This window comes from Pinus tabuliformis, chromosome 4_2 (assembly GCF_031772625.1).
Source record: "Pinus tabuliformis cultivar Carrire ecotype Pingquan chromosome 4_2, CPIR1, whole genome shotgun sequence".
NCBI lineage: Eukaryota > Viridiplantae > Streptophyta > Pinopsida > Pinales > Pinaceae > Pinus > Pinus tabuliformis.
In genome coordinates this window covers 839,888,498-839,960,586 of record NC_142304.1, presented here as the reverse complement: position 1 = coordinate 839,960,586, position 72,089 = coordinate 839,888,498, and the positions used below count along the sequence as shown (strand labels likewise).

At 36.0% G+C, this 72,089-nt stretch overlaps 1 protein-coding gene across 1 annotated transcript; it reads left to right on the top strand.

Annotated features, from left to right (window-relative positions):
• Window positions 1–14,683: 14,683 nt before the first annotated feature.
• On the top strand, window positions 14,684–27,313 carry LOC149172292 (leucine-rich repeat receptor-like serine/threonine-protein kinase BAM1). Its single transcript, XM_089426264.1, has 5 exons — window positions 14,684–14,807; window positions 18,586–18,726; window positions 25,915–26,215; window positions 26,324–26,688; window positions 26,988–27,313. Exons 1-5 carry the CDS (start codon window positions 14,684–14,686, stop codon window positions 27,311–27,313), a joined length of 1,257 nt encoding a protein of 418 aa, XP_089282390.1.
• The last annotated feature ends 44,776 nt before the right edge of the window (window positions 27,314–72,089 follow it).

Genomic DNA, 72,089 nt, shown 5'->3' with positions numbered 1-72,089 from the left:
GCAATCGTATTCTACATAAATCAGATAGCAATCATTACTCTAAGAATAAATCGGACAACACACGGAAATAGAACAACTAATTAGCAGTGAAATATAGAACAACACTTAGAGCCAAATGTAAATGCACAATAAACTAAGATAAATAACACACACGACACGCCTTAGTATTGAGAAAAACAGTAATCTGATTTTGATACCATAAATATCAATCTTAGTTATAAAGAATAATGATTGTAATTCATAATGGAACAACAATATCAATTGAATCAGCAATCGCAATTAAATGTAATCTATAGATGAATACACTAATACCAATTTATGAATGTTACAACACAGGTACTTTGTAATTGAACAACAATAGTATTTTGTAAAGACCAGCAATGTTATATTAATGATTAAAGGAACAACAATGCGTTACAGAGTCCAAATGAACACTACAACATTCCTGTCACTACAACAAAACCCTGTGATTAGCGTCCCTTTTTTCTTCCTTTTTTGCATCTAGAGCTCATTTTTGGTGCTATTTGTGTCCATTTATCAAATATGGTGCAAAACTTGATGCAAAGTTTGCACTGAGTTTTTCACCAAGTCTTACACCAAGTTTAGCACCAGGTATTGTAATAGGTTTTGCACTAGGTTTTACACCAGGTTTTATGCCAAGTTTTGTGCCATCCTTTGCACCATGTTTTGCATCAAGTTTGGCACCTAATTTTGTTTCACCAACTTTTGTATCATTTATTGCATCCACTTTTTGCGCCTACACTTGCATCAACTTTTGCATCATCTCTTGCATCCTCTTCTACGTCATTTTTTAAATCATTTTTTTCATCCATTTTTACATCATTTTTTGCATCCCCTTTGCATCAAGATTTGCATCAGGTTTTGTGTCTCATATTGCATCTACTTTTGCATCGAATTTTGTTGCATCAACTTTTGCATCCTATTTTTCATCCATTGTTGCACCCATGTTTACGTCCACTTTTGCATCCTTTTTTGCATCTTATTTTTCATCTTCATTTGCTTCTTTTTTTGCATCTATCATTACATCCACTTTTGTTTTGACACTATTTGTGCCATGTTTTGTACTTATTGTTGTACCCATGTTTGCTTCCAATTTTGCATCCATTTTCGCAATCAACTTTTGCATCAAAATATTGCATCTATTTTTGCATCCACTTTTGTGTTGGGTTTTGCATCTCATTTTGTATCTTCTTTTGCATCTACTTCCATTTCATCCATATTTTTCATCCAATTTTGTTTCTACTATTGCACCCATGTTTGCATCCCTTATTGCATCTTGTCTTGCATCTAAGTTTGAATCTTTTTTGTGTTTTTTATTACATCCACTTTTTTTGTGCCACAATTTATGCCATATCTTGTGCCTATCATTGAAACCCACATTTTCTTCCAATTTTTCATCCACATTTGCATCCTCTTTTGTGTCCAAGTTTGCATCAAATATTTTTTATGTTTTTTGCATCCCATTTCGCATCTACTTTTACATCCACTTCTGATGCGTCCATTTTTTAATCTTATTTTGTGTCCACTATTGCACCCATGTTTGGTCCATGTTTATATCCATTTATAAATCCAATTTTGCCTCCTTTTTACATCCAAGTTTGTGTCATTTTTTTGTTCATTGTTCTATCCACATTTATTTCACAACAATTCATTCTAAGTTTTATGTCTACTAGTAGACCCATGTTTTCTTCCACATTTTCATCCATGTTTGCATCAACTATTGCATCTATTTTTTCATCCACTTTTGTGTCAATTTTTCTGTCTTGTTTTTCATCTACTTATGTTGTGTCCACTCTTCCAATTTTACATCTATTGTTGCCCCCATTTTTTTTTTACTTTTGCATCCATTTTCCAACACTCATATATTTTTTGTATTGATAATATTTCTTATGACATTAACAATTATGCACAATTGATGACAATGTCAATAATTGTGATGACGATGATAATGAAGATGATGACAATGACATGAATTGTGATTATTATGATAATCAAAATGATGATAAAGATGATGGGGGTTATAATGACAATGATGATAGCGATGCTAATGACCTTGGACAATCTTCCCAATTTTTAAATGTTGTCGTGGTCATAATCATAATCATTATCTTTGGAGTGATCTTCCAAGTCATCATCATTTGATCATCATTATCATTATTTTCATCTTGGTCATCATCAACAACAATAATGGCATGAATGATGATTATGATGTTCATGACGAAGTTGACAACAATGATGATAGAAATTACATTAATTATGATGATGGGGATGATGAAAATTATAATGACGATGATAATGGTAGTGATGATGATGATGATCGATCATCTTTAAAAAAATAAAGTTGTCATTTCTCTTGCATATATCATGTGTCCAAACAACCCTTTTTGAGCACTCATAATATTTTTTGGGTTGATGATATTTCTTACGACACCTATAATTATGAACAATTGACGACAATGTCCATAATCATGATGATGATGATGATGATGATGATGATAATGAAGATGATGAAACTCCCTCTAAACTAGGGAGGTACTCATAATGAGACAAAAAAGTACTCTCAAGTTGAAATATTCATATAATAAGGGATTTGGATTGATAAGCATCAACGATGATTTACATCATCATAGCCAACATTGTCAAAATAGAAAGGCCTTGACTAACAAGTTCTATCTCTCCATTAGATCATAACACATTGTTGGGAGGCATAAATTTGGACACCACTGCCTCTTTAGGCACTTACCCCACTAGGATATTCATCAGGAATGTCCTCGCATGATCATTTCCTAATCCACTGTCATAATATTTGACACCAGGAAATGTTGATCCTCATGACTAATTTTATCTTGGATTAATGTGCTTGACTTATGGCAGTTAGTCCTAGTCAAAGAATTTTTTTTTAAAGAATATTGGTCCCAGATGTTTATCTAATCCACCATTCTTCCTACTAGTGTCTTTAGTAGGCTTACAACTGTTATTCTCAGCCATAGTACATGACAAATGGATAATATGGTGTCAACGCTCACACCCTCTCAACCACAGAGGAGACATCCACAAGCATAAGCATTTCTCAAGAATACCCATTATTTTCATAGAGAATAACATCATTAATTTTTTTTCATTGCATGACGCCTTTATGATTAAGCATTCATAGATTTGTGCTAAAATATTTCCCCTTTTGTCATTTGTGATGAAAGAAAATAAAAAAGTGAAAGCCAAAATCATTAAAGATACACTATAATGATTTATCTAAGTCTAAAATCTAAGGTTGAAGTGAAAATTTATGTAAATATTATAGCTATGAGTTGTTCAAAACTTATGAAAACCTTATTCCTTAAGTCCTATATATAAGAAAAATCAAAAGAAATAAAAATAAGGCCCAATGAATGGTAACTCATGTATTCACACCCTCTTTGGAAAACATATGAATATATACACTCCTAGTCACACTTGATCACATGTTTGTGATGGTTAAATCATGAAGTCCTCTTTTCCCCTTTCATTTTCACTTCATCATTTAAGCACCTAATTGAGGATCTAGGGAATTTTTCTTGACTAAGGGTTTCATGTCTACTCTTGGTTTACTTATGTCACACTAAGGTTAATTATGTGACGGAGTGAAATACTTAAGTTTGTGGAGTTATTAGAACAATGTATTAAGTTAGTCACCACACACACATGTACATCTCATTGATCCACATGTGTGGGTTGGAGACTCATTGCTTGAGAACTTTAATGGATACTACTTTAGGGCTTTGATGGTATACCTTACAAAATATCTTGGTAATCATTGTGATTCATCCTTTCTTTTCCTCGAGACACTTGATAATATTAAAGTCACTCCCATTAATCCATGGAGATGGGGAGTATATTACTTGTGCTAGAAATAGAATTGAGAAATAGAGGTTTTCCATTTGCGATATTGGAGTCATAGACACTGGATACATGGTAGTAGTCCTCGATGTCAATTAACTAAAATTATATTGTTGTAATGTGAAAAGTGGTAAACATATTGGTAACCTTGATGTCCTGATCATTCCAAATAATAGCCATTCCACCCAAGTAAATATAATCATCAATCACTCCTACTTGGAAATTCCTCCCCCATTTACTAATTATATGAGGTAGAACCTCACTTAATATTTTTATTCCTTATATCAACATTATTGATGAGTGCTTTGTGTACCATTTTTATTTTAGGAGTATTTGTTTTCCTTTACTATTGAGGTCCCTCATGTTCCATGAGACTATTTTCATGGAGAATTTACACAGAAAGGAAGTATAATTAACTAAAATTATATTGTCATAATGCGAAAAGAGGTAAACATATTGGTAACCTTGATGTCCCAATCATTCCAAATAATAGCCATTCCACCCAAGTATATCTAATCATCAATCACTACTACTTGGAAATTCCTCCCCCATTTGCTAATTATATGAGGTAGAACCTCACTTAATATTTATATTTCTTATATCAACATTATTGATGGGTGCTTTGCGTAGCATTTTTCTTTTAGGAGTATTTATTTTCCTTTACTATTGAGGTCCCTCATGTTCCATGATACTATTTTCATGGAGAATTTACACAGGAAGGAAGTATAATGTGACTAAAAAAAACATGTTCCAAGATTTAAGTTCTTGGACAATGCCACTTCATGACTCCTTTATTTCCTTAACATGGGACTGAATGGTGAAATTGATAGCCTGAAGGGAAATTAACCAATTAAAATCTCAAAAAGAGGTTACTTTTGAATTTATCACATACAAGTTAATATACTAAAAAAAATATCCAAAAAAATTTCATCAATCAATGAATCTTTAAAAAAAATATCCAAAACAATTTCATCAAGCAATGAAGCGTTACACTATAAATTACAATATGTAAACCTTTTTGTAATTTTTTGCTAAACCATGTTTAAAACCAACATATTTAATATTAATAATTAACAATAATATGTAAAATAACACATTTTCATAAATTAAATAACATGTTATCAATCTCAAGAAATGTCACTAACATAAAACTAAAAAGCATGCTGTTATAGACATTTTTGTGCCTTACAGCATTGAGCATGAAATGTCCATAATCTAAGGGATCCAAAGTCCCTAAACATGTTGTTCCTACCCCTAGAGGAACAAGGCTAACAAACCACAGCAATTCACAGAAGTTCTCCACCAGAAACTGCTCAAAAACAAGTCAATTCAGGATCATGTCAATGGCTCCACTGGCTGTCTACGCTGAATGTCAATGGCTCCACTGGCTACCTGCGTTGAATTTCAAAGCCAACACTGGCTACCTGCGCTGAGCGAGAGTGGACATGTGGCAAGCTCATTTCTCAAGGTGTCAAAACCCAGGAAGCTTCCAAAATGACACTTGCCTCAGGGAATTCGACTGGTGATGAGTAAGAGGTTCCAAATCTCCAAGTGGAAGCAAGAACCTCCAAGTGGAATCAAGAACTGACAGAGGGAGAGGACACTAGTCAGATCTCAAGCTGACTCATCCTCTCTCCAAACATCTATATATGGATCTCTCCTCCATGAGATCTAGAGGCTAGAATTTTGTTATTGCAAAGAATTGCTGTTGGCTTGAGACTGGAATCACTGGGTGCTTAATGCTTTGAAGGGAGGTGAAGATAGGAATTCCATTTTGCTGGGAAGGAGATGCTGGATTGGAACCCTCTGGGTTGTATCTCTTCCTGAACCTTGTTATTCATCAATAAAGCTATCTTGGTTTCTCCTATATACTGATGTATCTTTGATGTATGATTGCATTAGTATATTTAGTTTACTTCTAATCCTGAACTAGTTATGTTTATGAATCTATGTCTTTGTGTAGTGTTCTTCTCTTGTGATCTTGCAGAGACCTGTTGAAGCTGGGCGAGCGAGAAGGCAAGTAGCTGTGAACACCCAAAGAGAAGAGAAGCCAGATCGAGGGACAAACGGAAGACACCGGTTAGTCCATCCATCTCTCTTCATTCTTAATTCAGAAAGGAAGAATACTAGAATAGTTGTCTCTGTTTGTTGCTAAGGCACTTTCACACCTTAGGTGGATAGGATCGTCCTGCATAGGCATTTTTCCCCACAACACATGCGACTAATGGGAGTAACCACTCAAGGCCACCATAAGACAATTAATCTATTAAGACAAGGATTAATGGGGAAAGAAATCTACAAAGGACAAAGGCAAACCTATTTTAACTTTACTGTTTTATTAGGTGCAAGTTGAACATCTCAAGATATAATGAAGAGCAGAATTAATTTTATTGCATTAAGAAAACCCAAGCACATTCTATAACTTAGCAAGGAAGAGATGTATAATACCCATCTCAGCGACACAATACACGACATTAAGTTAATTTTTTATATATAATTTAAACTTATATCATAAAATAACAAATTTAGCATGAATGGATGTTTAAAATCCATTTTTATAAAAAGAAAATATATTTTTCATTATAAAAAAGAAAAACCAGAAACTAAATATATTTTTTTAGAAAATAAAAAAATACTAAACTGAATATATATTAAAAAAAAACTAAACTTAAGCAAATATATATTTTTTTAGTTTAAAATATTTTTTTGAATTTTTTTAAACACTTCCCTCCATTCTAAGAATCAAAAATAATAATAGAAATAAGGACGGACCAAAAATATTCCTTTTCTTGGTAAGTGTTTCCCACCATTCATTCCACTCACTCGAGTTATTTCATAAAACAGAGATAAGTGTTATTTCACACTCTTTTGGCAAAGCCTATTGAGCTTCTCTTATGATATATCTATTCCTTGATGGAGTCCTTGATATATTGATCAAGTTTTGATTCCTTGGAGATTAATTAGAGCAAAGAAAACATGAGTACTTTTAATTCCAAGTTCAATGCCTCTAATGGTGGACACGAGGCAAGGAAGGGGTTGCTATCATGGTCATAACTCCAAGTTCATTGTCTATGATGGTGGATGAGGCAAGGGAGGGGATTACGATCATGGTCGTGGTCGTGGAGTTTTCTCTTCTACATTATATTTAGGGAGTTCACAGAAATTTGAATGGAATCATTGTCGTCACTAGGTATAATGGATTAAGTGTGATAATGGATAAAATGAAGTAATTATTTGTGAGCATTTTTTCTTGAACAAACATTAGGATCCATTTTATTGTAGAGACAAACACATGCATTAAAAACAACTCAATATTTCATGTGACATTCATATTGTATGCGACTTATTTTTCATTAAAAGCAATTTACTTTTTCGTGTGACATTGTTTTTTTGTTAAAATTTCTTCTATTTCTAATGTGAATTACAATTGTAATTTGAAATAAAGCTTCTAGTAAATATTAATTTACCAATTGTGCATGGAAATAATTAGAAACATTCACAATATAATATGAAGAACAAATGGGTACCTACTTCATATGAATTAAAAAATGCTTCTATTACTTAATGTGAATTACAAGTGTAATCTTAGTTGGATCTCCAATATATCTTAAGCCATATTTTCATTTTATTTTTATTACTATTAAATGTTATTATGTCCTACCTCATTTTATTGTTAGCATTGTCATAAAAATATGCAGTTTGCTATAGAATCAGTACGAACATGTAATATTGATTTTTTTCCAGAACGCTACAAGTAATGACAACGAAGATGATGATATAAACTATGTTTAGATTACATCATATATCAGAGATGATGATGATGAGGATGGAAATGGCATTGGTGATGATTATGTGGGTGATATGATCAGGATGGTCAGGATGATGATCATGGAAATGATCATGAGGATGAGCTTGACTATGATTTTCGTGGTGCTAGCTAGCCATTCGTTATTTTTTATATTTAGTTGGATGTCTTAATATGGTAATCATACATTTGAATTTTAGTTGATTTGAATAATGATGATGATACTATTGGTACTATCTTGTTACCTTATGAATATGTTGAAAATTGTTTACAATTTTTTTATGAAGAATTATTGTGTATGATGAAATTCCTATTTTGTTTATGGATGTTGTGAATTTACCTTAGCATAATGATATCTATGAAACATTTTTATTTGGTAATCATACATTGAATTTTAGTTGATTTGATTAAATATGATGATGATATTATCATTTTTATCTTGTTATTTTATGTATATATGGAAAATTATCAACAAAAGTTTTATGGAGAATTATTATGTATAATGACATTACTATCTTTTGATGGATGTTGTGAATTTACCTTAGAATAATGGTGTTCATGAAATATTTTGATATGATAATCACACATTTGAATCTTAGTTGATTTGATTAAAGATCATGAGGAAATTATCAGTATTATCTTGTTACTTTATATATGTGTTGAAACATGTCAATGTTTTTTGATGGAGAATGATTATGTATGATGATATTACTATTTTTGGATGTAATGTTGTGAATTTACCTTGGAATAATGATATCTACGATCAATGTTGATTTAGTAGTAATATATGTATATTGAAAATTGTCAATGATTTTTCGATGGAGAATTGTTATATATGAGGATACTGCTATATTTTTTATGAATGTTGTCAATTACCCTTAAATTTGTTTACAAATACTAAGTTATGAATTTGAATTGTGATATCTTCTTAAATGTGTTATACATGAAAATACCTCCTCATCATCTTGGAGGAGAATACTATGTTGTTGGTTGAAATACCCCTTTCTCCTAAACTATATAAGACTATAATACAAGTTATGTACCATGAGGACCACATTATCCTAGTCTATAACAAGTTGTCCCCTTCATCTAACTTTTGTTACCAAAATTCTCACATTAGAGGAATTTTCAACTCAAAAATAACCACCTAAAAAAAAATTAAGAAACTAATAAAATAATGTCATGTAGACAATTTTTTAATATATCATTTTTATTATTCATTTACCAGAATTACCCAAACAAATGTCACATTTATCAAAATAATAGTATATGTATTTTATATTTAAATTAATATATTAGCACAAGATTTAATAAAATTTAAATTAAAAAAGCAAATTCAAAATTTAAAGGAAATTTAAATTACCCAAATAAACGCCACTTTTATAAAAAATAACCGTCTACATGTATTTTATATTGAAATTAATTGATTAACTTAAATTTAAAAGGAAAATTTAAAATATAAATTAAAGTTAAATTTAAATTTAAGTTACTCAAAAAATTGTTAGCCTCTCTCACAAAACAATAATAAATCCAAAATAAATAAATAAATTAAATATTCTAAGTTAAGAATTTGTGCCTAACTCTTGGGTTGTTCCTCTAAGATAGGAGTTAGTTTAGGTAACTCCTATATTGGTGTATGTCTGGTGAGAAATTATCTCAACCAAAGGAGACATTATCTCAACCAAAAGTGTCTAAGATAGCACGCACTATCTTGAGAACACTATCTCTCATCTATTTATTTGTAACACTATATTCAATTATTTTATGAATGAAAATGAGAATGAGAATACTTGAGGAAGCATGAGGCTTCAGCGTTTTTCCGCCAATATTTTGTGTCTGGTTTTTTATGTGTTGTTTATATATTTGTCTGAGTTAAGTTCATTTTTCAATAAAAATGCACTTTATCAAAATAACCATATATTTATATTTTATATTTAAATTAATTTATCAATACAAGATTCAATAAAATTTAAATTAAGAAAGTAAATTTAAAATTTAAATTAAATTTAGGATTGAGGATTTTATATTTAAATTTGTTTATTTAACACACCATGATTTACCCTTCATTAAAAATATTCTCGATATTCTAACTTTTATATGTTAAGATAATAATTTTATTTTTAATATTTAATATAGTTTGGCTCACTTGGGCATCATTCACAATTAAATTAGGTAAGTTATATTATTAAAAAAAAAATCCAGTGCCTAGTCACACATGTATGTCTTTTAAATTTTAAAGGATTTTGATTGGCTTACACATTATGACATGGAAATTCAATGTTAACATTTTAAAATGATATTTCAAGGAAAAAAGCTCGACTTAACTAGAATTTGACACTCTTGTTCACTTTCGGAAACTCATATGGTGGAATGTGATCTCTTTATCTTCATCTTTAGATTTTTCCTAAAAAATAAAAGCATACAAAAGTAAGAAAGAGCCATAAAGCATAGGGAAGCTTTTTCCTAAGCACAAAAGCATCTAAAAAGTGGAAAATGCCATTTTTATATGAGGAAACATTATTCACCCAAAAGATTTTGCCATAATTGAACTAATGAGGAATTTGGGAAATCTTTATAGCCTTCACTTTCCTATATATTGGAGGCTTGGCCATTGAGGAAAGGAGGGGAATTCGTGTATTGTCATGCTGCTGAGATCTATCTTGAGAGGGAGAGTTTTGGAGATAGGAGTTGGGGGAGGTATTGTTGCAACTACATCTGATGGTTGTAACTTTCCTCCAACTCCTTTATTAATATAGATCAGTTGTTTTTCCTTTCATATGCTACTATTCATTCTTTACTTATCATGTTTAACTAATGAATGTATGGGATTTTGGTTTATATTTATTTATTCAATAATATTTATATGTTTATGATAGTTTCAATTATCAAGATATTATGTTGTGAAGTTTTCTTTGTTCTCTCTCTTATGTGTAGGACCAAGATTTGGAGCTAGCTAAGAGCGCTTCCCAGCTACACTAAAAACTCCAACAAGACCTGCATGTGAGGACTCACAAGAATTCATTCTCCTTTTCTTAATCTATACTCTACATCTTGATCTACTAAGAATCCTGAGCCTTAGAACAACCTTTCTCTTAATCAATCTATCCTAGGTTTAAGGGATAAACTGAGAGCATTTTATGTTCATCTAACTATGCATTAAATCCTACAGCAAAATGATGTTTAGAAACTGTAATATATTTCACCATGTAATAAAATTAGTAAAATGGAAATAAAAGTAAAACTCTAAACAAGAAGCCAAAAGTGGATGTAACCATCGATGCAAAATTGGGAGTAGAATTAAATGTTAAACTAGCCATCAAAACAAGATGCAAATAATGAAACAAAAAGGGTTTTAAAATAGAATTAAAAAATGGTGCAAAACTAGACACAAAGAAGGGAACAAAATAGGGCATACAAAAAGATACCAAATTAGGCGCAAACAAGGATGCAAAAATGGGCACCAAAATGTGGATGCAAAGAATGGTGTAAAATTAGGATGCAAAATTGGGTGCAAAAAGGATGTTAGAAAAGATACAAAATGGGACTAAAAAAGGGTGAAACTAAGGATGCAAAAAATGATGCATAACTAGATGAAAATTCAAACTAGAATTTAGGTGAAAAATGAGATACAAATGTGGACGCAAAATGTGGCAGAAAAAAAGATACAAATTTGGATGCCAAAAAGGATGCAAAATTAGACGCCAAAAAAGATGCAAAATTGGACATAAAAAATGGTGAAAAATTGGACACAAAAGTAGAAAATATGGTGTGAAAATGGGCATAAAAATGGCTCAAATTTGGATGCAACATTGGATGCAAAATGAGGTGCAACAAATGATTCAAACTTGGTGCAAAAACAAATGCAAAAGTAGACGAAAAAAATGGCTCAAAATTGAATGGAACATTAGACACAAAATGGGATTCAAAGGTGGACACAACACATGGTTCAACATAGGGTGAAAATTTAGATGCTCAAAAGGATGCAAAATTGGATGTAAGAAATGTTGTTAAAAATGATGCTAAATTGGATGCAACAAATGATGCAAAATTATGTGCAAAATAGGATGCAAAAAAGGGAGACAAATGAAATGAAAAAGTGGATGAAAACAATGGTGCAAAAATTCATGAAAATTTTGGCACTAAATCAGATTCAACATATGGTGCAAAATTAGATGCAAAAAATGGTGTAAAAAAGGTAGAAAAATTGGTGCAAAAATAGATGTAAAAATAAGTACAAAATTAGAAGCAAAAAATGGCATAAGACTAGATGCAAAAACTGGCATAGACTTGATGCAAAAAAAGGCACTAAATTAGATGCAAAAGATGGTGTAAAACTTGATGCATATTACGACACAAAAATAGAAGCAAAGAATGGCACAAAACAGGAAGTAAAAAATGATGTAAAATTAGATGCAAAAAATGGCACAAAACTAGAAGCAAAACTTGTTGTAAAAATAAATGCAAATCTTGGTTCCAAATATGATGCAAAATTTGGCATAAAAAAATATGCAAAATTTGGCGCAAAAAAAGACGCTTTAAAAATTGTACAATAGAGCCAGATTTAGCGCCAAGCTGCTCATCCCAATCGAGAGAAAAATACACTAAAATCTGGTGCTAAATCTAGCGTAAATTTCTTGTTTTGTTGTAGTGTGTTACAGAGAACGATATTTTTTTTTTCTCGATAACACTGATCTATTTATATTACAAAAAGTCAAAAATATTACAAAAATTACATCTGGGCCAAAGCCCTGTACCTTCAGAGAAGATATCAGTCATTGCTACCTTGCATAGAAGAGCGACACGTAGCATACAGTAATCGACACGGTGGATTCATTACATGACACGGTGAGTACCGAAACTGACACGATGGATGCATTACTGGACAAGGTGAACACAAATCGACACGCTGCGTATGGAAAACGACATGGTGAACATGTTGAACGACGCGTGGGCTGAGACTATGAACCGAAATTACAGACATAAACTCCATAATAGATGTACAAAATCATGAAAATGAAAAGGTCAGAGAAATTCATTCCTTGCTGCCCAGACTTGGCGACTGCTGAGTTAATCGTCATCCGTGGTGTGAGGTTCATCAGATGCTGGACCCTTGAGCTTTTCCGCTGCTTCCTTACCCTGGCACGAGCTCCTTTGAGCAGGTTCCTTACCCTGGCACGAGCTTCTCTGAACAGGTTCGCTGGGGCCAGCTTCATCCGTCTGAACCGGACGCGTGAAGTCTACAGTGGGAGTCTCCATGTCGACCCGCGGGACAGTCACCGTATCCAAGCGCCCACGAGCACTGCTACAATGCTCCACAGTAACCGACACTATCAGAGTGCTATTAGCAAAAGCACAGGGAATTCTATATCGAATGGCCGGATGTTCCGAGTGACCACACTCCGGAATGCCCCAATTGCCTCTAGCATTGCGGCCTGGAGGCCTGTTTTGCTCAGAGGTAAATTCAACTGAGGACGTTGGAGAAATCTCAGGCCTCTGAGAGGCAGAATGCCCTCTAGCCATTCCTCTGCGACTGCTCATCCTGAGCCTCTCCCTTGGCATTTGGCGATGGCTTCCCTCACCTATAATTCCTCCAGAAACCTTGTTCCAAGCAATATCCCACTCAAACGGCCTGGAATGCGGCAGAGAGGTCAGGGAGGCAACCTTAATAGCTCCCATGCTCCTCGGATGTTGCAGTGCATTGAATGGCGCCAGCAACCTCCTGTACATTCCCCCGTCGTTCCCCTGCTCCAGACTAGACAGCCTAACTACATTCCTCTCCACGCAAAACATTGCGAATTTGCTGATTGCATCGCCTTCCGGCGAATTTAAGGAGCCTGCTCCTTGGCTTGGCGTGGCTTGTCCGGGCTGACAGAGGCCCATGTGACAAGCCACATGCCTCATAACTGTTCTAACTCGCGGCATGGACAGTGATGTCACCCGCATCCGGGAGTACAGAGAACGATATTACTCAGTCGAACATGAATCAAATATAACAGTCGTGATGTAAAATAAAAAAACACATCAGATTACCAAACAAAGCTGATAATGAAAACCACGCACGAACTAAAGATAATGGTACAGGAGCAAGTGTTCCACCAGGGCCGGGCCCTTAGCCTCCAGGGACACACCGCTTGAAATTATTCCAGGATCAAAGATGGAACAACAACCAAATCTATATTAAAGCATTAAAACAGAATTACAGCGGATCACTTCTCAACGAGAGTCGATGATCAAAGTTTCGAATGTAGAGGAGAGTTACATAAAAATTAATAATAGATTGTCCCTCGGGCTAGCAGTGCTGCCCCTTTTTATAACATCTAAGGCGGAGGTATCAAGGATGAAAAAATAGTTAAGGCAGTGATCCCTCAGGATCAAAGGATCCTAAGGGATTCGCCAAACTATTAATTCCCAGTTATCTGTTTGTTTTCTTGTGCCGAGTCGATATCTCCTTTTCCTTTCCTTGGCTGATATGTTTTAATTTAGATTGCCTTGTTTGCATATGGTTCCCCGCCAAAGGGACAATAGTTAACTTGGCCCTGTCTTTTTCTTTAGAATGGCAATCTTTTGTTTTTCCCCTTTCCTGCATAAGAAATGACAATTATTAGTATTTTGTGTTGTGTATAAATCCCGTAGATTTTGTCATGATTTCTTATTATCTACTTAGTTAATGATGCAAAGAGGTTATGAGTTTTAATGAAAAGATGACAAAATAATCAATAAAAAAATACCTTCTTCAGTACTCCACATCAGGACCCTCTCCGCCAGTGACAAAGCTACCTTAATCGGTCCCTCTAGAGGAAGGGAAACCACCAGAATATTTTCTAGTTTTTTGAAAAACTTAGAAGCATTCGATTTTTTCTTGATTGGCAGTGAAGCCAGAAGGGTCTTGAATGCAGCATCTTCAACAGAAAGGGAGGACGATCGAGAGATGGGAGGAGCCTGGGACGAGCCCAACTCATCCATGGCGAAGGAGGCACAGCCCTAATGCGGCAAAAGGCAGCCCGTGAGCGCACGCAGTCAAAACACAAGTTAACAGATAATGTTATTTTGCAGATGTTTTTACCACTGTTTGCATACGCAAATTACGTGACGTGGACATTGCAGTCACGTATAATTATTTTAGGCCTATTCAAAACTGGTACTAATTACTTGCTGACATGTAAGAAAAACACTTTACCCTCTCAACATCTGTTTATGTTTCATTGAAGATAATTTTGTTTAATAAATGAATGGTTAGGTAATCACCCTTCATATTTTATGCTATTGCGATGGATTCAGTCCATGCGCCTACATCAATCAAAGCATTGAAATGTACTATAAGTGCGAGTTTTTGAAAGTTCTATGATAGCGATTGCTTCTTTGCTGACTAACTTTCTTGATATAAAGACTATTATCCCATGTTATGAGGTTATGATTATATGCGTTTGGGATTTGTTAGTTTCATTGAAACCAATTGGAGACTTAGAGGTTTTTTGTTGCACTTTTGGAGGGTGTGGTATGTTTGGATTCTTGGAGTAAGAAGATAAATAAAGGGCAAGAATGTACAAGAGGGCATCCAGATCAATAACTACATCAGATTTGCTAGCAGGTATCGAGTTTTGTGTATGTTTCATTCCCTAGTTTTGGCATACATGGCATATGCATGTGGATTTTTGGTTGTGATTTGTCATTGGCATGGAAGATGGACAGAATTGATAGTGGATTGCCTAGCCTTGCCATTTCCTAGATATCCATGGTGATTGTGGGTTTATTTCCTTGTTGTGTTTTTGGTTGGTTCTCATGTTTCCTTAGCTTGGGTTGAGTTATTAGTCTTGTAGCCTTGTTGGACAAACGCTCTGGAGCCGTGGAACAACTTGGTTCTAGTTAATAGTCCTGCAGCCTGGGTTGGAAAAATGCTCTGGAGCCATTGGTAGGTTGAGTTACTAGTCACATAGCCTTGGTTGGACATATTCTCTCTAGCCCGGTAAAAGTTGTGGGTTGATTTACTAGTCCCATAGTTGGGTTGGACAAACACTTTGGATCCCTTGATGGCTAGGATAGAGACCGATCTGGTGATGGTTTTGTGATGTTCGTCGATGAGGTGGAATCATTGTTTGATGGGTTGAGGTGGATGGCCTCTAGAAGCCCTAGATGGTTTTTGATTGATGTGTTCTATGAGATCCCACATTCATGCTTGGAATATGGCATAGGGGTGAATGGCTGAAGAGAGATTTAGCTCGGCCATTCTATAGGTAGGTGGAACATGGAAATCTGATCCCAGGTTTGGATTTTGCATCATCAATGAAAGGTTATTTCTCTTGGTATTTCTAAGAGTATTATGATGGACTAAATGTGGTTTATATCATTGTGATATCATGGATAATTATGTCCCTATTATGTTGGTTATCTATGTGTTTTTGTGACAACATCCATGAGTGGCTTTCATCATGTTTTTACTCATAATTGAATGATCAATGTATCTATGACCTAATGGATGGAATGGTAGTTGTTGTGTTGAGGCGACAATGGTTCTTAGCGATTCTCAGCTAAGTATGAGACCCCTATGCTTAGAACTATTAATTACACCTGTAGATTACACATTTACAATATGTTTGAAAATATGCTTGTCATGGCTAGTAGGGGTCCATTCAAGGTCTTGAATGAGTATTTGATTTAGTACTGTCATTTCCATGTTATTTTATTGATAGATGGTTCAATTATGGGCAATGACCTAGGCTCTAGGCTTGAAAAAGTGGCCCAAATCCCAGAGTCAGTGGCGTAGCACTGACATTCTTCGTCTCCGATCGCTAGCAGGCAAGCCTGTGAGAGAGAATTTAGGTTTGTGGTTGTACTCAAGCCCATAGCATGGGAGCGACTGAGCCTTAAATTGTCCAAAAGCTCAGTGGGACCCCAAGGCAAGTTGTCTAAAGTATTGGATTGGTTCATGAGGGTCTTGTAGCTGATGATTAATGTCTGTATGGTGTGTTTCCATCGGTTCCACTTCCTTAACGTGACTTAGGAGGTCGAATCATATCATAGTGACCTCTCGTCACATGTTTACCCCGACTGGCTGATTGCTTGGGTAGATGTGGGAGGAGGGTGTTACATGGGGGGTTGGGAAACATTTTATTTCATGGGGAATTCATTCAATGGTGGGATTCTTCCCAGAAAAGGAAATTTGAGCAAGCTTGTACAACTCGAGGGAGTTGAGGGAGTTTCATTTGTCTTATGACATACTACATAGCAATATTCCATCTTCCATTGGGGACTTGCCAAAATTGAGAAACCTAGAAGTCCTCAACATCCATAACATTTTTTTGTCAGAGGCATTGCCAATGGATTTGGCCTGTCTCATGAAGCTCAACTATCTTGACCTCAGAAGAAATCAATTCTCAAGTAGCATTCCTGGTGAGTACGAGAAGCTAAAATATGTATAATCTCTTTTTATAGATCAAAATAGTTTAAGTGGAAAAATGCCTAGAGAGATTGGAAAACTGAGGAATTTGAGAACACTTTCTTTGTCGTTCAATTCATTCAATGGTGTGATTCCTACCGAGATCTGAAATTTGAGCAACCTTGTATTCCTAGATGATGCAAGAGCATCCAGCACTCCTAGTCAAAAGGAGGAATCCAAAGCAAAGAAGGAGGAGGACATGAACCATCGAGAAAACAGGGACAAATTATGTTATAAGAGGAGTTAGTTTGATGGAAACGATAAGTCTATAGAAGACTTCATTGAATGTAATCTGCCATGTGTGCATTGTTAGTGGGTTGTTAGAGGAGACCAAGGAGAGGATTGATCAGATCCTTCATAGTGATCCGATCCAATATTCCTATAACCATGAACCTGCGTGTTCTATAAATATATGTAATGAGACAGATAGAGACATAGAGGGAGTGATATAAATAGAAATTGTGTAAACAGAGTGTTGAAATGTAGTCGAGAGGAGAACCCGCTCTAACGCTGAAATGCCTTAGAATTGTAGCTATGCTGTGTATAATAGATATGTGTTTTGTGGGTTTTCTGCGTGTCTGTGTAGTATGTCCCTTTTCAATTCTGTTATGTATATATGTGCCGAGGGCTTAAATCCCAAATTGAGAATGCGTTGATTGACCATCGATCATGGTAGGATCAATGGCGATCCAATGGAATATTGTTATATGTGGAATCGTGGTGTGAACACAAGTGGCAGAGGAACTGGCTTTAAAACACAGATTCCATCAAAACGGTGAGATTAAGCCAAGGAAGAACAACAGAAAGATGAAGTATTAACAACCCAGGGCAATTGGATCTTATAGATCAACAACCAGGATTTTATCGCATTGGCGGAGCCTTAGGGTGCTATCAGACCGCGACCATCGAATAGTGCGACTGCGATAATCCGATAGATCCTGGACTATCGGATCAAGAGTCCCGATCAACGGTCCAGATGCCATCGGCGATCGCATATCGGGGAGGCCAAAGGACTTGGATAGTGGATGAGTGATGGCCGATACACTGATGAGTGATATGGTGATATCACCGATAAGAGTCGATCGGCGATTGGAAGGCTCGGAATGCAGACCCGAAGAATTATGAAATCGGGCTAATAATATTTCAAGTTCAGTATATGTGTTCAGAGCGGGCTTTCCAGGGTTTCTCATGTATTCCTGTATTCTGATAGTTAAATGGTTTGTGGGGTTTTAGGCTTGAACGCTAATATGTAATGCTCCCGATAGTAATAAAAGCCCCGATAAAGTTATATGGTTCCGGTCCAATGTAAGTCCATGGTTTAAAGGCTTAAGGCCTAAAGAAATGCTTCTAATAGGCTTAGTGGGCCATAACCCACAGGCCTCATGATCGATATTTTTTTAAGGAAAAGGGATTTTGATTAACCCCAAAGTCTCTTTCCATCATTTGGTATCAGAGCAGGTTGAAGATTCTGCATGCAAGAGAAGGAAAGGATTCCGCGAGAAGGAAGAAGGTGTGCAAGCAGAGGAGCAGGAAGTATTGTTGATAAAGCTGGAGAGTTATGATCTTACTGTCGCACAGAGAACGATAGCAGAAGGTGAGAAGATTGCAGCAAACCTAGAGCATGGAGTGCTCATATGGTTCCAGAGGAGAGAACCTGAAGGAGGCCAAAATACTGAGTGAGGAGAGCTTGGTGAGGTATCATGTAGCAGAATGGGACTGTTACTGCAGAGGCTTGGTTGCAGCTCACAGAAGATCATGAAGGTAGTTCCACTGAAGAAGTGAGGTGGGTAGAATTTCTAAAGTCAAGGAGAAGCATATGACTAGGAGGTCATAAATTTTTGTGCCTCGGGAGTCTGATGCAGGAGCATCCAGCAGTCCTAGTCAAAAGGAGGAATCTAAAGTGAAGAAGGAGGAGGACGTGGACCATTGAGAAAACAAGGACAAATTATGTTATAAGAGGAGCTAGTTTGATGGAAACAATAAGTCTCTAGAAGACTTCATTAAATGTAATCTGTCATGTGTGCATTGTTAGTGGGTTGTTAGAGGAGACCAAGGAGAGGACTGATCGGATCCTTCATATTGATCTGATCCAATATTCCTGTAACGATGAACCTGCGTGTTCTATAAATATATGTAATGATACAGATAGAGATATAGAGGGAGTGATATAGATAGAAATTGTGTAAATAGAGTGTTGAAATGTAGTCAAGAGGAGAACCCGTGCTAAGGATGAAATGCCTAAAATTGTAACTATGTTTTGTATAATAGATATGTGTTTTGTGGGTTTTTTGCGTGTCTGTGTAGTATGTCCCTTTTCAATTCTGTTATGTATAAATGTGCCGAGGGCTTAGATCCCAAATTGAGAATGCGTTGATCGACCATCGATCATGGTTGGTGATCCAATGGAATATTGTTATATGTGGAAATGTGGTGTGAACGCAGGTGGCAGAGGAACTAGCTTTAAAACACAGATTCCATCAAAACAGCAAGATTAAGCCATGGAAGAACAACGAAAAAATGAAGTATTGACAACCCAGGGCCGTTGGATCTTATAGATCAATGGCCAGGATTTTATCGCATCGACGGAGCCTTAAGGTGCTATCGGACCCCGACCATCGAACAATGTGACTGCGATAATCCGATAGATCCTGGATCATCGAATCAAGAGTCCCGATCAACGGTCCAGATGTGATTGACGATCGCATGTCGGGGAGGCCAAAGGACTTGGGCAGTGGATGAGTGATGGCCGATATGCCGATAAGCGATATGGCGTTATCACCCATATGCGTCGATTGGCAATTGGAAGGCTCGGAATGCGGACCCGACGAACTATGAAATCGGGCTAATAATATGCAAAAAAAAGTGAAAAATGATAAATACATGAAAAAACGTGATTGCAATCATATTTTTTCATGTATTTCTCATTTTTTGTGTAACAAGGTCCATCGAAATTATGAAACATGGGTACTCCTTGGATGAGGAATTAAGTATTTCATCCAATGAGTGCTTGAGCTCGAAATTTGAGTAAAATAATAAGGGGATAAGTTGAAAATATGAGTGAAAAAGTAGTTTTTTTTTAATCTTTTTACTTTTTAACTCCAAAAATGGTGAGTTATCCCCCATGGTTGGAATCATCAACTTGAATCCTCTTGGTTCTTATAAAGTTTATTTTGGTTGTACATTTTTGTTTTGAGACCCATTTTAGACATCAAAATTTCTCTAATGGTAGAAGGTTGCAGTGAAGCTCTAGTAGATATTCACTAATGAGAAAGTAGTTAATATTCTAATGAATCCTCTTCCTAAAAGAAAGTTCATGTATCTAAGAGATAAGTTGGGAATAGTGGAAAATGCCTCTTTAGTTGAGAGGACACAGTGATATACCTAAATCATGTTATTATTCTTGTGTCACTTTACCAATATAGGGGCATTATCCCCATGCCAATGTGACCAATATAGGAAGAATGGTTTGACAGGTTAGAAAAGATCTTAGGTACTCATTCTCTCAGTGTCTTGTATTTTGACTAGTATATGGATATTATCAATGTGTCTTATACCTTGACCAGTATAGGGAGAATGGTCCAATGAGCATCTTCATGTGTCTTGTATTTTGACCAATATAGGGATATCATCTTTGTGTCAAGTACATTAACCAATATAGGAAGATGGACATTTCCCTTTGTCTTGTACTTTGACCAGTAGAGGGTTTTTTTTCCCTATGTATAGTACAACAACTAGTATAGGAAATGGGTTTAGAGGAAACCTGGTTGAATACAAGCCTCCCATCTTCTAGCTCAAATCTCATCTTAGAGAGAGCTTATTAATGGAAAATGTTGGACACTTAATTCACTAAGGGTTGGCATGGAATGTGAAAAGTCACCAGAGTCCAAGAGACCACTTCGTATATGGAAACCAAGGGTTACTAGAATGTATTATAAATGTATATCATTTGTGAATAAATGTAATTCATGTTTGTATTATATGTTGTCTTCTCCATGTGTGTGTTTAACATGGTATCAGAGCATGAAAATTCTATCCCTACTCCAACTTGAGCCACTATTTTTGTGGCCTTGACCAACCACTAGTTTTGTGGTCTTCATTACCCTGTTGTGCGTGCAATTCAGAAATGACAACACATAAATTTAAGTAGACCTTGGTGCTCAGAACTTGTCAGTGCTACCCATATTCACCCAATTAAAATTTGTCATATTATCACTCTCTATGTCCCTGCCATGTATAATTTTTTTTTTTTCCATCTCTCAGTGCTTATTCTAGCACATATGACCTTTTCAGGACTGTCTTCCTACATGTGTTACCAATCTGTCTACATAGAGACCCGTTATCTTTCTTAGCATGGAATTGAAGACTGTATGAATATTGAACTTTGTTGAACTTGTATGAATTTGGTGCATTGTTTGTTATGGTGTGTGTTGTATTTTGTTATTTGTTGCCCGACAGTCTATGTTTTACATTTGGAATGCTAGTGTTTATATGTTGTGGAGAGCATATTTCTAATTTAACGATTCTTTGAAAATTGTGGCCTAAAATCTGAACTGGAATATTAACCATATTGCAACTATATGTACATGAATATCATTTTAATAGTATGAATCATGTTGCGAGTTCCTTGGTGGATAATACCATTGGGTGTTGAATAGGTTTGAAGGTCTATGATTATTCCTGCGTTGAATAGCGAGCCACGGTGGTTTTGTCGCCCTTAGAATTCGGTCCTCAATGATTTCTCTAGGAAATGGAACTTTTGTTATAGTTATCTCTAGCTAGTGTGATGTAGTATCACATTCCATTTTAATTCGAAGTGTTTCCATTTAGAACAATTTTCGATTCTCTACGATGAACGATGGTCCTGAACTTGAACGTTGGTTTGTTGGAATGTTGCATGTGCTTTTAATATGAATAGCTCTAGCCAGTTTGTTGTTGTATTAAAGGTCGTTTGGTTCTCTGTGTGGTGAAATTTTTACATGTCGTGGTTGCTACTTTGTGTTGAATGTCTAAATACAACCTTAGATGTTGCTTGCGATATGTATGTAATGCTATTTCGTTGAATGATCAGTTTCTCTATTGGTCCATTGACTGGTAGGTTCATGTGATCATTGTTTGATGTTGATGCGTTGGCGTTGTCGAAGGTGCCAAGAATCACCAAGCATTCTTTGGAAATGTCGGTGGCCCTCTTCTCCAAGGCCTCGCTCATAATCCACTCAAAGTGTGTGGGATTGCATGAAATTGTCATTGTGCAAGCAATTAGAAGGGATGCTTAGATCTGAAAGGAGTTGATCCAAAATTTCCTGCAAGTGTTTGGAGGATATTTCAATTGAATTCATAGAAAATAGTGGTTACAACCTACAAATTTCATGTTTCTATGGCCTTGCAAAAGTGGTTTGCTCTCAAAATTACATTACGAGATTTCACCTTTGAGAAAAATGCATTCAAACTAGTGCCTTGTCAAAGTATCAATTTCTTCATTTTTTTATAGTTTTAGATTCGCAACCCCCATTCTTTAAGGAAAATAGCTCGAGAAGAAAGTGCCATTATAGATTAAAATGACCATTGTTGGGTTTGGCCCCAGTAAATTAAAGGCGGAATATCAAAGTTGATAAAACTCCCTGCACATTTAGTAAATAAGTAGTTTCTTTAAGAAACAACTTGCATGTCCTTAAATATTATTTTATGACCTCGAAGGATAGGATACCGATTTTTTTGTTATTTTGCGGTCTAATCTAAAGAGTGGTATTTATGTTCAAGGTGACATTGTTTCCTGCTCTTTGAATTCGAGAGGATTCTTCAAATAGTAATGGAATTATCCTTCTTTTGAGAATATTTCCCTTTTATCATTGGGAATATTTAATTTTGAAGAATATTGCATTGCTAGCTATCTTCCTTTACAAGTACATTTTTGGTCACTTGTTGACTTAGGTTGTTTGAATAATGGTGAAAATTCATGGATTATTAGAGTTATCGAGCACTCTAATTCTATCTACTGCTCACAACACTGTCAAAATGAAGAAAACTACTCTTGCTGACATTCATGTTTTTCTATAAAATGCACAAGAAAGAATTGACTTTTTCGAGCTTGAATCTCAATTCCAACAAGAAGAGATACAACCGAATAGGAATCATTCTGAACTTGTTTTTTTTAGAACAACCCTTTATTTGATATTGAGAAATATTCCCATTAGCAACAAGAAATTGTTGATGCAGTACCCATTTTAGGAGTAGACATGCAAAAAGATGCAAAAATTCATCCTGGACTTCCCAAGCCAATCATCATACCTTGCGAAGAGTTTGTCAACAAAAAGCATAGAAAAACTCTTGGATATGATAAGGAGGCGTCTTTTCATATTCTAAACTACACAAAGCACATCAAATTTCAGAGTGTTTTATTTCTTCAGGACAATTCATCTTCATTTGTTCCTTCACCTCCTCCACAACAACGATTGTGAACTTCCAGCATTGTGACTGAGTTGGACATGTAAAAGATCATTGTTTTGATCTTCATTTGTGCAAGCATTGTGGTCAACACACTCATTCTTAAAACAAATGCTTTAGAAACAAGCCTCTTGCAAGAAAAAAAAATCACCTTGGATGGATTGCTTCTTGGCAATGGGATTCAACAACCAAGAAGATATTTTTCTCATACAACATGATCTATTCTCGAATATTAAAAAGTATTGCAGTTCATATCTCTTCATCTTCTCACCTTGTATGTGACATAGGAGGAATTGATGGCCATCTACAATTTTCAAAGAAAATCAAGTGATCTTGAGCCACAACCTGAACTTGTGCCTAAGCCTACAACCAAACACAAGCATACCTAGATTCAAAGTTGTAGCCATACAAAAAGAAGCCCTTATGCATGTATTTGGTTGGTGGCATTTCTTAAACAGTGCTTAAACCATAGTAGGTTTTAGACCTCCTTTTTTCCAGGTTGAAGGATTCCCTCTTCAAATCATTAGGGACACTTCCTCTAGCAGAATATTTCTACTTCTTTCTAGATTTGGAAGAGTTTCGGGAACATCACTAAGCATTCTAGGTTGAGACCCCAATTGTCTCCCTTTAAAAAAAAAATGGGAGCACTTCCTCTAGCAGAAGACTTCAACTTCTTGCTAGATTTGGAAGAGTTTCAGGAACTGCACTAAGCGTTCCAATGTTGGTGGTCATCCTTAAGCCACCACCGGTTAAGACCTCGAGTTTTCCTACCTTAGACCCTCATTTGAGAGAGCACATTCAACCTATTACTGTCATGCATTGTTGTATTTTTTTGTTATAACTATATTCTTGGACTCGTATATACCCCTTCAGATTAAAGGGGCAAAAGTTGGACACCTAATCCACTAAGGGTTGGTGTAGAATGTGAAATGTCACTGGAGTCCAAGAGACCACTTGGTAAAAGGAAACCAAGGGTCATTTGAATGTATTATAATTGTATATCATTTGTGACTAAATGTAATTCACGTTTATCTTATCTGTTATCTTCTCCATGTGTGTTTTTAATAGAAAGCATGCATGGATTTGATTAAGGTCTCCTTAGTAGACTATGTATGGATATGATTGGTACCATGATTGTGAGACACTAGTTGTTAGTTGTCTTTTGGGTAGATCATGCATGAATAGTACCATGACGATTTGGTACGGTGTGGTTGATGTTGGTAATGATGAACTATTGATGATGTTGATCTAATATTGATCTTTCCTTAACAAACCTTTCAACTATTTTGACATCTTGAATGTGATTATGAATACCTCCCTAGCTAAGAGGGAGGGTTGAAATTATAGCTATGGTCGGTCTTAATAAAATTATTGTCTTGTTATTTTTTTGGTAAAAAATGTATTTTTGAAAAGAAGAAAATATTATTTAATTTATAATTACAAGTGGCTCCTCATGTGCTAAGTCATCCAATTTGGCTTTCTTAGAAACACACTCATTTGGATTAGATCAATCCTTTTAGATGGTTAAGTCAATTTTCGTAGAAAGTCACCCATTCGGATCTAATGATGGCTATAAAAAGAGCTCCATTTGTCCTACTTCAAATGCAATTCGATCACATATACATTACTCATCTATTATCCTATGTGAAGTGGTATGAGATCTGGTCATTATACTTTTGATTTGAAGTCTGGTGGTCCAATATCTTCTCATTATACTTGTGATCTGAAGTTTGGTGGTCTGAGATGTACTTCCTATTCTGTGATCTAAAATATGGTACTAGGTTGAGATCTAAAAGGATAATCCAAACAATTTTTTAGTGGTCTGAGAGCCTACTTATCCAAGATCTTTTGTCCTAGTCTCTGACCTAAACTTTGGTGTCTCTTGTTATTGTGATCTATGATCTCTACTTTCTTGTCTTTGCTATCTGCTGGACTTTTGAAGTGTAATTAATTGATGAAGAAGATGAATTAAAGAAGCTCTAATAAATTCACAAATAATTATCATTAGTTCATAATTGTTCTTGTACACATTTTACTTGGCTTTTCAACAAAAATGACATACAAGGGCTATATTTTTGTATGAGCCACCTCTTCTTCCTTTGTCCATTTCTACTTCAGTGCACCCATCAATTCAAGCCTTGATCTTTGGTTCAGACAGCGGTGTTGAAGCACAAACCCTACCTTACCAAACACCTCATTGGTCATAAAAATATTTAACTTATTATCTTAAGTTTAAAAACTTAAATTAAACTTTTCTTATTGAATACTTTGAACAATAACTTTTCCGGCCTTGTGCTAGAGGGTGGTCTATTTTCTCATTTAAATGCAATCTCTTTTGCAGAGAACCCTTTCTTATGCGGAGGACAGTTGGGAAATTGCAATTCTACTGTTAATGGGTTTCCCGTTCGAGCACACATGAAGCTTGGACTTCTCTGGCCTCTCTTAATGCTTGGCATTCTCTTCCTGTGTTCGTTGGTGATGATTATTCCAGTAGTCATAGTTAAGAAGAGAGCCATCAAGAAAGATAGCGAGGGCAGGCCATGGAAGATGACGGCCTTCCAAACACTCAACTTTGGAATCAATGACATGGTGGAATACATTAAAGAAGAGAATGTCATCGACAAAGGAGGAGAGAGTGTTGTGTATAGAGGAATCATGCCCAATGGGGAACTAGTTGTAGTAAAATAACTTAAGCGGATAGGCTCTTCCGATGCTCATGGATTCTCTGCAAAGGTCAAAACTCTGGGCAGAATCCGCCATCGACATGTTGTTAGATTGCTGGCATTTTGCTTCAACCATAACACCAATCTTCTGATGTATGAGTACATGTCGAACGGAAGCTTGGCGAAGTTGCTTCATGGAAACAATGCCACGCCTCTGGATTGGAACACCAGATACAAAATTGCAGTGGAAACTGCGCAGGGGTTGACCTATCTTCATCACCATTGTCGGCTGGCCATCCTTCATCTGGACGTGAAGTCTGACAATATTCTTTTGGACTCCAACTTTGAATCTCGTGTTGCAGATTTCGGCCTAGCCAAACTCTTGCATCAATCTGGTACGTCAGAATATATGTCTTCAGTTGCAGGGACCTTTGGCTACATAGCTGCAGTAAGTGTTTGTCTCATCTTTAAATTTTGAAGTCGTCAATTTCTAATTTTAGTAGAGGGTCGCCCGAAAGTTCAACTGAGCTGCTAGCTTTCCAAAATTCTATGGTCTGTTATTGAAGTCCATGATCTGTTATTGCCAATTATAAACATAGTACGCTGAGGCAGAGCAGCGCTGCATTATAAATAAAAGCAATTATATAAAAGTCAAAAGTGCTTCATAGTATGCGTATTGCTTATTTTACGGTGGTTTTGCCACTGGCCTTTGCCATAGCATACCATTTAAGATTGGATGTTGAATTTATAGAGTATGCATACATGATGAAAGTGGACGAGAAGAGTGATGTATACAGCTTTGGAGTGGTTCTGCTTGAGCTCATCACGGGTAAAAAGGCGACGGGTGAAAGCGAATTTGAAGAGGATATGAACATCACAGGATGGGTGAAAAAGATGACCAATTGGAACAGAGAAGAAGTTATGAAGATTATTGATCCCAGAGTTATCAACGTCCGAGTGGAGGAAGCCCTGCATATATTCTTAGTGGCTCTGCTCTGTATACAAGAGCAAAGTGTCCGAAGACCTACTATGCGCCAGGTAGTAGTAATGCTAACATACTTCAGTCCCAGGCAATAATTTTCATGATTCACATTTGACCGCGGGATATGATTGGAATAAGGAATTCTCATCCTTAACCGGGCAGTTCAGGGTTGATTGGATGTGTATCTTGATGAAGGGTAGCTATCTTGACTGAAGATTCATATCCATCTGCTCTTTTAGCATCTATGTGCAGGAGCTTCCAACCTAGAAGTCCCTTCCTTTATTTTGAAGGAATTAAGTTGTGAAAAAAATGTATACAATCGAGGCATCTGAATCGGTGTTGCCTTGAGTTTCCTCTGTTTTCTATATTTCCTTACAGAGGCCATCTGAATCAATGTTGCTTTCAGATTCCTCTGTTTTTTTGTTTTTCTTTCTGATTTGCCTACAGATTCCTCATTCTCCTCCAATCCAAAGTCCTCATGATGAAATGTCTCTACTTCTTTTCTTTGGGGGTGTTGGCAGAGTGAAATCCCCTTTCATCGATTACTCTCCGATAAAGAAACTTCGAGGATTCCCAGTAGGTTTGGGATCTCCCTCTTTATTCCTTTGAAGGGTAGATTTTCCTAAACTCAGACTCTCAGAATATCAGAGCCTGAAGACAATGGCCGTAGTCCATAGGTAGTCTAGGAGTTGAGGACAAACCTCCTCTGACACGCTGTACCCAGTTACATGGTTTTTATTACTAAATGTTTATTTGAGTTCATTTTGTCCAATCCATTCATATTTGCATAGACAGTTGTAAATCAAGTCCCACAAATTTTAAATCGTTTCAGTTCAAGTTTTGAGCGAGTCATGCATAGCTTTTGGTTGAGGAGCATGGGAAGGTGTTAATTTTTTAACACAATAGTATAGAAGACGGACCAAAAAAAATTAAAATTAATCGTTCTTATATTATATAAATATAAGAACATACATTCCTTTTTATCTGCAAATGAATTTCTGCAAATGAATTTCTGCAAGAATTCTGCTGTTTAAAAAGCAAATCTTCATTTATTTTCTTCACATCATTTCGATGATGAAAACATGATTTTATTACATATTTTTAAGCATAGCAAGGATCAAAGGTGTTAACCAGTAAGAGAGGATTCAACATAACGTTTAAGGCCTTCGTGCAGCAGGGCGACGGTGGACGATCGTGCACGGGCACACGGGCGGGCACGGGCTCACGGCGGGTGAGTGCACACGACGGTGCGACGTTTCTGCGAGTTAGTTGTGACGATACCGAGGAGTCATATGCGACGATAAACGACACAATGCGACAATAATGTAAAATCATAATACGACTAAGTATTATGTGGACGCACATATTATATGTAATATGGAGGCGTGGAATAATAAAATATAATATAATGGAGCACAGTGGACGCACATATTATATGTAATATGGAGGCGTGGAATAATAAAATATAATATAATGGAGCACATACATATGCGTACATGCTATAAGGAGATATGAAGGTTTATACATGTTAAACATAAAATATACAAAACCGACATCATAAAATACTATGTGAAGGAATTCATAACATAAGTTAAAGTCGGCCTTAAAAGAATACGCATGATGTGGAGTGTATATATATGAGGAGGATGCTCCTCATTCGAACCAAGGACATTCGCTCTAAGGACCTTCGCATAAGAGGAAGGAAGTGCGCATAGGGGTAAAGTAAATGCGCATAACTCATGCGCATTGGACTTGGAAGAAGTGCGCAGATCATCTTGGTTGAAGGTTGGCAAAGAGTGCCATTGTGAGTGGATTTCTTGTACACGGTTTTATGCAGGATTTGGTAGGGAGGTTGAGTGGCTCGGGTGAGCACTCCCTCTTATGCAAGGGTGCATGAAATGTTGTAAAAGGCAGGTGGCCTGCCTTTCGTAAAATTTGGTTAAGTGTGAGACTTGGTTCATCCAAGACACACTTGTTGTAAAATCTGATATTCTTGACATAATATTATTGTTGGGCAGACTGTTCAGGGAGTTGCCCCTCCCTTTATACTTGTATTGTTCTCGGTTTATTGTTGATGGTTAATGAATGAGAATGTTCTTTGTTGAAGTATAAAGGATAACATTTTATTCGGTTATAAGAACACAAGTTAAGTAAGTTTATGTTGGAATAGGCGTAGCCCATAAACGTTAGTATTGTTAAAAAGAAAGCGTTCGGTGGTGCTGCACCTCGCTACAAGCGGTTGGAAGATCACCGCAGGTGTAGGGGCGTGACATAACGGGTCTTAGATTAATATTTTGATTTTAACACGTTTGAATTGAGTTGTGAATTAACAATACTTTATTTATATATCAATTATTTTCAATTACTAGGGTGAAAATTAGTATTAAGTAATATTTTGAGTTTTAACACGTTTGACTTGAGATTTTAAGTAACAATGCTTTATTTACATTTGCAAAAAAAATATTGCGGAATTTGAAACATTTTAGATATTGAGTATGTCTAGATTTTATATATTTATATATTTTACAAGAGTATAGAATTGTGAATCATCATTACATGGTTGTAGATCCAGAAAATTTAACAAAATTATTATTTCATAATAGATTATTATATAATTTGTCATTTATTTTGCTAATTTTTGAATGAAATGATTTGAGGAATTGGTTCGGAGGACTCAATTTAATTTTTTCATCTCTCTTTGCATATTTTCCTAACCAACCTGATAATTTATTGGCCAAATCATTAATATAATTAAACTTGGGAAAATAATTTGAAGCATTAGTTATAATTAGTGCCTCAAGATGTGCTACACAATAAATGTGCCTCAAGATGTGCTACACAATAAATGCTTAACAAATGAGACACTTTTCAAATGAAATTAGAGGCCATCAAACATTTTTCAAGTCAAATTAGAGGCCAGACCTTCATGAATACTTCTTATAAATGAAGATCCATCTAACCCAAATCCTACCATTTTATATTTAGATAAATTCATTAGTGATAATAATCCCCAAGAAATTACACAATGATTCTGTAGGCTATCCTTGATTTTCAAAAAACGAAGAAGTTTTGTTGCACGTGGGCATCTTCTTCCATCCATTAGATATGTAATATATATACAATAAGGTGTAGCTCCATTATTTATTTGTGCTTTTATCCACCAAAATAGAATAAAAAAGACTAAAACAAATTTTTGCCTTTAGTTTTTCACAATAAACTAATTTTGTTGCTCAAAAGAACTCTTTTCAAGATGCAATATTAATATAGGAAGAATATTCATTGGTTAAAGGTATAATATGTGTTTTAACCTATTCAAGTCACATAAATCTTTGTACAAATCTAAAGGTAAATATTTTATAGCCACAAAATATTTAGTATCCATTACACTGATTATTTTGTAATTTTTAACATCTAACATAATTTCAAAATGTCTAGTTATGGGCAAATATTATTTCCTTGATTCACTTTCTAATAATTGAACTAAATGTTTATGAGCCTAATAAACCATGACAATTTAATCCACTTAATTGAATTGTACTACTAACTTCCCTAATATATGGTGTATTTTGTTTGAATTTGATATAGAATGAACACTTAATGTTGTTTTCATCATCTAGACCTATTATAAAATATGCACATATATGTATATATTGTTAAAAATGGCTGAAAGTGCTCATACATTGCACACAAAGGTGTATGGGCTCAACACACACACTTTACATTCAAAGATTACTATAATATATAGAATTTCTCATATGTAACTTATTCCTAACTTATAAGGAGAGGTTGTCAAACCAACATCTCAAATATAGGATGTAAGCATTAAATCCAACATCCCCTCTTAATGCTTACATTACATAAATTTATTGAAATCATCCACAAACAACAAAATACACAATCATTTTTTAACTGGTTTACAATTTATCAGTATAGACTCCATCAAGCCTCATAACCCACGTAAAGCTGTAGTCGACAAGTTGGATTCCTAAGTTTGACTCTTGAACTCCCGAATCAAGGACCTCTCGAAGTCAATTACTGAACAATGTCCCAAGGCCTGGCATACCTCACTAGAAGACCACTCCCATCTCTTCAACGAATGAGTTTCCAAGATGGGCAACTATCGTACTATCTGGACCACCATCCATATTGAGTCTTTTCACTGAGGTATTCTTAAGAGGTTCAAATTCTTCATTGAATTCATCATCACAATTCAATAGATATTCATTTATGGCTCCATCCATGTTGAGTCTTTTCACTAAGGTATTCTTAAAAGATTTATATTCTTCATTGAATTCATCATCACAATTCAATAGATATTCATTTATAACTATATTTCCTAATTCTTTCCATTTTAACAAATCATTGGAATGACTTCCGCCATTCCATAGTGTATGCCCAATTTTCCACACATAACGCACATGCTAGCACACTTCCTCATATGCAGGAGGGTCTCTTATATGCAGGGAAGCATTTTGACTATAGATCTCTCCCACTGCGATAATCAACATATTTACTGCTTTGGAACAACGGTTCTACAGATAATTAACAACCATCAACAATTCTACCTATATCACAGAAATCACCCACTTATCACACCGTCAACAACCAGACCACAAAAAATATCGCGTGTTTGATCCACGTTAAGGTCAAGAGTTAAGTCTATCTCACACACGCTGATGTTAGACTGCTTGATACAGAGGTGCCCACTTATGAAACAACTCCACTGCTTTAAATAAACGAACCTTGAACACAGGCTAGATAACATTGGGCTCACTGCACTGCATCAGGCCACACACTTCAATTATTCAACGACTCGACTAAAAACAGGCTAGCGCACAGACTTGATATTAATTAAACTTAGCTTCTCTAGTCAAATAAACTCTGCATCTTCGATCAGCTCACACTCCATCGCTTGTGAATACAACACAACTTGCCACGCAGCCAGCGGCTCCTCTAACAACAAATTCGTCATACAAGTAGCCTTTCCGTCTCTCCTTGTCGCAATAAACATGCCCTCATTTTGAGAATTTTAGTTCCACAGATTTAGAGAGTTTAATTGAAATGAGCTATGAACCCTTCTCGTAGTCATTTCACCCCAGTGCAACGACCCTCTCCGATCTCACTATTATATGCTCTGAGCTCGGCTCAAGGACCGTAAAAAGAAGCTACCGCTGCTCCACACTAGTCTACACGTCGCAACTCCAATCCAGATGTAGTTGGCGGCTTATCCACCAGTCTGCACGAATGATTACACAGGCTTAAATGGCAGGATTTGACTTTATTGATTTTCATTGATATGTTCACAGTGATGCTTCACAGCTCCTTTGATTCAGCAGATCCATTCGCTCTCTGCCACTTCACCCAGATTCTTCATAATTGATCCAGCTACGCTACAGAAAGGGCCTTGCATGATTTTCCTTCAGCGCAATGGATTCTTGTGTCCGTGGCTTTCATCAAATCTCAATCTTGCAGTATGTTCAATGACAATTTTTTACTGAAAAGCCTCAGCCACCTTTTAGGCAAACTCAACTCCAACCTTGAGCTTTGATCCCATGTTAAGAATGGCTGAAAGCATTCATATATTGCACAAAAAAGTGTATGCCCTCAACATCCACACTTTACATTCAAAGATTACTCTAATATATAGAGTTTCTCAGATCTAACTTATTCCTAACATAGAAGGAGAAGTTGAGAGAATTTCTCAACCATCTCAAACCAACATCTCAAATATAAGATGTAAGCGTTAACTCCAACATATACTTCAATCCATATTTAAATGATCTTTTAGAAGTTACCCTATTATCTTTCTTTTTACGATACATTCTTCAATATTAATCTCATCCTCAAATATTATCATTTTTTTAATAGTTGTAGTATTTGACTTCAATTTAAATACATCAACAAGTGTTATTTGTCTTCCATATTTTTTAGATCAATCAATTTAGATATTTCTTCTTAACAGATTATCCTATTTAACTGATTACCATATTTTTAATGAAGATTAAATCATGAAAGTTAAATTCAATAAAACTCTCAAAAAAATGTAATAAATGGTAAAAGAAACAATTTCCTTGTAACATCATGTAAAAAGCATGTTACAATTCAACAAATAATTCAATTATTATTCAATAAAACCTAGGTATATTTTAATTTACCATTATCAATCCTATCTTATTGGCACAAAGCCTAAGTGTATTTTGGTATCTTAAATTTTCTTCAACAAAATGTATTTTAGTTTTTCATCACTAATCACAAAGTTTGGTGTATTTTGGTAGCCAATTTGTTTTTAAATAATGTATAAATGATCCTTATCAACTATTTTACACTTTCATTTTTTTTACAAGTGGTTTGGAAATTGGAGATGGATGAAAACTAACAAAATAAGAATATAGTTTTTTATTCTTAAACAAATTAATAAGATACCATTTTAAGTTTGTAAAACTTTTAATATTTGTTTTTTTAAACAAGAACTAAAAATAGTTAATTTATTAAAAGATAATGAGTTAAAGTTCAGTTTAGATACATGCTTTACATAAGTAAATTGAAACTAGTAGACATGGTCAGAATGGAGTATGTATCAATGATCATCTACAAAATTCTAACATTAAAACTTATGAACAAAATGTTATAATATGTACAATATTCCACTATATGTGACGAAATATTCAAAATATTTAAAATATATAAGTATTTGTAGGACAAGCCGTATTTATATAGAACTATTTGAATCACATGAGATGATATGACATTGATATCAAAGTTTGTATGCAATAAATAGACAACTCATGTACACATGTCAAATAGTCCAAGATATTTAGAATACAATGAAAGATTCTATTTTTGGAATAAGAATATATTGAATAAATATATGAATTAAGAATATGATTTGGTTACAACTAAGGGTCCCATATATATACTTAGGTGGGTACATTTCATGAACAATCATGTTTTTTGAGACACACTTCTTGAGTATGCTAATCATTGTTAACTATTAATTATTAATTATTTACATTCACATTCACAATTGCTGACCTAATAAAAAACAAAATTTACAAAGCATCAAAATGTTACATTAAACCATAAGGAATTATTCCTCCACTTTGATTTTTGAGTCTAGTCATTAACTATTAAGGAAGGGTTACATAGCCTTTTTTTCCCATGCCACCAAGGTTCACCTTGATTTAGGGTTGAACCCAAATTAGCCATATGAATAGTATTGGAGTTGTTTGATCTAAGAATATGGAGACATTACTTCTTAGGGATACATTGATACAAACGATAAATCTAGTTGAAAATATGACTTAGATTTGTGTATGAGGGGAGAAATACTAAATATGAATGTTGACTTATATTCAAGGAACCACTAAAAACAATAGTTACATGAATTCCTAGATTCACAATTTGTCTTAAACCCTAACACAAGGCATATGCTTCAACAAAGTTGTTGGAAGTGTGACCTAAACCCCAAACATATCTATGTTCTTGATTTTTAGAACAAATAATTGAACAATATTTTTAAACATGGAAATTTACTCCATTTTACAATGGATATTCTTAGTATGTAAATAGATTTTGTTACAATACCATGACATATCACTACCACATATTAAAAAGATCATAACTCACTTCATATAGCACTTGTTTATATAATTATTTTTAAGAATCAATTTAATTAAATGAAAAAAAACATAATTAGTTTGAATATAAATCTCAACTTCTAATTTAAATATATTACTATAATTATTATATAATATCACAAACAAATTAAATTAATAAATTAAAAATAAATTATACGCTCGTGACGGAACGTGAAGTTAAAATGGATGAAAGGCATCCCATATTTAATGGGAATACAAAACATAAAAATCAGATAATTAACCAATTTCGCGTTGATGTCCTCACAAATGTGGAAAATTACACAATTTTACCGTTAAAAGAATAGGTAACAAGATAATCAGCAAATACGGCAGACAATGAATCTGTAGATGAATGGACCCATCTTGTTTTTTTGGCCGGAAATATTGTCTATTTCTCCATACTGTACATGAGTTTTTATTTATAATATAAATAATATGTAGCTTTTTCTTCTAAAAAGAATAAGATATTAAAGCTGTTAATTATATTAAGATTGAAATATAATTTCCCTTCTAATTACAAATTCTTGGTCAAATTATTTGTGAATTACTTCGCTAGAATTTGTAATGGGTTCTCTTCTGAAAATTAGGTGATTCAAGTTTGTTTCCAGGAAAGAAAAGAAATTTGGCCAAGTATGGACTTTCTGTAAGATCAGCTCCCTCCCGTTTTGATCTCCTTCTTTCATTCAAAAGGGCTTTTCACTTGGGATAAGCTGATCAAATCGTGGACGTCCTCTTCTCCGGTCTGGAAGGATGGGGAGGAGTTAGGACTGCCTCTGCCCATAAGGTCCATATGGGAATCAGCTGTTCAGAACATCATCGGTTCAAGGATTCGGCGTTCTGGTACAAAGGATGTGTTGGCTTGGGCTCTTCCTAAATCTTCTCTGCCTCTCCGTGTAAAGGATATATATGCAGCTATGTCCTCAGACCTACAAACAACTTCCGGCCCGATTTTTCCTTCTAAGCTTTGGAGGGTGTCATGCCCACTCAAAATGATTCTATTTTCATGGCTGGTGTTCTCTAACAAGAACCTCACGTGGGAGGTCCTTTCTAAGCTTTGGAGGGTGTCATGCCCACTCAAAATGATTCTATTTTCATGGTTGGTGTTCTCTAACAGGAACCTCACGTGGGAGGTCCTTCAAAGGAAAGGATGGCAGGGTCCGGGCAGGGGTTCCATGTGTCAGTTTGCATCCGAATCAAACGATCATATGTTCTTCCAATGCGCTGCTTCTCTCCATATCTAGTATGAACTGTCTTTATCTTATGATTTTCCTTACCGGGTTTTCTCTTGGATTTATTTGGTGGAGCGAACAGCGCTCATCCTGGCGAACTTTGTTCGTCCTTGCCTGCTGGCTCCTATGGAAATGGAGGAACGCTCATCTCTTCAAAGATTCCAGGATAGCCCTGGACGCTATTCTGCCTCTCATATCGGCCAATCATGATCTTTTAGGATGATCTGTGTATTTCTGAGTACTTTTTTGTTCCACTGTATGTATCTTTTCACTGCTGCGAGTTAGAAGTTTTTTGTCGTTTGATAGTTTCTCTGATAGCTTCTCTATGTATCGAGGAGTATGTTTATCTGACTCAAGATCTCAAAATATGTATGTTCTCTCGGACTATCAGGATCTTCCTTTTTCGGGATGCTTTTGATATCTGCTGTCGGATCACTCTGGTTATCAGTCACAAGATTTTGATGAGCTCTCTGCTATGTAATATGATTGTTATATTCTCTTAATATAATCTATGATGATTTTCTCTTCTGAAAAGAAAAAATGATAAGTATTAGCCAACTGTAATTTAGCTAACCACATACATAATTTGCAAAAATAGGGCTTTGAAGGATTATAATTCCGCGCAGTCTGAGATCCCCAACGACTTGCAGCCCATCAATGCATGTGAAAAATGATCGAATTTCCTCACCTGAAATTGACTTTGGAGTAAGAACATAATACTAAAGTTGAGTTCGACTGGCACCTCTTTTGTCCTCATCAATGTGATGTAATTCAGATCTTTATATTCTCTTAATATAATCTATAAAGGTTTTTTTCTCTGAAAAAAAATTGAGTTCGACTCGCTCACGTACATTATTTGCCCAAATAAAAGTTTCGTAGGACCATAATTCCATGGGCAATCATCGCCACTCGCGAGCACCAGGGGCCATCGCTGTGAGTGAAGTCGGTAAACCGAAATTAACTCATCAGGAGATGCAGATTTCAAAAGTAATTTCCTGTAAAACAATTCTGGAAATGTCAATGAAGCTTTTACTTTCTAAATTAACTTCGGGGGCCATAAAGCCTTGATCACACGGAATTACATTTTTTTCACATTTTCAGAAAAGTAAGATTTCATCAAATTACAATTTTTTAGAAAATTAGTTTTTGCGAGATGGTTTTTGGAATCAGCATAGATCTATTTTAAATATGGATTTAACGTAAGGTATAGGGATCTGATTTTTTTCATATGCAAATATTTTTATGAAATGATGTTATTTACCTTTTTTTTTTAAATTTATATGTGGGAAGATATAAGCAAAATTTCAACTTTGATGATGGACAAACAGAGTTACATATCACACTGGGCTGTAGAATGAGCTGAGCTTCTCGATTACATCTTTTCACATTTCAGACATGTCAAGCCTTCGTCACATAGAATTACAGGGCTTCACATTTTTAGAAAGTCAGTTTTGGATTTTATGAAAAGTAAGGGGCATTTTTTTTTAGGATTGGGAAAGTTTATCATAAGCTATTTAACAAGGCAGCAGTGATGACAGTTATTTCTGGCTGTTATTGGCCAATGCACATTGATTCAGAGTCTTGGACTAATAACATGTTTCCTTACATCAACCTTTTAGCTAAGGGGAAACAATTTTAGAAACCAGATTTTTAAAATTAATAAAATTTTATATGGGCTAATTTTAAAACCAGTTTAGTTCCATCTTAACCACTAATCTAGCAAGAATAAAGAGGGATAAAATCTTTGAGGTGAAAACACTTTAAAATTCCATCTTAACCACGGATCTAGCAAGAGTAAAGAGGGATCAAATCTTTGAGGTAAAAACCTCTTTTAAAGTGTAAAACTTGAATAAATAGTTTGCACCTCGAAAGATTTGATTCTATCTAAGCTTGACAGATCTGTAATTTCTCTCTCTATATATATAGACATTGCTTGTAATTTTTCATTGTTTAAGTTGCATTTTTTAATGTATAAAATGGATTCAAAGTGTTCAAAATTTACTATTCTAACCAATTATCACGGGTGAGACTACTTGCAAGTGGATTCGCAACACCAAACTCAGACCAGATAATGCATGTATGTATGTGTATATATATATATATATATATATATATATATATATATATATATATATATATACTTTTATCTGCTTTTATTTCTCTATAAAGTTTATATAAAATTATGTTATTTCATATCTTATTTGTGGTCCTTGTGAGAATGAAATATTTTTACCCCTTCTCTTTAGTATGACCACTAAAAATAAGATAACTGATGTTTTATAATATTAATTGAAAGTAGTCATAATTAACTAATTTCATCATAGGGCTTGCACTTAGTGTATATTCATTTTTGTTTTTTTATTGATATTTTATAGTCTATTTAAGAAATATTTTATTTTCATTTAAAAAAAATGTGTCAACGTCAAATTGCCCCTCCATCATACTTGGCTGTAAAATAAATTTACGAAGTCAATGGGTCTCTCTACTCCGTTAAAAAATTTCTTTTATAATTAAATAAAAAAAAAATAATTATCCGTCAAATTCAACCCCTAAATGTCATTTTGCAATATTTTCTTACCATTGTTCGCACACAAATTACGTGACGTGACTTTGCAGCCATGTATAATTATTTTACGCCTATTTAAAACTGGTACTAATTACTAGCTGACATGTAAGAAAAACACTTTACTCTCTCAGCATCTGTTTATGTTTCATTGCAAAGAATTTTGTTTAATAAACGAATGGTTAAGTAATCGCCCTTCATATTTTCTGCTATTGCGATGGATTCAGTTCATGCGTCCTTATCCATCATAACATTGAAATGTATTATAAGGGCGAGTTTGTGAAAGTTGTATGATAGCGGTTGCTTCTTTGCTGACTACGTGTCTTGATGTCACACTATTTTCCAATGTTTTGAGGTTATGCTTATATGTATATATGTGTTTGGGTTTCGTTAGTTTTATTGAAATTGATTAGAGATTTAGAGTTTTTTTTTTTTTAGCACTTTTGGAAGGTGTAGTAGATTTTTGGAGCAAGAAGGCAAAGGTAGAGCATGAAAGCACGAGACAGTGATTACATCAGATTTGTTAGCAGATATCGAGTTTTGTGTATGTTTCCTTTACTAGTTTTGGCATGCATGGCATATGCATGTGGATTTTTGGTTGTGATTTGTTATTGGCATGGAGGATGGACGGGATTGACAGTGGATTGCCTAGCCTTGCCATTTCTTAGATATCCATGGTGATTGTGGGTTTATTTCCTTGTTGTGTTTTTGGTTGGTTCTCATGTTTCCTTAGCTTGGGTTGAGTTATTAGTCTCGTAGCCTTGGTTGGACAAATGCTCTGGAGCCCTGGAACAACTTGGGTTGAGTTACTAGTCCCGTAGCCTGGGTTGGAAAAATGCTCTGGAGCCCTTGGTGGGTTGAGTTACTAGTCACGTAGCCTTGGTTGGACATATGCTCTCTAGCCCAGTAAAAGTTGTGGGTTGAGTTACTAGTCCCATAGTTGGGTTGGACAAATGCTTTGGAGCCCTGGATGGCTAGGATAGAGACCGATTTTGTGATGGTTTCGTGATGTCCGACCATGAGGTGGAATCATTGTTTGATGGGGTAAGGTGGATGGCCTTTGGAAGCCCTAGATGGTTTTTGATTAATGTGTTTTATGAGATCCCACATTCATGCTTGGAATATGGCACAAGGATGAATGGTTGAAGAGAGATTTAGCTCAGCCATTCTACAGTCGGGTGGAACGTGGAAATCTGATCTCGGGTTTGGATTTTGCATCATCAATGAAAGGTTATTTCTCCTAGTATTTCTAAGAGTATTATGATGGAATAAATTTGGTTTATATGATTGTGATTTCATGGATAATTATGTCCCTATTAGGTTGGTTATGTATGTGTTTTTATGACGGCATCCATGTGTGGTTCTCATCATGTTTTTACTCGTAATTGAATGATCAATGTATCTATGACCTAATGGATGGAATGGCAGTTGATGTGTTGAGGCGTCGATGGTTCTTAGCGATTCTCAGCTAAGTATGAGACCCCTATGCTCAGAACTATTAATTACACTTATAGATTACACATTTGCAATGTGTTTGAAAACATGCCTGTCATGGCTAGTAGGGGTTCATTCAAGGTCTTGAATGAGTATTTGCTTTAGTACTGTAATTTCCATGTTATTTTACTAATCTGAAGAGATGGTTCAATTATGGGCAGTGACCTAGGCTCTCGGCCTGAAAAAGTGGCCCAAATCCCAAAGTCGATGGCATAACACTGACAGTTTTGGTCTTTGGTTGCTAGTAGGCAAGCCTGTGAGAGAGAATTTAGGTTTGTGGTCGTACACATGCCTATAACATGGGAGCGACTGAGCGTTAAATTGTCCAAAAGCTCAGTGGGACCCTAAGTCAAGTTGTCTAAAGTATTGGATTGGTTCATGAGGGTCTTGTAGCTGATGATTAATGTATGTATGGTGTGTTTCCATCGGTTCCACTTCATTAACATGACTTAGGAGGTTGAATCATATCATAGTGGTCTCTCATCACATGTTTACCCTAGCTGGCCAATTTCTTGGGTAGATGTGGGAGGAGGGTGTTACATGGGGGGTTGGGAAACATTTTATTTCATGGGGAATTCATTCAGTGGTGGGATTCTTCCAAAAAAAGGAAATTTGAGCAAGCTTGTACAACTTGAGGGAGTTGTATTTGTCCTATAACATACTACATAGTAGTATTCCATCTTTCACTGGGGACTTGCCAAAATTGAGAAACCTAGAAGTCCTCAACATACATAACATTTTTTTGTTAGAGGCATTGCTAATGGATTTGGTCTATCTCATGAAGCTCAACTATCTTGACCTCAGAAGAAATCAATTCTCAAGTATCATTCTTGGTGAGTACGGGAAGCTAAAATATGTATAATCTCTTTTTATAGATCAAAATAGTTTAGGTGGGAAAATGCCTAGAGAGATTGGAAAACTGAGGAATTTGAGAACACTTTCTTTGTCGTTCAATTCATTCAATGGTGTGATTCCTCTCGAGATAGGAAATTTGAGCAACCTTGTATTCCTAGATATCAGTAGTTATGCTCTTAGTGGTGCAATTCTTTGGCATATTGGTGGTCTTTAAAATCTGGAGATGTTTTTTTTGTACGAAAAATGCCTCGCGGGCCCTATCCCTCCTCAACTGGGCCAAATTGTGAGCTTAAAACTCCTAGATTTATCCTATAACAAACTACATGGAAAATTTCCATCTTCCATTAGAGACTTGTCAAAATTTAATTTTTGGTGTATTTCCAAAATTTTATGGCTCTCGTGCCTTAGCAGCCTTAGCAATTGGGTGTAAGTGGAAAGATATTGGAAATTCTTCTTGATTTTAACAGAATCACTAGTTCCATCCCTCCAAATCTCTACAAGGGTGGAAGGGTACAAAAATGATTTATAACAAATAATTTATTTTTTGGCTCAGTTCCTGCGTGTCTAGGTATATGCAACTCTCTGGTTCAAGTCCACACGGGGAAAAGTATTTAAATGGTTTGATTCCTATAGGATCGTTATACTTAACTATGCTGACTTGGATTGAATTGGAAAATAATAATCTTAGTGGGAGCATACCTCACGTAATGTGTAATGTATCCTCGACGCTGCTGATAATGATAATTTCCAATAATCATTTGAGTGGCTCTATTCCTTAGTCCATGTGGAAATCATCTGCTTTGAAGCAACTTTTGATTAATGGAAATTAACTAAGAAGTAATGTTCCACCAAAGGTTAGCCAATTGGGTTAAAATTGAACATATCGATTTCAATGCAAAAAAGTTTTATGGTATGATTCCTATAGAGGTTGGCAACTGTAGTGCTCTGATATACATTAATCTTGGCACAAACAAGTCGTATGGTAATGCTCCCTCGCATATAACATGTCTAGGTAAAATTGAGCATATTGATTTCAACAAGAACAACCTTTCTGGTATGATTCCTAGGCAGATAAGCAACTTCATTGCTCTTACTTACATTGATTTCAATGCAAACAGGTTGTCTAGTAATGTTCCCTTAGATATTGGCCATCTAGGTAAGTGTGAACATATCAATTTCAACAAGAACAAGTTTTCGGGTAAGATTCCTAGGGAGATAAGCAACTTGAGTTCTCTAAAACATATCAATTTTAGCAAGAATAGCCTTTATGGTAAGATTCCTAGGGAGATAAAAAATTTTAGTTCCCTAACATATATCAATATTAGAACAAATAGGTTGTCTAGTATGATTCCCAGGAAATTGGTAACAATATTTATCTTATAAAAATTGATTTATCCAAAATGAATTAAAAAGTACCATCCCAGTGGAAATCACCATCATAAGCAATATATACTCTCTAAAACTATCGAGAAATCACTTCATTGAGAGCATTTCCACAAAATTTGTGAAAATGACAAACTTGATTACCATGAATTTCTCTTTAAATACCTTTTCCAGTCTTGTCCCAAAGGGCCTGTTTTCTCATTTAAATCCATCCTCTTTCATATGGAACCCCTACTTATGTGAAGAACAATTGGTCAGTTGCAATTCTAGTGTCAAAGGGTCGCCTGTTCGAGTGCACTTCAAGGTTGTATTTCTCTTGCCTCTCTTAACGCTTGCAATTTTCTTCTTCTATTCATTGATGTTGGAAATTTGAGCAGTCATAATTAAGAAACCTTGAAATAAAGGATGTGAATCAACTTCCAAGCCTCCCTAACCCCATATAGAAGATTAAAACAAAACCTCATAACCCAAAGAAATTGGACCTATCACCTCAAGCCCTATCACAAAATTAAAATTAAGACTAATTTCCAAGCAGATTGTAATCAACCTGAGTTTTAGTGGAGGGAGTTGCAAATGACACCCACACCAATCCATTGTACTCCAAGATTCTAAGCATCTAGACATAGACCACACCTTAAAGGAAACTCCACAGCTTCCACCAACACCTTCTCAAGCCATAAAATTCAATTTTTGTCGTTTCAATCATAGACCCAAGCCCAAATGAAAAAATCCTTACACTATTATCTGGAACAAAAGGCATGCAGAGGGGGTCAAGGACTAATTACCCTTGCCTCCACTCAAACCACCACCAACAATTTTCTAAAACTTCAATTGAGCTAGTTTTATAATGATCATTGCCAACTAGGGGTTTGCATGCAATTGCATGCAGGGGGTTGGCCACGCCATCCCTTCATTAATACATATCATGTCTGAGAGTGGTGAGAACAACCTCCAAATACCCTTTTTTAAACATATTAACACCACATCCAATAAATCACCTTTTAAATCTTGTTTTAAATCTTAAATTAATATTTAGAACTCCATTTATTTCTTCATGTTTAAAATCCAAATTTGTTATTTAAATAAAATGATACATTAAATTCTTTTTATAAAATTATTGTAACTCCTTTCAAAACAATTTCATGAATTAAAATATATATATATATATATATATATATATATATATATATATATATATATATATATAATTTAAAAGAAATAATAATTTTTTATTTAATAAACTTTATATTTATTAGTTTCTTTTCTATAAATTGTCCATTAAATTTGGACAAATATAGTATTTTTTCAAAGAAATTATAATGATGGTGTATTTATTGACTTGCTTTTGGAGAATGGTTCATTGAATTTGGAGAAATATTGCAGGCTTTTCCTAAAAAAAATTTACAATGATTTTGTATGTATCAACTTGATTTTGGATAATGGTCCATTGAATTTGGATAACGTTGACATGTGTTTTTAAATAATTTATATTGAATCAATGTTTATTAAGTTATAATTTATCTATATATTTGATATGAGAATTTTAAAAAACAATTTACAATGACTTTGTATGTATTGACTTGTTTTTGAGTAATGGTCCATTGAATTTGGATAACGTTAACATGCTTTTTAAAAATAATTTATATTAATTAGTGTTTATTAAGTCATAATTTATCTACTCGATATGAGAATCTTAAAAAGAACAATTTACAATGACTTTATATGTCTTGACTTGCTTTTGGGTAATGGTCCATTGAATTTGGATAAGGTTGATATGCTTTTTAAAAATAATTTATATTGAATCAATATTTATTAAGTTATAAATTATCTATTTGATATGAGAATTTATATGGTATGTTGTGATTAAATTATTAAAGAATATATATATATATATATATATATATATATATATATATATATATATATATATATATATAATTCATACTATTAGTATGGTTTTTTATCAATTAAGTTTTTATAAAGTATGTAGATAATTTATATTAATTTTATGTTTATTAGTCATTGCGTCATCAAGGACTATAGTATTCACCTTGCATTAAAGTGCATTTACTTTTTAAGTGAGTATTTTGTAATTTTAATTAAATTTTTAAGAAAACGTTTAATATTCTTATTTTCTAGTAAATAAAAAATTTAATTTTCTAATTTTCTAGAAATGTTATTTCTAATTTTCAATTGGTTGAGCTAGCTCTGAAGGGACATAATTCCCCTAGTGGAGGGTGTTTTAGTTTTGGTATTTTTCAGTGCCTGAAAAATAATTTTAAAATCGAAAAAAGGCTAATTTTGTGAGTGGCTATTTCGTAGGTGAGTTCTCTAACACTAACACTGGCACTGACATTGTTATGCTACTACTCTACCTAATGATTCCATAATTGATTCGATTGCAGGTCCTTTACATAGATGAGGAGGGTGGGGATGTTGAACTAATTTCCAACTAATATTTTGTGGAGCTTTCATTGTGAGTAAGAACCTCCCCACAATGTTGATATCTAAGGTGGTGGAATAACAGACAAAATAACTATTACGAACCATAATCATAACCAAGATTTATCCATAACAATTGATATTAGTCAATACAAATTCTTGTGCGGTGATACTCTCATCACTTGTATTAAATCCATTTCATTTGATTGGGTTCTAATTATGTTAAGAATTCCATATGATCATGGGAATTCATCTAGCGATCAATTTGGGCAATATATGTATAGAGAATAATTGATCGATTTTCTCACTATTAGAAAATTTCTATATTTGCAACTGAATTATATGCAGAAATACATTTTCTAGCATGTTAAGAGTTATGGATGAAGCTTTGTTGTATGCATTTTATCTTGCATGTTATTGTATTCAAACATTAGTCAATAGTGTGGTGGTACTCAATTTGAAATTAAAAAATTTAGATAACCCGCTGAACTGAGTCACTAAGTTATCTATTGTTCGTCATTTCTTGTCCCTCTATATGTTGATGGAAATAACTGTTGTGAACTAGCTCATCTATTCAGTAAATCCCTTTCCTTGTCGTAAACTCTTTATTTCACAGGGTTCAAATTAGAGATCAGTCGCATGAGCGGCTCCATTATATGGCAGGGGATTATACAAAATACTCACGTTCAACAAAATCCTACAATTTAACGAAAGTATTCCCATGCATGAATGTTTGTTTCTACGCTTAAATTTTCGTAATTTCCTTGCTCTTAGATTTCATTGTTTGATTTTTTAGTCAACATTATATTTTATATTTTGATAAATTTTCCCTAACTTTGTTAAGAGTTCATCGCAACTTTGTTTTACTCAATATTGACATGGTGGAATTTTCATTGCTAACCTTTGGTTCATTAATCGAGCACCACCACTTCCACTAATATTTAAGGGTAAATGGAGTCACAGGTAGTTCCAAGGAGGATGTCATAAATGTAGGTATAGTTGGGGGATAAGTACTATAAGTATCATAACGAGGATATCAATGTAACCATTTTTCTTTCCCATTGTGTTTATCCCAATGTTCTTTGAGGATCAACACGGTATGCAGGGCAGTCGAACTTGCTTTAGAATGCCAGAGAGACGATAATGGCTGCGACACTGCCATTAAGAATCCCAAAGCCTTGCATAACAAACACTAATGCGATGTGCACCCCTCGGGTTTTCTTGTTGGAATACTTTGACATAATAGTGGCAAATAAAGGATAATCTCTACCTATGCCAATGTCGAGCCAGAACGTGTGCGAAGGATGGGTTGTGTGGAGGTGCGCTTTGTAATCTGAAAGTGTGCAAAGGATGGCTAGTGCAGAGGATGGGTTATGCGAACGATGCTCACTGTTTGATATTTCAAACTTATTATACTTACTACCTGACAAAATACAAAATTTAATATAGTACATACCCAAATCGACATTTTAAATAATTTAGGTTGCGTTCGGTGCTACCAACTAGCATAATTTCTATTGATAAAAATTTGTATATATGATCAATCCATAAATTATCTTTTTTGGTTCAACCAGTACCATAAACTATTAGTTGTTGTGGTTAACGTGGACACTCTTGAATACACTATGTCAACAAATATGTGGTGACTCATGACATGAAATTGGTTAGATGTGGAGAACTGAGTTTATGCATTCATTGGTTAGACAATCGGCCCACGTCTTTATTTCTTAGGTAGAATTGTTTTAGCCTAACTACTTGTATTAATGAACTATAGGGATAGATTCAATAAGTGGGAGGGAGAAGCTACCAGAGTGGCGTGGTTGTGTTATGACTTGGTATAGGAAGAGATCTAGTGGAGCACCAGAGACGAATCCTTGTGAGAGCAGGATGATGAGGAGAATTGTGCCTTAGTGGGTAAGTCAAAGAAAGGGAAGGGGAAGTCATCCCATTCCAAATCAGATTCTTGTCATGACGACAAGAAGAAGGACATGTCGAAAGTCAAGTTCTTTCACTGTCACGAGCTGGGACATTTTTCCACAAAGTGTTCGCTTAAGAAGGCCAATAAGAAGCCCTCAAGAGGAGCGACAGGGGAGGCTTTTTCTTCATAATTCGAATTGGACTTTACCCTCATTTCTTGTATGGTATCATCGATGATGGGTAGTGTGTGGTACCTAGATCGTGGAGCTTCTTTCCACATGACTAGTAACAAATATCTCTTCAATAACTTGGAGGAGAAGGATCTCCATATAAATATCGAGATGGGTGATGGTGGGAGGCATAGAGCCACCAGGATTGGTACAATTAGCTTTAAGAGGAATTGAGGTTCTCCCCTCACTTTTAGATATGCTATGTATGTTCCTAACTTGAAGAAGAACTTGGTATTTGTTGCCATGTTAGAGGATACAGGCTATGATGTGATATTTAGTAAGGGAAAGGCGTTCCTTCATCACATAGCCATAGGATAGGTGTTTTGGGAAGTTTTAGTGTCTACGGATAAATGCTTAAACCCCTAGACTAGTAGCTAAGTCTAGAACAATAGTGCAAAGCATTCTCTACTTTTTCTATGATCAACAGATTAAATAAGAGGTAAAGAAGCCTACCTGTAGCTTTTGCTTACTCCTTATCTCCCTTGATCAATTCTGTCACTCCTCTCCATACTTAATTCACTTGAAGAGTACCTGCACACAGACAGAAGACAAAAACTGATCAAAGCATATGATAATGATCTATTGATTAAGCATAGCATGGAATCAAGTACATGATACACATATGAAAGCATAAATGAATAACACAAGCATATGGAAAAAGCTTTGAACACTTTATTAGTAAAAGGAAGAGTTACAACCCATTGCTCGATTCAACATCACTCCTCTAGTTCAATCCCATCCTCTCCTCATAACAAGCAAGACATTTTGACATCATTCCAATACTTGAAATCAACTCAAGTCTCATACTAACAGCATCTCCCTATAATTAAATAATTTCTAGCCCCTGATCACTTAGATGGTCTTTTTATAGGTGAACGAAGGAAGTTATGCCATAAATGATGATAATGAATGCCCTCCCAAACTTAGAATTTAGTTCCATGGAGGAAGGGATAAGGGATTGATGTTCCTTAACTCCCTTCCTCATCCAAATACGAGCTCAAAGGAGTAGATAGCCTTGAGAAACTTCTAGAGGCATCTAATGGATAATGAATCCTTCAAACCCTCATGGAAATTTGCTCAAATTCACCCAGCGCAGGCCAAGGAGGGACCAAGTGCGCTACATAGCACCCTATCAGTGTATGTTCTGCATTGCAGTGCACCCTAATGAAGACCTGCATGCGTTGATCTTCTTAGAGGCAGTTTCTGGATGATTTCAGTCATGAAACTTCTTGGGAATCTAAGCATTCTGATGGTTGGCTTCTTTAGGGATGTAACAACTGAATTAGTGTTTGATGGGCCCTAATAGTACTGATCTGTAGGTTGGGGTTGATGTGCCCAAATGGATCTGTAATAGTTTCCCCCTAAAGCATGAAGTCTTAAATATGTATGTTAAGTGAAATGCTTTATCATGTGGAGAGGAGGTTTCGAAGCGGAAGGTGACTTGCATCAATTACAACACATACATCATGATAATTTTATTTTTCTCATGAACTTGCTGAGGGAAGGCATACCCATGCTCAGCTTGTAAACTTTCACTACATGTACAAATATAGTCATCTACAAATATGGACCCATGAATGGATGAACATGAATGTAAGGTCATTGTACATTTGATTTAGTACTCTTGAAAAAATCGCAACCCGAATGGATGAAACTAGATCCAGGGTCTTCAATCTTGTTCAATCTTTCACTCAAGTACAAGTCTAACCATGTGAATAGATGATCTAAAGTCGAACATGGAAAGACATCATTTGATTACCAGCCAATGATGTAAGCCACTAATAAATGCGAGAAGAATCACTGATAATGATAATGACCCTCAAGGTACTATAGTACATTTCGCATGGTGTGAATAAATGATTTGATGTCAAACATCATACAAAGCTTTTCGGTCGAAGGCCAGTGATGTCAACCTATCACCGGAAGAGAGAAACTTTCCATTGATGTATGCAAGCCTCAAGGTATTGAAGGGGTGTTTCTAAGTCAACTTCTTGGATGATGTGCTAATGTCAACAAGAAGTTACTCGTCGCAGGAGGGCCTTGATGCATCCCACATCAATGACACAAAATGAGGTAAATGATTTTGGAGATGAAAAATCAACTGACGACACAAGGTTCAGGAATGGCGGTCATGAAAATGAAGGTTTACGGTATTGCAAAGGATGAAGTTTGAACTAAATGACTTCTCTTGAACATGTCGGCAACACTAAGATGAATTGGTAGCATTGACCCACAACAAAGTAATGGATGGTATAATAGACCAACAATGTGATAACCATCAAGCTGAATGACCCAACCCACATAGTCACGGTGATGAGGTGAAAGTGTCATGTTCAAGAGCGACTTGCTACCATAAAATGTTTCTGGCTTTTTCCCATTTTCCCCAGTCATTGATGACCAGTACCTCTTTATTTTTATCAAGCTTGAGGAGGATAACATATGCTTGTTGTATAATTTCACCCTTTGGGTGAATCCATCACTATTTGATGGTTTAATGAGTCTATTGAAGGTGAAACTCGGTCTTGTCTATATGGACAAGTTTGTCGCTATTTGATGTTTTTAATGAGTTTAACGACAAAGATAACTCAGTCCTTTTCATGTTTAGGGAGTTTGAAAAGGGACAAAAAGGAAACTCCACAAGTTCTTTTTCGTAAGTTAATCTCTCAAGTCCAAAAAAGCATAAAATAATACAAGAGAGATATCATTTCCTATGTTTTAATGAGCTAGAAAAGACAAGCGCTCGACAATCTTTTCATGTTAAGAGAGTCTGAGAAGAGCTTAAAGAGGACTCCAAGGGGGTTCCTTTTTCGTTTTTAACAAAGCTAGAAAAAGAGATAAAAGTTTGCTTTATGGTCAAAGATGTTCAATTTACATTTGAGTGCGTGAAATTCTACATTTCAGTTGTTAAACCTGCTCAAAACAACATCAAAATAAATTAAAAATACCTGTTTCATGGATAAAATGAATAAAAACTAATGTTTACTCGAACATAAAAACAATTTTTACCATTCATTTTTACCATTTCACATTTACCCTTTGATTTTGGTGCTCTGGAGAAGTTTTTACCTTGAAGTTCACTAGCTGATTGTGGAGGATTCAGTGGACCGTTCCTCGTGCCATCTGGACCAGGTAGGAGCTATCTCTGTTCTCTTTCATTTCATTCCATTTATTTTCAATTTTAAGCAAAAATTTTGAGTTTTTGAGGCCCCTAGGGTTTCAATTTTGAACTCTGGAATTAGCGCACCCTTTCAATATCGAAAGGTGCACTGCATTGCACACACCTAGAAGGCTGCATGCATTGCAGTGCACTATCTCTAAGGTAGGGGTGCACTGGGCGCAAAACCCAAGTTTACACAGCTATTTTCTCCCAAAATTTCTGTTGTTTTTTTGCAAAAAATGGATCCTAATTTGTCTAATGGTTGCATTGTAGACATTCATCAAATCAAAATGGTGATTATATGGAGAGAACAAGAGCATGAAGAACAAGATATGATTGCCCTAAATAATCAGGGTATGGTTGAGGCCCTAAGGAATTGCGGGTTACTCAAGTATTTCCGATTATCTAGCATGCAGCAGCAGATTGAGCTTTTACAATTCCTTGTTCGTTCATGGGATCCTACTGATTAGGCCTTTCATATTAGGGACAAAGTGATCCCATTTACCATCAACAACATCTACTTTCTGACTGGACTGTCGAGGCGGGGTGCCCCCATCTCACTATCAGGATTTTCCAAAGGAGGTGAATTAGTGAGAGACTATATACGACAGTTCTGCCAGGAAGGTGCTCAACCTAGCAGAGACGAAAAGATTAACATCAGGGATGTTAGTGATTTACCATTGAGGATGATCCTCTTCACCCTCACCAAACTGGCTGGCAGCACGACACTACACTTGGCAAATAGATCATACATGTAGTATGATTTAGAGTATTTAGAGCCAAAAGTGTTCAACTGGTGTGAGGTAGTTCTTTCATCCGTGAAAGAACAATTGACCAAGGTGAAAAGTGGAAAGACAAAGAATTTTGGCTATGGGTCGATCTTGATTTCTTTCGCCTTGGAGAGAATTCCACTTATGCAGCCACAACTTTTTTCATTGGGTGTATCTGGACCTAAAGATACACGAATGCAGAGATGGGTAGATTTTATGGCTAGGCATGTTGGTCAGTCATTGATCTCATTTACCCCTGCATTATTTGAGTGGTTTGATCGATAGGATATGGCCATCATAGAATATCCATATTTAGGAATGGATTTCCGTGGTGATCCAGACTTGATGTTACCAATTGGAGCACAGTGGAGTGCTATTGGTAAATTGTTTGACCAAAGTGTTTTTGATTTAAAAGTTCCTACGTTTTTTGTGTTCTTTTATTATTTCAAAGATTAAACAAAATATCTTTTATGTATTCAGATGTCGGACCTGTTCGACCTGTGGGGCACCAATGAGAGGCAGGTGGGCCAGCACAGAGACCTATTGGGAGAGCAGTTCTCCGAGACTTAGATTTAGCCGAGACATTGGCTGAGCTACAGGACCACATAGAGGGTTTGACCCTAGGAATTCCGGATGTCCGGATTGAGGAGTTGGCTATGCGACTACAACGCCACACCATTGGTGTGCCGAGTCATTGGATGAGACTTTTACGCATGATAGCATAGGTTTTGACCTGTTATCATGAGCAACACTAGTCTACTTAGATGTTTTCTGCATACATTTTGAGTTTTTGGGTCAGATGACCAATTTTTGTCTTGGACACAAACTGTTTGTAAAATTTTTTAAAACAACTATCTATTTTACTTTCAGAATTTTATTATGGTTAAGAGATGCAATCCTAGTCAACTAATGAAGTGAATTGAAAATATTTACTTTAGATATGTTGAAAATGTCTATTTAACACATAATTTTCTAGAGAATTAGTTAATGTGTTTAGATTTCTAGAAATATGATGATATTGAATAAACTCAAAATACCTTTCCAAAATACGAACTCTAAGGAACACGCGATGAATTCCTGGGTTTCAAATGGTATAAAAACCAGTACAAATCCCTCTAAAACTCACTAACTCGCCGCTTGGAGCGAAAATGGCCCATGCTGCAGAGGATAAATTCTGTGTACTACGACTAGCCCCATCGGCGTAACCAACAAATGGTTTCGAAAAGTTCAACATCTGCACCAAATTCAAAGTGGATTACTTAACCAAATAAGAACTCTAAAATAAACACACACACACATGCAATTAAAGCATATATACAGTGAGTTTTACTACACTTAACTAAGCATAGTAATGTTTAAGGTACAACACATTTCGAGGCTACGACAATGGAATCCCATCATAGTCCACTAACTCGTAGGCACCTTTCATCAAAACACGCTTAACAATATAAGGGCCCATCCAAAGCGGTTCAAATTTTCCTGCGCCAAGTTTATCAGATTCCTGATCGTAAAGCAAGACTAAGTCACCTTCTGAGAAGACATGAGACTTGACATTTTTATCATATTGTGCCTTAATATGTTTCTTGTGCGCTTCATTAGCCAATGCGATATCACGATGGGTTTCATCCAGATGGATTAACTCTAAGAAACGTGCTTCTTCTTCAGAAGTGTTGGTTAGCAGGTCAATCGCAAGTTTGAGAGACGAGATTTCACATTGGATTGGTAAGACTGCTTCCAAACCATACACCAATTAAAAGGGTGTAAATCGGATCACATTTCTTACCGAGGTTCAATATGCCCACAGAGCTGAGTATAGGATTAAATGCCAATTTCTTTTATGAACTCCAATCATTCTTTGCAACATGCGCTTAAGGACTTTGTTGATAGCCTCAACTTGTGCATTAGCTTGCGGGTAGTATGGAGTAGAACTATCATGTGACCATCCTAACTTGGTGGTTAATTCAACCATCATGTGATTGTGAAAATGCGATCCATGATCTATAACTGTGGCTTGTGGTACACCAAATCTGGCAACCACATGGTTGAAGAAAAATAAAGCAGCCATTTCGCCACTGTTGTTTAATGTTGGCATCGCCTCGACCCATTTGGTAAAATAGTCAACGACGACTATAATATACCCATGCCCCCTGGCCAAGGTGGGGTTACATGTCATAAAGTCAATGCCCCATTTGGCGAATGGGCCAACAACAACGACTGGATGCAGTGGTGCAGGTGGTAATTTGGTTTTCTGGTCAAATATTTGGAAAGCATGGCAACTTCTGACAGCAAGAATGCAATCTTTGAATATAGTTGGCCAGAAGTAACCAGCACGGAGAATTCTTTGTGCGGTAGCATAACCAAATAAATGCCCCCCACAAGCACCTGAATGACATTCATTCAAAGCTTTTTCGGCTTCCTCATGAGTGAGGCACCTATGTAAAGTCGTATTGACACCACAACAATAAAGCGTATCTCCAATGATTAGATAATCTTTGGCTTGGTATCAAGTACGTCATTGTTCAAAGCAAGAGGTATTAGGCCAAAAATCTTGGGTTTGGAGATAGATCAGTATATCTCCATACCATGGATCACTTGACGAGATAAGAAATAGAGACTCATCCAAGATTGATGCTTCTGATGTTAAATCATTGGAGGATGAGAGAAGATCGCAAAGTAACTCGGTGAAGACAAGATATTTCTTTGATTTAGATTTGATGAACTCCAAATCAAACTCCTGCAAAATTACTATCCATTTTGAATATTTTCCCCCCAACAATTGACGTGACAAAATGTATGTCATAGGGTTGCAATCTGATATAATGGTAGTTTTACGGGGGAGGATGTAATGACGAAATCTCTGTACAGCTTGAATGACTGCCAAAGCTAACTTTTCAACGTAGGAATACTTACTTTCTGTATTGTTGAGATTGCGACTCAAGTAATAAATAGGATGTTCAACTCCACTTTCTTCTTGGACCAAAACCATACCAATGGTTGTATCTGCAGCGGCGAGATACAGGTAATAGTATTTTTAATAGTTTGGGGCATATATTAATGATGCTCTAATAAGGGAATCTTTAAGAGCATCAAAAGAAGCTTGCGCAACCTGATCCCAATGGACGGTTACATCTTTCTTCAATAGATGCGTAAAACCTTTAGCCAACTCAACATAGTTTGGAATGAACCTCCTCAGAAAGTTTGCCTTCCCTTGAAGTCTCTGTAACTATAACAAGTTTGAAGGTGGAGGCAAGTCAAGGATTGCCTGAACCTTAATTGGATTGAGTCGAATTCCATCTTTTGAGACTACAAATCCAAGAAATTGACCAGAGCCAACACAAAACACACACTTGTGTGGATTGAGTCTTATCTTGTAGTGTCAACACCGTAAAAATATTGCTCTCAAATGTTGTGAGAGATCAGACCGCTTCCGTGAATGAGCAGGTAAATCATCAAGATAAGGTTGAACAATGTGCTTGATGTCATGGAAGGCATAATTCATTACCCTTTGAAATGTAGCTCCTACATTCTTCAAACCAAAAGGTAACTTTCGATAGGCGAATGTGCCCCAAGGACAAATAAAAGCTGTTTTAGATTGGTCTTGTGGGTGGATATTGATTTGATTGTAGCTAGAAAATCCATCCATGAATGAAAAGATTTCACATCTGGCACATTCGTCAATAATCTAGTCAATAAAGGGTGTAGGATAATTGTCTTTTGGACATGCTTGATTTACATCCCTATAATTGACGCACACTCAAATTGTCCCTTGTTTTTTCATTACTGGAACAATTTTAGATACCCAATTGGTAAGAGGCACAAGGAAAATGAAGCCTTCACGCAAAATTTTTTCAACCTCTGCTTTAATGGCAATGACTTTCTTAGGATGAACAGGTCGAAGCCGTTGTCGTACTGGTTTGACATCAGGGTACATTTTAATCTCATGTTTAACAATGCTTGAGTCAATTCCTCGAATCTCCTCGTAAGACCATGCAAAAAATCCCTAAATTCACGAAAAAGAGCACGGTAGTTATCAAGTTCCAATGGAGAACAATATTTGCCGACATGAATTTCTCTACAATATTAGGCTTGGTCAAAATGTTTATAGAAATTGTTTCTTCTATGTTGGACAAATTAGACTTAGAATCCACAACTTCTACTCTAACAGAATTCGACAAGAAATCAACAATTGATGGGTGGTTTAGTTTGTTTTAATAATCTTCATTGTCATATGGAAGATGGGAACGATGATGATAATCTCCCCAGGTTCCTCTCCTATCATCATTGATTGGATGGTTTATTCATCTGTAGAATGTATACGTGAAAAAGGATCCGAAGAGGTACCATATTCTAACGACCTATCTACCCATACAAAAGTTGAGTATGGATTTGGGTTTGCCGCACAAGCCCAAAAGATTGATTGCTATGATAATTCAATGGGGCTTAATGGCAACACCTCAAGATTACCATCAACTTCAATTTGGTTGGAAATCCTCCTTAAATCAGATGAGGTGGAGGAAATCATGTTGCAGGTTTCTACTCTTGCCACTTCCACCAAATCAGATGGTGATGGGAGGGTAAAAGTACCCATTAGGGAAGGATTTTTAAAGAGACCTACTTAGACACTTTGAAGTGATAGCGGGGGTCCGTGTATCAATGGAGTGCTTCTCGTAGCCTGTGAAATATTGGTAGAGAAGGCTAGTCGATCAATGATTGTGATTCCACCTTTAAAAGGGAATGCAATTGTATGAAAGTATGTGGAAACCACAACAGCCATAGCATATACCCAAGGACTTCCTAGTAAAATGTTGTAATCGAGGGGTTCGTCAACTATCTCAACTTCAACAGTAACTGTTTTTCCCCTTAGTTCGATTTGCAGGTTACTCAAAATCCCACATGGAGTATATGTTCTTCCATCAAAATCTTTCAACGTGGTTGGTGATCGTGACAACGAAGGTGAACCAAGTGTTTTCCAGTAGCACATGGACATAATGCAAGTAGATGCCCCGTCGTCAATAATAGTTCGTTGAACATTATTATTGAGAGCTTTTACTTGGATTAGGAAAGCTAATTGCGTCGGTAACTGTGGTGAATATCCTGCATGGTTAAAAACCACAAGATTTGAATCTATAGGATCTATTCCGAATATTGCATCAGATGTTACAGTCTGAGATGTTGACAGTTGTTCAGCCATAGTTAACTGACCCAAAAGTTGTCCTAAAGATTCGACGGGTACTTGAAAAGAAGTAGGATCAAATGAAGCAAAGAAATTAGGAGTATTAGGGTAAAGATAAAGCCCAGTTCCAAAGTGAAACGGGGTTCCAGGTGTGGAATCTTCTTCTAATTCCTCCTCTATGGCAATCAAACCTGGTGGAAGAACTTCACCGTCAGGTCCGTAAAAGATTTCTAGTGTTGGTGAAGTTGAAGTTTCAATAGTTACTGATGTCTGAGGGGTAACTGGTTGATCATCTTCCAGTAAAGTAACAACTTTTGAATGTTCAAATTCGAAGTCCAGATGTTCAGGTAAATGAACGACAGTTTCAGTAAGAGGTTCTTGAACAACTTCAGGTTTAGATGTAACTTCTGTTTGAACTGGGATAGATTCTGGATTATATAGGATGATGGAAATCAATATAGGATGATGGACTCAGTAACTTATATAGGATGATGATGATGGACTCAGTAACTTACTTGAACCAACTGAAGTGGACGCTTTTAGGCAGATTTCTTCACATCAATTCTGAGAAATGCGCGGACTAACGCGACCCTTTCGCTTCTCCAACACGCCTTACAATCTCATTCCATGCGATGATCTTGAAACAGAATAGTCCTCAGACTGGCGGCCCAGCAGGCTTCAATATTAATTCAAAATAAGATTACACACCATAGATAGCCTCAAGTATGAGAGCTCTGATTACACACACACACACTCACTCGCAAAACACACAATGCAGAACTCTTTGAGAGTTCTTTCTTAAATAGCCTAAAATCGAATCTAACTTAGCTAAGACATGACATAAGATAGAAATAATTGAGGGTCCTGTCAGTATCTTTTCCCACCGACGGTGTCTACTCAATTTTTCTTTGGTACAAATATTCTTATCACAAAATGTGACCAACAGTGTCACATTGCTGACAAGAGATTCTTTACCAAGAACCTTGCGGACTCCTATCACTATCAAAGTCTGCTTCAAACTCTGAATCTGGTGGGGTCTTTATTCTTTGCCAGGAATATGTTAGATTTGAAAGTGTTTCCTGTGGATTCTTCCATGAAGACGTAAGCCATGATAAATATTCCTTCTCCCAAGTAGGGTCATTTTGTACCTGAGCATCTTGATAGACATCGACAAATACGGTCTCTTTTTCTTCTCCAACTTTTGCTTTTCCTTTATAGTCATGGATTGCTATTGAAGATGCCTCTTTTTGTGGTGCATGTGAACTTTGGCCTGTGTCATACGAAAATTTTATGGAATCTACAGTTTTCCGTAGACTCTTTGATGGAAAGAGATAATCATCTTTATTCCATCTATTCACATATGCGAATGGATCTATTTCAATCCCAAGGAAGGAATCTTTCTTACTTTTTCTAAAATCTGGCAAGGATTGCACTGCCAATTCAACCCCATCTAACAAATCCCACTTAAAAATTTGAAACATGCTGACTGATTGCTCGATAGCTGCTTGAACCCACAATTTGCACTGATGACTGACATGTCCTTGATCTTGCCACCCAACTTCAAATATCATTGCTGAACATACCCGGTTTGATAATAGCAAATTTATCAGACATACAGAATCTTCTGTCCAGCTCCCGGAGGAAACACTGATAGATATTAATGCTTTTTGATTAATGATTAACCTTAACACTCCTCTTTTTCCTTGCATTGGCTCCAGTGTTTGGGTAATTTTAACGAGTGGAATTATTGAAGCCACATAGAAACCTTTTTTATTTGCTCTGGATTTTCAGCCAATGTAGATTCTAGAATGCTGTCCGTGCCATACACTTGTGCGAACGGATTAGGTTCTATTAGATTGCGGAATTCCAGACTCTGATAATAACCTGATTTCATATCAAATTTGCTAAAGATTTTACTTCCTTGGATTTTCTGCAGAATGGTTTCCTGTCTAGGCATAGGATAATTAAAGCTTTTTGTTATTGCATTCAATGGCTTATAGTTAATAACCATCCTATCCTTTCCACGAACAATTTCTGAATGATTTCTGACAAGGAATGCAGAATAGGAATAATGAGATTCGCTTCTTTCAATCAACTGAAGATCTAACAATTCTTGAATCTGCTTTCTCATTTCTTTCTCTTCAGCAGGGGTGCATGGTATTAATTTACCGGTTACCCCATTATCATGTAATGTTATAATTTCCTGCTGTGGACTTTTTGTAGTCCAAAATGCTTGAGGGTTATTTGAACAGCACTTTAACAATTCCTCATATAGACTGATTTGTTCAGATGACCAATTGGGATCTCTATTGGCTTTCTGGGTAGGTTGTGATTTAGCCTCATACATCATCAACACTTCTTTCCAATCATGAGACTCATTTTTAACTTTTCTGGAACCTACCTTTTTCTGACTCTGCTCCTTTCTAGCTTCTGAGTTTGCCATTGTTAGTCTTGGAACAGCTACTGCTTTCTTTTTGACATTGCAAATAATTTTGTCTTCACTTATTGTTATAGGCAGTACTGAATTAATAAATGGCATTCCTAAAAATAGACTTGCAGAAGCATCATAATGCTGAATAGCAGAAATTTTTATTGTAACCCCCCCAAGTTTCAAAGAAATGTTATCTACATAATGGGTAAGGTTTACAGATCCACCAATAGTTTCTGAAACAATTATATGCTGCAAAGGCTTCCATAATCCTTTGAAAAGGGATGGTCTAGCAAGATTATTGGAACCCCCAGTATCAATGAAAGCATCAACACTAATCCATTCACCACGGACTTGGACTTCAACGGGAATGTACAAAAGATTATTGGACTTGACCATCTTTTTGAGAAAAGCATTTTCTTCATCTAGAGCAGAACTATTTACAGGGAGTGATGAAGATGAAGACGCGACTGTTTTAGGATAAGGACAGAAAGAACTCACAGGTGGTTGTGGAGACAAGGAATTTAAACTGGGGAAGGAGTTCTTCAAGTCTGCAATAGTAACAGTTTCTATAGAAGGATTATCTGAGTATTCTTCTGTATAGTCTTCTGTATCTGTTTCATCACTATAATGATTTTCTTCAACTTCTTCAAATTCACTTGGTTCACTTTCAAAACCAGAATAACAAATATTCATCTTTTGGCTGACATCATTTAGAGATTCATTGTCAGATAATGAAGCATCAGTCAAAATATATACATCAGATACTTCATCATTGGAATCAACTACTGACCAATCATCTGCAAATTCTTCAATTTCAAAACAAGCTTTCAATTTATTAGAGGAACTCTTGGGACATTTGTGAGCAAAATGTCCTTCTTGCTTACAAATGAAGCAAGCATTATCTCGTTTTGGTTGTTTCCTCTTTTTAACATATCTAAATTTTCTGAATGGTCTTCTAGGATTAGCAACCCTCTTTGGTCTGTATTTACCATATTTTTTAGTTCTTCTTTTTCTGAAAGGAGTCCAGGGTAATACAGAATGACAAACATTCAGATTTGGAGAAACATTGTGAACCTGTTTTTGCCAACACAAATACTTAACCTTTTCTTGACACCGGAATAGGAGATCTATCCAATAGATTTGTTCAATCTTTTTACCTTGAACTTCAATATCTTTCATAATCATGTCTCCTAAATTTCCAGGTAACTTTGATAAGAAAGCAACTTTTTGAGTAGGATCATTGTTTAAACTTGCTTTAAAAACTTTAGCCATGTATTCTGATCCAAACTTATCTAGATCTTTTAAATCTTTTAACTCCATTCGAGTTAGATCAGTAATTATTTGCTTTCTTTCATCTGTAGGTTCTGGAACAAATTGAGTAAGCAACAAAACTTCTAAAGTAGCTAGACCCAATGCTGCAACATTTTGTCTTTCTTCATTAGAAACAGCCATCCACCAATCCCACACAATACCTACCATACGTTTTTCTGCTAGCAAGAAAATTGAGAAATTATCCAATTTGGATACTACTTGCATTTGGTACAAAGCACCAATCCATATTCTAATTGATTCAGCTGGATTTTTAGATTTGTCTAAATCTAGAACATATCCAGATGAATTAGTAGCAAATAAATCTTCTTCTACTCTTGGATACTTTGGTTCTTTATACCTATTAGCTTTTTGCAGGGAGGGCATTATGAATGATGGAAATAGAGTAGCAGCATTTTCAAAGGTAGCCAATTCACTTTTATTTCTATGAATTGTAGTTGAATTGGGCTTCTCTATTTTGAAACCAATTTGGCTGTTGCTAGACTCAGCTACTTCTTCTTGGGAATCACTAGTCTCCCATTTTTGTGGAATTTCCATAGTTTTAGAAAACTTTGGAGGCTGCGATTCTTTCTTTTTCTTTTCTCTTCTTCTTCTTTCTCTTTCTTCTCTATGCTGTCTATCGGATGTCTGTTCATCATGTAGAAGTTTAAGATTTGCCAGAATTAATTCACTTTGGCAACCCAAATCATCTAAAACTTCTTCTGCATGTGCACACCATGTAGTTAGATAGTTGCCTATCTGATATGTTTCATCAAGATCATTTGTACTCTGTGTATTATGTTCAATCAAGGGAGCACATTCTGCACGAGTGATTGGTTGTCGAGAAGAGGAAGAAGTAGTGCAGAACTTTGTGTGAGGAGGCCATTTGCCACCCTTGACAAATTTGCGATTGGCATATTGCCATTCTTCAACAGGAGGAAAACGACTTATGTGATGCATTTTATTTATAGTGGGTAAAAAAGGCTTAGAATCTGGTATATACAATGTAGTGGATGACATTACAGGCTCAGTCTGACTCTGACCGGCTTCTTGGATAGTAGACAAATTATGACTACTTGAAGGAACTTCAGTTGGAGCAATAGGAAACACATATCTTTTCTGCTTGGTAATAGGACGAGGTACTTTTGGCCTTGGAGGAATCAGTTTGACTTGGCCATTATCAATAGCAACTCGTTTTACTTTTAGTTCTGGCTTCTTTTCATCAGCTATGGATTTATATTGGAAATACCAGTTTCCGGGTAATTCAGTAGGGTCATACAGTACTCCTTCAACTTGGGCATTAGATAGACCAACAGTAACACAGTCTTTAAGTACAGGTTGTTTCAGCTTTGGATGTGCAGTATTAGTAAGCTGAAATGAAGCTTGTCCTATCACAGAGAGGTATTCACTTTCTTCTGCCATAGTTAACCCTTGAACCCCAGTTAATAATTTCCAACAATCTTTCAAATGTACATCATTCAGGCTGATGGCATAATCAGGATAGATTGTTCCATATTGACAACCAGTAGCAAGGTTTCCCATAATAGTACCAATCCTAGCATGATCATAATTTTGATGACGGGTATCAAACAGTTCAGCAATGCAAGGGGTATTTATTCCATGACGGAATAGTGGTGCAAGTCCTATCCTTATACCTCCAAAATGAAGATAAAAATATTTTCCATCCTTAGCATACTTACGGAACTTTTTAATTTCATCATCAGAAAATAAGTTTAAAGCAAGGATTTGAGTAGAGGGTCCAAATTTTTTTATAGTTATCTCTACTTCTTTCAGAAAAGTCTTTCTCTTTAAAACAAATGTCATGGGAAGCTTATAAATATCAGTAGCATGCAAAGCAGGAGGAGTCCAATTTTCAGGATTCTCAACAATCTCATGATTTTCATTTTCAGCAACTTCAGACTCATTAGACCTTGATGAAACTTCAGTTATGACTTTTCGATCTATGGAAGAGAATGAGCGTAATAGACTAGCCATATTGTATAATCTAAACCAGAGATTGACTAAAGAAAGCGTTTATCTACTCAGCACAATGTTCAACAGAGATGCCTTTCGAAGGCTGCCTGGCTTTCTCTAGGCTCTGTCTGTAGATTATAGACTCAGGATTTAGAACAGGGCTCTGATACCACAAAATAGATGATGGACATGATGGACTCAGTAACTTACTTGAACCAATTGAAGTGGACGCTTTCAGGCAGATTTCTTCACATCAATTCTGAGCCCTATTCTAAATCCTGAGTCTATAATCTACAGACAGAGCCTAGAGAAAGCCAGGCAGCCTTCGAAAGGCATCTCTGTTGAACATTGTGCTGAGTAGATAAACGCTTTCTTTAGTCAATCTCTGGTTTAGATTATACAATATGGCTAGTCTATTACGCTCATTCTCTTCTATAGATCGAAAAGTCATAACTGAAGTTTCATCAAGGTCTAATGAGTCTGAAGTTGCTGAAAATGAAAATCATGAGATTGTTGAGAATCCTGAAAATTGGACTCCTCCTGCTTTGCATGCTACTGATATTTATAAGCTTCCCATGACCTTTGTTTTAAAGAGAAAGACTTTTCTGAAAGAAGTAGAGATAACTATAAAGATTTCTGGACCCTCTACTCAAATCCTTGCTTTAAACTTATTTTCTGATGATGAAATTAAAAAGTTCCGTCAGTATGCTAAGGATGGAAAATATTTTTATCTTCATTTTGGAGGTATAAGGATAGGACTTGCACCACTATTCCGTCATGGAATAAATACCCCTTGCATTGCTGAACTGTTTGATACCCGTCATCAAAATTATGATCATGCTAGGATTGGTACTATTATGGGAAACCTTGCTACTGGTTGTCAATATGGAACAATCTATCCTGATTATGCCATCAGCCTGAATGATGTACATTTGAAAGATTGTTGGAAATTATTAACTGGGGTTCAAGGGTTAACTATGGCAGAAGAAAGTGAATACCTCTCTGTGATAGGACAAGCTTCATTTCAGCTTACTAATACTGCACATCCAAAGCTGAAACAGCCTGTACTTAAAGACTGTGTTACTGTTGGTCTATCTAATGCTCAAGTTGAAGGAGTACTGTATGACCCTACTGAATTACCCGGAAACTGGTATTTCCAATATAAATCCATAGCTGATGAAAAGAAGCCAGAACTAAAAGTAAAACGAGTTGCTATTGATAATGGCCAAGTCAAACTGATTCCTCCATGGCCAAAAGTACCTCATCCTATTACCAAGAAGAAAAGATATGTGTTTCCTATTGCTCCAACTGAAGTTCCTTCAAGTAGTCATAATTTGTCTACTATCCAAGAAGCCGGTCAGAGTCAGACTGAGCCTGTAATGTCATCCACTACATTGTATATACCAGATTCTAAGCCTTTTTTACCCACTGTAAATAAAATGCATCGCATAAGTCGTTTTCCTCCTGTTGAAGAATGGCAATATGCCAATCGCAGATTTGTCAAGGGTGGCAAATGGCCTCCTCGCACAAAGTTCTGCACTACTTCTTCCTCTTCTCGACAACCAATCACTCGTGCAGACTGTGCTCCCTTGATTGAACATAATGCACAGAATACAAATGATCTTGATGAGACATATCAGATAGGCAACTATCTAACTACATGGTGTGCACATGCAGAAGAAGTTTTAGATGATTTGGGTTGCCAAAGTGAATTAATTCTGGCAAATCTTAAACTTCTACATGATGAACAGATAGCCGATAGACAGCATAGAGAAGAAAGAGAAAGAAGAAGAAGAGAAAAGAAAAAGAAAGAATCGCAGCCTCCAAAGTTTTCTAAAACTATGGAGATTCCACAAAAATGGGAGACTAGTGATTCCCAAGAAGAAGTAGCTGAGTCTAGCAACAGCCAAATTGGTTTCAAAATAGAGAGCCCAATTCAAATACAATTCATAGAAATAAAAGTGAATTGGCTACCTTTGAAAATGCTGCTACTCTATTTACATCATTCATAATGCCCTCCCTGCAAAAAGCTAATAGGTATAAAGAACCGAAGTATCCAAGAGTAGAAGAAGATTTATTTGCTACGAATTCATCTGGATATGTTATAGATTTAGACAAATCTAAAAATCCAGCTGAATCAATTAGAATATGGATTGGTGCTTTGTACCAAATGCAAGTAGTATCCAAGTTGGATAATTTCTCAATTTTCTTGCTAGCAGAAAAACGTATGGCAGGTATTGTGTGGGATTGGTGGATGGTTGGTTCTAATGAAGAAAGACAAAATGTTGCAGCATTGGGTCTAGCTACTTTAGAAGTTTTGTTGCTTACTCAATTTGTTCCAGAACCTACTGATGAAAGAAAGCAAATCATTACTGATTTAACTAGAATGGAGTTGAAAGATTTAAAAGATTTAGATCAGTTTGGATCAGAATACATGGCTAAAGTTTTTAAAGCAAGTTTAAACAATGATCCTACTCAAAAAGTTGCTTTCTTATCAAAGTTACCTGGAAATTTAGGAGACATGATTATGAAAGATATTGAAGTTCAAGGTAAAAAGATTGAACAAATCTATTGGATAGATCTCCTATTCCGGTGTCAAGAAAAGGTTAAGTATTTGTGCTGGCAAAAACAGGTTCATAATGTTTCTCCAAATCTGAATGTTTGTCGTTCTGTATTACCCTGGACTCCTTTCAGAAAAAGAAGAACTAAGAAATATGGTAAATACAGACCAAAGAGGGTTGCTAATCCTAGAAGACCATTCAGAAAATTTAGATATGTTAAAAAGAGGAAACAACCAAAACGAGATAATGCTTGCTTCATTTGTAAGCAAGAAGGACATTTTGCTCGCAAATGTCCCAAGAGTTCCTCTAATAAATTGAAAGCCTGTTTTGAAATTGAAGAATTTGCAGATGATTGGTCAGTAGTTGATTCCAATGATGAAGTATCTGATGTATATATTTTGACTGATGCTTCATTATCTGACAATGAATCTCTAAATGATGTCAGCCAAAAGATGAATATTTGTTATTCTGGTTTTGAAAGTGAACCAAGTGAATTTGAAGAAGTTGAAGAAAATCATTATAGTGATGAAACAGATACAGAAGACTATACAGAAGACGACTATACAGAAGAATACTCAGATAATCCTTCTATAGAAACTGTTACTATTGCAGACTTGAAGAACTCCTTCCCCAGTTTAAATTCCTTGTCTCCACAACCACCTGTGAGTTCTTTCTGTCCTTATCCTAAAACAGTCGCGTCTTCATCTTCATCACTCCCTGTAAATAGTTCTGCTCTAGATGAAGAAAATGCTTTTCTCAAAAAGATGGTCAAGTCCAATAATCTTTTGTACATTCCCGTTGAAGTCCAAGTCCGTGGTGAATGGATTAGTGTTGATGCTTTCATTGATACTGGGAGTTCCAGTAATCTTGCTAGACCATCCCTCTTCAAAGGATTATGGAAGCCTTTACAACATATAATTGTTTCAGAAACTATTGGTGGATCTGTAAACCTTACCCATTATGTAGATAACATTTCTTTGAAACTTGGGGGGGTTACAATAAAAATTTCTACTATTCAGCATTATGATGCTTCTGCAAGTCTATTTTTAGGAATGCCATTTATTAATTCAGTACTGCCTGTAACAATAAGTGAAGACAAAATTATTTGCAATGTCAAAAAGAAAGCAGTAGCAGTTCCAAGACTGACAATGGCAAACTCAGAAGCTAGAAAGGAGCAGAGTCAGAAAAAGGTAGGTTCCAGAAAAGTTAAAAATGAGTCTCATGATTGGAAAGAAGTGTTGATGATGTATGAGGCTAAATCACAACCTACCCAGAAAGCCAATAGAGATCCCAATTGGTCATCTGAACAAATCAGTCTATATGAGGAATTGTTAAAGTGCTGTTCAAATAACCCTCAGGCATTTTGGACTACAAAAAGTCCACAGCAGGAAATTATAACATTACATGATAATGGGGTAACCGGTAAATTAATACCATGCATCCCTGCTGAAGAGAAAGAAATGAGAAAGCAGATTCAAGAATTGTTAGATCTTCAGTTGATTGAAAGAAGCGAATCTCATTATTCCTGTTCTGCATTCCTTGTCAGAAATCATTCAGAAATTGTTCGTGGAATGGATAGGATGGTTATTAACTATAAGCCATTGAATGCAATAACAAAAAGCTTTAATTATCCTATGCCTAGACAGGAAACCATTCTGCAGAAAATCCAAGGAAGTAAAATCTTTAGCAAATTTGATATGAAATCAAGTTATTATCAGATTCAGATTGCAGAAGAAGATCGACACAAGACTGCTTTCACATGTCCTGCAGGTTTCTTTCAATGGAAAGTTGTTCCTTTCGGGCTGAAGAATGCTCCTGCCTTCTTCCAAAGAAGAATGGATCATATATTCAGCAAATATGATTTTATTGTTGTATATATTGATGATATACTTGTACATAGTTCAGATCTAGAGTCTCATTTGAAACATTTACAGATATTTCTTGATGAGGCCAAGGCACATGGTCTTGTTTTGTCAGAAAAGAAAATGATCTTGTTTCAAGAAAGTATTGATTTTCTTGGAATACATGTCAGCAATGGGAAAATTCAGATGCAGCCTCATGTGTTAACAAAACTTTCTGAATTTCCTGATCAGCTAGCAGATAAACATATGATTCAGAGATTTATAGGAATTTTAAATTATGTACATAAATATATTCTGAATCTCTCTGAAAAAACTTCTCCAATTCGTCAATTTACTAACGGAGGTTGGTCTGATGAAGCTACTAAAGCGGTTCAGTTGCTTAAGCAAGAATGCCAGAATCTGCCAGCATTAAAACCGCCAGGTAATGGATTTTTGATTTTACAAACAGATGCATCAGATAACTTTTGGGCAGCCACTCTTCTTGAGAGAAAAGGAGAAGGAAAAGAAATTGAAGAAGTTCTTTGTGCATATGCCTCGGGAGAATTTCAGAAACATCAAAAAGGTTATTTCCCTGCTGAAAAAGAAACCCTTGCTATTTTTAATGGAATCCAGAAGTTTGAAATCTATTTGGCTCCTGCAAAATTTTTAATTCGGACTGATTCCATGAATTTTAAATACTTCCTGAATGCAAAGATTTCAAAACAGCTAGCTCGAGGAAGATTGTTAGCATGGCAAATGTGGTTTCAGATGTATGAGTTTGATGTTGAATGGATCCCAGGAAATTCTAATTTTTTAGCTGATGCTTTGACAAGAGAAATGAATAAGGTTCATGTACATAAACATAGTATGTTTGATATTTCAGATAAATCTGCTCTTGATGATAATTTTGAAACTTTTGTACAGCGGTTTAAGATATTAGAATTTCTCTTACCTGACCTTGTTGAAGAAATAAAGAAGGTCATTGGTTTACGATTAAGAAGAAATCAGTGGATTCAAAAATGCCAGGCTTGGCAGCATAAAAATGTTGGTATTTTTCTTAATCTCAATGAAGAGTTGGTGAAGGTTTATCCTCTACCAAATTTACAGGTAAAAATTTATTTCAGATTGCTTGATGACACATGGGACAGCCATTACACTCCAGAAATGATCAAAGTTTTAAAGACTTTGAATTATTATCAAATAATCGGTGGAGTTGATTTCTCTGTTGCTGTTTATGTCTCTGCAAAGATGTTAGATCTTGAGGAAGTTAATATGAATGGATTAGTTGAACGATTTTTAAAATCCCTCAAGATTCCTGATATGTTTGAAGAATTAGAGGCAGCCTTTTTGCAACAAGCAGATGAAAATTTTGTATCGACAGATTCTTTTCCACAATATGAATTGTTTCAGCCTTTTGCTGATTGGGAAATAAAAAATGGCAGATGTCAAAAGAAAGCTCAGATCAAAGCTTCCCAGTGTGTGATGCGAACCCTTCAATATCTTAGAACTTTTACAGAACCTTGGGATTATCAGAGTATGGAATTCCGCAATCCAATAGAACCTAATCCGTTCGCACAAGTGTATGGCACAGATAGCATTCTAGAATCTACATTGGCTGAAAATCCAGAGCAAATAAAAAAGGTTTCTATGTGGCTTCAAGAATTCCACTCATTAAAATTACCAGAAAAGATCTCGATGATTAAAACACTGGAGCCGATGCAAGGAAAAAGAGGAGTGTTAAGGTTAATCATTAATCAAAAAGCATTAATATCTATCAGTGTTTCCTCCGGGAGCTGGACAGAAGATTCTGTATGTCTGATAAATTTGCTATTATCAAACCGGGTATGTTCAGCAATGATATTTGAAGTTGGGTGGCAAGATCAAGGACATGTCAGTCATCAGTGCAAATTGTGGGTTCAAGCAGCTATCGAGCAATCAGTCAGCATGTTTCAAATTTTTAAGTGGGATTTGTTAGATGGGGTTGAATTGGCAGTGCAATCCTTGCCAGATTTTAGAAAAAGTAAGAAAGATTCCTTCCTTGGGATTGAAATAGATCCATTCGCATATGTGAATAGATGGAATAAAGATGATTATCTCTTTCCATCAAAGAGTCTATGGAAAACTGCAGATTCCATAAAATGTTCGTATGACACAGGCCAAAGTTCACATGCACCACAAAAAGAGGCATCTTCAATAGAAATCCATGACTATAAAGGAAAAGCAAAAGTTGGAGAAGAAAAAGAGACCATATTTGTCGATGTCTATCAAGATGCTCAGGTACAAAATGACCCCACTTGGGAGAAGGAATATTTATCATGGCTTACGTCTTCATGGAAGAATCCACAGGAAACGCTCTCAAATCTAACATATTCCTGGCAAAGAATAAAGACCCCATCAGATTCAGAATTTGAAGCAGACTTTGATAGTGATAGGAGTCCGCAAGGTTCTTGGTAAAGAATCTCTTGTCAGCAATGTGACACTGTTGGTCACATGTTGTGATAAGAATCTTTGTACAAAAGAAAAATTGAGTAGACACCGTCGGTGGAAAAAGATACCGACAGGACCCTCAATTATTTATATCTTATGTCATGTCTTAGCTAAGTTAGATTCGATTTTAGGCTATTTAAGAAAAAACTCTCAAAGAGTTCTGCATTGTGTGTTTTGCGAGTGAGTGTGTGTGTGTGTAATCAGAGCTCTCATACTTGAGGCTATCTATGGTGTGTAATCTTATTTTGAATTAATATTGAAGCCTGCTGGGCCGCCAGTCTGAGGACTGTTCTGTTTCAAGATCATCACATGGAATGAGATTGTAAGGCGCGTTGGAGAAGCAAAAGGGTCGCGTTAGTCCGCGCATTTCTCAGAATTGATGTGAAGAAATCTGCCTGAAAGAGTCCACTTCAATTGGTTCAAGTAAGTTACTGAGTCCATCATCATCATCCTATATAAGTTACTGAGTCCATCATCCTATATTGATGTCCATCATCCTATAAACTTCTGGTTGAACTAATTCAAGTTCAGAAGTACTTTCTTACTGAGCAATTTCAAGTTGAGGATCAACTTGTGGTTGAACAACTTCGGTTACTGTTTCACTAGGATCAGTGTTAATGTCCTCAAGTAATTGTGAAAATTCTTCTTCAAGAACATATGTACCAGAAATAGTTGGACTAATTGGAGTCTTTTTACTTACCGAAATAGATGATTTAGGTAACTCAGATGAAGAACTAGGAGTTCTTGATGTACTAGACTCATTTAAGCGAGACCGCTTTGCTCGAATTGGTGTCGCTTTGGGAGGCAAAGGCCGTTTGCTCACCGTTCTTCGCGAATGATGGGGTATGGGTTGATCACTTAGATGAGTGGTCTTTTTATAGGTGAATGAAGGATGTTATGCCATAAATGGTATTAATGAATGCCCTCCCAAACTTATAATTTAGTTCCATGGAGGAAGGGATAAGGGATTGATGTTCCTTAACTCCCTTCCTCATCCAAATACAAGCTCAAAGGAGTAGATAGCCTTGAGAAACTTCTAGAGGCCTCCAATGGATAAGGAATCTTTCAAACCCTCATGGAAATTCGCTGAAATTTGCCCAGCGCAGGCCAAAGAGGGACCAAGTGCGTTGCATAGCACCCTATCAGTGTATGGTCTGCATTGAAGCGCACCCTAATGAAGGCTTGCCTACGCTGATCTTCTTAGAGGTAGTTTCTAGATGATTTCAGTCATGAAACTTCTTGGGAAGCTAAGCATTCTGATGGTTGATTTCTTTATGTCATGTAACAACTGAATTAGGGTTTGATGGGCCCTAATAGTACTGATCTGTAGGTTGGGGTTGATGTTCCCAAATGGATTTGTAACAACAGGTGAAGAGGATAGGGGTTTGAGTGAATAATCTCTACAAGTTGGAGGTAGACGATTATGATTCCTTGAGCATGAAATCATAGAAGGTGCAAAGACGCGACATCGGTGAGTTGTGACATAGGAGGTTGGGTCAATTGCACCAAGGCACTTTGAAGATCATGCAACAAATTTCTAACGGTATTCCCAATGGCACACTAGATCAGGTAGACACATGAAAAGGGTGTACATTGGGAAAATCCACTAAAGCTTCATCTCATGGCAAAGACAGTCGAGCACAAGTGATCCTCGACCGAGTTCACTCAGATGTGTTTGGATCGTTCTCGACAGCATACATGGAAAAGCATAGGTATTATGTTATATTTGTTGATGATTTTTCTCTTAAGTGTTGGATCTTCTTCATGAAGAAGAAAGATCAGAATTTTACAAATTTTTATGAATTTAAAGCACTAGTCGAGAAAGATACTGTCAGGAAAGTTAAAGCTCTCAAGAGTGATAATGGTGGAGAGTATGTGTCAAATGATCTCAAAAACTTATGTTCCTTAGAAGGCATTCAACGAGAATTGATAGCACCTCATAACCCGCAGTAGAATGGGGTGGATGAAAGGAATAATAGAATTATTTTGGGAGCAGCACGGATGATGTTCCATAATCAAGGCCTACCATTACACTTGTTGGCTAAAGCATGCAACACATCTGTTTATTTACAGAACAGAAGCCCTCATCGAATTGTTGGGTTGAGTACATTGGAAGAGGTTTTTTTAGGGAAGAAACTAGATGTGGGGAACTTCAATATTTTTGGTTCATCAATCTACTGCCATGTAATCAAATATGCATGGAAAATTATTGAGCCAACAACTGAGTTGGGGATATTTGTAGGATACACTGATACACCTCACAACTAGCGGGTGTATCACCCAATCAACAGGATTACAGTGGTTCGCAGAGATGTAAAATTCGATGAAGAGAAGGCTATGAGATGTTCCCTTGAGAGGGAGCTTCAACTAAATTCGGTTGAGGTGCTTCTAGCTCCAAAGGAGGAACCTCTGGATGATGTGGAGAAACCACATGCAAAGGATCAGGGATTGGATACACCAACTCATACAGAGTCTTCTAGAGATGGGAGAAAGTGCACTAGAGAGGCTGAAAAGTTATTGCATGATGGTAGAGAGAATGTGGGAGAAACTACATCACAACACAAGTAGAGGACGTACAGAGAGGTACACTGGCTACATGGCTCTGATGACCAGATGTGTAGAGATTGAACTATCCTCTTTTGAGGAAGTAGTGCAGCAACCAGTTTGGGTTGATACCATGGTTGAAGAGTATGACTCCATTGTTAGGAGAAATGTCCAAAATTTGGTCCCAAGACCATCAGACAAGTCATTGGTGAGTTCCAGATAGCTTTACAAGGTAAAGCAAGCAACAAATGGTAGTGTTGAGAAACACAAGGCAAGGTTTGTAGGGAGAGGGTTTTCTTAGGTGGAGGGGATTGACTACGATAAGACATTTTCTCATGTTGCAAGGTACTCATCAATTAGATCCATTCTAGCACTGTCAACACAAATTGGATGGAATATACATCAAATGGATGTAAAGAAAACATTAATCAATGACATGATTGAGGAAACGGTGTATATTGAGCAACCTGGAGGATTTGAGACCTTTAACAGAGAGTTGCATGTGTGCTTACTCAAGAGAGAATTGTATGGACTGAAACAAGCACCCCATGCTTGGTACACCAGGATCGATAGCTATTTCATTAGGTTGGGCTTCACCAAAAGTTATTATTTTATATCTCGACAATTTGATTCTGAAAGGTGATGATAAGTTGATCAAGTCTTGCAAAGAGGATCTTGCAAGAGAGTTCGAAATGAAGGACTTGGGGCTTATGCACTACTTTTTGGGTATGGGAGTATGGCAAGGTGATGAGGAACTTTTTGTCTCTTGGTGAAAGTATTCCAACAAGATACTCAAAAGGTTCCACATGGAGAGTAATAAACCCATGGAGACTCCTATAAGAGGTAACTGGAGGAAGGAGGATGCTACTTCCGAT

Excerpts from the sequence above, each read along its gene's own strand:
- LOC149172292 (XM_089426264.1), top strand. The coding sequence starts at position 14,684 with ATGCGGCAAAAGGCAGCCCGTGAGCGCACGCAGTCAAAACACAAGTTA. Across the intron at positions 14,808-18,585 it reads GACGTGGACATTGCAGTCAC|AGCAGGTTGAAGATTCTGCA; the intron begins GTATAATTATTT and ends ATTTGGTATCAG. Across the intron at positions 18,727-25,914 it reads ACAGAGAACGATAGCAGAAG|AGAACCCTTTCTTATGCGGA; the intron begins GTGAGAAGATTG and ends TCTCTTTTGCAG.